Here is a 72,089-nt window from a genome sequence, read left to right on the forward strand (position 1 = left end):
TTTTATCAGCCTGGGTCTGAAAATCAGGTCAATTGGGGAACTTTCCCTACTTTTTAAAGCCTTTAATTATTGTGATGATTCCAGGAATAGTAGAACTTGATTTTCAGCATATTACCTCATAAGACATAACAATAATTTTCTCGATATTTTTTTAATGATAAAGCAGAGAGGGTTACTGGACATACGTGTGTGTGTGTGTGTGTGTGTGTTTACTTCCAGAAAGTGCCAATGTAACAGACCAGTCATCAAAGTTTAATCTCATGGACTAAGAGGGACAGTGGCAATATGAATATGAAATTGGCTAAGCAAAAGGGTGAAGTGGTTTTTAGCAGTCTGGAGTAATGTGTATAGCAGGGTTCCTATAGTTGGGTTGTTAGGACCACAGTTTATCTTAATTTATGTTAATTTGCTACATCTGTATGCACAGGATGCAATTTCAAAATTAGCAGTTGAAACAAGACAAGGATCATAAATCTGAGAGGATTGAGGATCAACTTCAAGAGAATGTAGACAAGTCAGTGGAATGGGTGAGACACATTACAAATGAAAGTTATGAAGTGATTCATTTAGGTAGGAAGAACAAAGACAAGCAATATGAAATAGAAAGATACTTTTCTAAAAGAGATGCTGGGGGTGAAGGGGTACGAGACATGCACAAATCATTGAATTTGGCAGGACAGTTTGAGAAACAGATTAATTAAACATAGAGGATCCTGAGTTTTATGGATAAAAGCAGAGAGTACAAAAGCAAGAACATTGCAGTAGACGTTCATAAAACTCTAGTTCAGCTTCAACTGGAGTATGATGGTCAATTCAGGGCACAGCATTTCAGGAAAAATATGAAAGCAGAAAATGCTTCGAGGAATGAGGAAATTAAGTTATGTGGATAGAGTGGAGAAGCTGGGGCTGTTCACTTCGAGAAGAGATGACTGGGAGGAGATTTAGTAAAGGTGCTCAAAATCGTGAGAGATCAGGACAGTAACGATAAGGAGGAGCCATCCCCGTTGGTGAAGGGGTGAGGAACTAAATGACAGTGATCTTTTTTTTTAAATGCAATGAATAGTTAGGATCTGCAGTGTGCTGCTTGAGAGTGTGCGGGGCAGATTCATTTATGACTTTCAAAAAGAAATAGGATCCTTAGCTGAAGTAAAACAATCTGCAGGCCTATGGGGAAAGGAATGAATGGCCCCCTACATAGAAAGTTTTTATTCCATGAAAAGACGCTTTGGTCACTCAGCCTGTTCCTAGAGTTGGGAATGAATTTACTTCTCCATTTCTACTTGAGAAGGGCAAAACTACCAGAAAACTATCCAGCTGAATTAGAAGATAAATATCTGGAAAAAATCCCCTTTTGGTGATTTAAAACATCTCAGGAGATCTCTGATTTATGTAACCATAGTACTTACCCCTTGTATGATGTTCTGTTTGCCCCAGTCAAAAACAGGCACTGTTCTTACCTGAAAATCTCACAGAGTCACTGTACATCACACAAGCTGCCAACCAATGCAAATCATAGTACAGCCTCTGAGATCCAACCTCATTCTTGTCTTTCATAACCTGGAAAAGTGACCCTTGGTCCTTCCTAACCTATTCAGTTGAAATAACACAAACACAATAATCAAAATCCCATCATTATCTAATGACCCTTGACCAAATAAACTCTGAGTCTCTGAAGTACAGAGTCCTGGTGCTTTGAACCTGTTTGGTCCTCAAAGATAGATTACATTGAGAATTAATCTCGGGATGTAAAATTCACCTCTATTGTGCAGTTATTGCTGGTGCTTTGAAGCTTCAGTGCAGAGACTAACTTGTATGTACTGTGTTTGAGGCTCTTCCTGATACAGCCTGTTCATGCCAATGTTGGAGAGGGCATCAGGCAAACGTCTGTACTCTTGATGTTGGAAAACTTGTGATGTCAAATAAATATGTTCAAGTGGCACATGGAGCTTTCCCTCAGAGTCATTTAAAGGGATAGGTAGCTGAGGTACTTGCATTTCATGACTTGACCAATGTCTAAGGGCTCAGTCATTAACACTGCTGCCTCACAGTGCCAGAGACCTGGGTTCAGTTCCATCCTCAGGCAACTGTGTGGAGTTTACATGTTCTCCCCCTGTCAGCATGGGTTTCTGCTGTGTGTTTCGGTTACATCCCACAGCTAGGTGATTAGCCATGATAAAGTACGCCAAGTGTTCAGGGATGTGTAAGTTAGAGTTGTTAACCATAGGAAATGTAGAGTTACAAGGAAGGGTAGGAGGATGGGTCTGAGTGGGATGGTCTTAGGAAGGTTATTGTGAACCTGTTGGACATAATAGCCTGTTTCCACATTGTAGGGATTCTATGAATGCCTAGGTGGGTGAGTGGTCTTTAACAGCTGACTGCTGCAGACCAACTCACAAGTGTGGATTCTGCCTCAGCTTTAAATGGCTCTGGAGGGTTTTACCATGATAGAGGGATTCCGACCCCATTATAGAAATTATATTTCACTAATTTTTAAAGAACCAGTCTCCCTAGTCCTATGTCCCAGGCCTCTGGCTGCTCTCTGAAACATGGGAACTTTTAACTTTGATAACTTCTATCCTAAAACATTAGTGTGCAAATGCAATGGCTGCCAAAGTGAGTTAAACATTAGCCTACATTTCCATTGAGATGCTGAGTTGCCAGGCCTTTGGTGACTAATCGGCCAGTAAGTCTAGCCCAACCTAATGGATGAGTTGTTCTGGAAAAATTATAAGAAGAAGCTTCAACTTTCTGTTGGTAGGGTGTTATTCATGACCTGAAGATGAAACTGACTCCCTGCCTCCTTTAGGAAAATATCTCCCCCCATCAAAGCAATGCATTTCCTTTTTAAAGATCTCTGAATTTCTTTTGGCCACTTACCTTTAAATCTCTATCCATAGAATGATGACCCTTCCACCGTTCGAAAGGGTTTCTCCTTATTTATCCCATGAAAGTACTTTGAAATTTGAAGACATATGATAGGAATGAAAATTACAGCACTGAGGGAGACAAGGCCGTTTGAGCTCTGTAAGTACAGAAATAGGTCTGTTCATAGATACAGATAAGAGCATCACTGCCCCCACCCCATCCCTCACCGTCCTCCACCCTCATAAATGTCACTGGCATTGGGAATGAGGCAGCAGACCTCGGTACACAGGCTGTCGGTACTAGCAGGGGTAATCCTTTTAATCCATGATCCTGCTTCACCATTCAGCTTGCCTGGATTGGTGCAGCTCCAATAACATTCAAGAATTTTGACACCATCCAGGACAAAGCAACCCACTTGACTAGCACCACATCCAGAAACGTCCACTTCCTCCACTGCCAACACTTAGCAGCAGCAACGTGTACTAGCTACAAGATGCACTGCAGAAATCATTGAGTCATCTTAGACAGCACCTTCCAAACCCACAACCATGACTCTCCAGAGGAGAAAGGCAGTAGATACATTAAAATACCACCATGTACAAATTCCCCTTCAAGTCACGCATCGTTCTGAATTGCAAAATCACTGTTCCTTAAGTGTCACTGAGTAAAGATCCTGAAACGTCATCCATGATGGTGTTGTGGTTTACCTAAGCATATAGACAGCAGCAGTTCAAGAAGGCAGTTCACCACCACCTGCTCAAGGACAATAAATGCCAGGCAGCTTCAACCACATCTGTGATTGAAGAGAAAATAACGAGCTAAATCTGATCATCTTTGTCAATGCCATTTCCCTTCACTATCTCCATATTCTGTGAATATCTTAATTTAGAAAGATATCAATCCTAGAATAGTCACTATTACTGAGATTAATTTTCAATTCCTGATTTTTATTAATTTGTTTTTAAATTCTATCCGATGCCTTGGAGATATTTGAACTTTTCCCTAGAGCACTAACATGGATCTCTGGATTATGATTCTAGTGATAGTTTTCATTGCACCACTATTTTCCTTCGGAGAGTCTCTAAAGATTGAATAATAAGAGGAATGGTGACATAAAATGGGCAAAGACATGGCATTTCATGCCATCGTGCAATTTTGCAAATGCGAAGTTGAATCCTTCAGTGTAGAAACCTGTTGTATGACCCATTTTGCAAAACGCAGCTTAATTTTTATTTATCTGCTGTTGAATAAAAACAGAATTTCCACTTTGGAAACAGATAGAAACTCCAAAGTCCTGGTTATCCCACTGGTTCTTTAACCAGCCGTATTTTTCCCCATCACAATGTTTTGCTATTTTGCTGAACAGTACTCAGGCTTCTGGAAAATTCAATTCTGGTTCCAGGGCATGTCAGCTGGATTAGTCTCTGCATTTGTTTTAAGGGAGTCAGATGTTTTTGGGAGGGACTAAATTCCTTTCAGGCTGTCATGCCGTCACACTGCCTAGTCTAAAAATCACTGATTAAACGAAACACAGAATATTCTTTTGATTCACAATTGTCCTGCTATCTATAAATATTCAGCAAATGACATATTTTCTTTCAATATTCTGCCCAATTTACATGATGTTCAATGGTGAATTGAATGGAGGAAATGCAAGAGGAAGACAACATCCTCAAAGTGACAGTAAGCTACAAAGTAATTGCTCATATTGATTCAATGTTACCTGAGGCTCCCTGGCTGGCTCAATAACCTTACATTGTGAGTACAGTTCAGATGGGCTCTGGATTTGTGTGTCCTGTGGTATTTGCCAAATTAAAGTCAGGGCATGGTACTGCAATTGGCCTTCAGCATCCCTCGCTGAATGACAGGGAAATTGCTCAGTATCCTTGTTTCTGATCTCTATCTGGTGACCTACCCCACCTCTCCTGGAAGGGACTGAAGGTTAATAACAGTGCAAAATGGATTGAGGGTTTGGCAGTGAAACTTTGGTGGTTGAATAGTCTGTTGGCCCTCATTATCACAGGTGGTCCATTGGGCGAGACCATATTTTCAGGCACAAAAGAAAAATATGGTCACCTCTCTGATCTTTCCATTGCAATTTCTTTGCTAATTAAAACTTCTATCCTTCAAAGTTTGTGAGAAGATTTGTAGCTAGGGTGCTCGTTGTTGTGGTTCTGTTCGCCGAGCTGGGAATTGTGATGGGGAAAACTATGGTTGGTTAAAGAATCAGTGGGATAACCAGGACTTTGGAGTTTCTATCTGTTTCCAAAGTGGAAATTCTGTTTTTATTCAACAGCAGATAAATAAAACTTAAGCTGCGTTTTGCAAAAAGGGTCATACAACAGGTTTCTACACTGAAGGATTCAACTTCGCATTTGCAAAATTGCACGATGGCATGAAATGCCATGTCTTTGCCCATTTTATGTCATCATTCCTCTTATTATTGTCCCCTGTCTAGGTGACATCCTCAGTGCTTGGGAGCCTCCTGTGAAGCGCTTCTGTGATATTTCCTCCGGCATTTATAGTGGTTTGTCTCTGCCGCTTCCAGTTGTCAGTTCCAGCTGTCCATTGCAGTGGTCGGTATATTGGGTCCAGGTCGATGTGCTTATTGATTGAATCTGTGGATGAGTGCCATGTCTCCAGGAATTCCCTGGCTATTCTCTGTTTGGCTTGTCCTATGATAGTAGTGTTGTCCCAGTCGAACTCATGTTGCTTGTCATCTGCGTGTGTGGCTACTAAGGATAGCTGGTCGTGTCATTTCGTGGCTAGTTGGTATCCATGGATGTGGATCGTTAGCTGTCTTCCTGTCTGTCCTATGTAGTGTTTTGTGCAGTCCTTGCATGGGATTTTGTACACTACATTGGTTTAGCATCCACAGATTCAATCAATAAGCACAACGACCTGGACCCAATATATCGACAACTGCAATGGACAGCTGGAGCTAAAAGGCCTGCTTTGGGCCATACAGTCATTGTAATTAGCTTAATGCTTTTCTTGGCTGAAAATGAAAACTTAAACCCTGAGGTTTGGATTCCTTTCTAGTCCTATTCCTCTGGTGGGCGTAGGAAATTATAAATTTAACCAGTAAAGTGATAATGGTTTCAGATTGAGCCTGACACAATGTGAAGAAAATGTCGGCTAGATTTCTTTAATCAACAACAGATATCTGATTATTACCAAAGCAATTTAAACAAACAGAGAAAAAGACTATTGACAGATAGACAGGCTTAGACTGATTGATTGATGTGACTTGTATTCTAACATCTTAATCTTAACATGAGGTCAAACTCCACTGAACACATCAAATAGCAAATGAGATTATACAGGCAGATTCTGTAGACTTCTCAACAATTTCTCCAAATATTAATGAAACTGTGGGTCATCAAATCTCATTAAGTACCACAAGGAATTACAATCCTTCACTTCAACAATGTGACTTCGAAATTCTCTTAAATTCTTTGAAATCCCATCATGACCTGCTTCAATGACAGTTCATGGTCTTGTGGTCCATCTTTCTTTTCTGTGTTTGTGCTCTCCTGGATGCTGGAAAACTATGATCATGCACATCGTCATAAGCATTTATCCAGCTTTTCATTAACAGTGAGTTTCCCCAAACCAATGCTACTGCCGGAAATTTCCTCACCTCCAATCTTGCACAGCTAACAGCAGTCCTACTCAACATGGAATCTTTCCTGTGTCTGCTTCTTTCTCAACACTAATATGTCCCCAAAACTTTGCTTCTGTGACCCCTGAACTGTGCTCAGCAACCCATCAGAAACCTTGCAATTAGTCTTGCCTCTATCTCTAGGTAGGACTGAATGAAATTAATTGTGGGACAGTCAATTGGAGCAAACCCTTAGATCTCTCTGTGCAGCTGAACGATAGAGTGTTGCCATTTTCACAGAATGCCAGCTTTCAGCACAAAATACAAACAGAAAAAAAAGGATTTATCATAAGTGTCACAGTCGTCTGCTTGCTGAGTTCATGTTTCAAGTCAGAAGCTTTGAATTTCAGGGCCGTCTTGTCGTCGGGTATAATGAAAATTCCAAGGACAAGAATTGAAGAGGCGGCAAGTATGACGTCAAGAAGGCTATCTTTTAATAATCTCTCCCAAAACTAGTTTCAGTCTCTACCTCATGACTCATCAAGGATTGTAGTATTGTTAAAAGAAATATAATTTGCTTTTAAGGTGCCAGCTTTATTGGTAACCATTGGTAACAAGCAGTTTTTCTTCACTTGTTACATTTAGAATTGAACTGCGTGCTATTCACAACCTTTGTAACTAACTCCTTGATTTCTGTTCCCACATTCACTCTGCCACCACTGTCTCAGCTGCTTTGCTGTTCTCCACACAATCTTAGCCCATTGTCTGCTGACCCCCTTGTCTGTGCGTTTCCTACTTCCACACTTGACTATTCTGAGACTCTCTTGGTTGGCCTTCTCCTGCCTTCTTCATAAACTTGAAATCATTTAAAACTCTGCTGCCTAATTCATAACTTGCATCTATTCACTCAACATCCCCGAACTTGCTGACCTACACTGGCCTCTCGTTTGGCAAAGCCTTGAGTTTAAAATTCTTATCCAAATGCCCAAACCCCTCCATGGCCTTGTGTCTGTTTAAGTCTGTAACATCCTCCATTTCTCCAACCCTTTCAGAGTGTTTCCCTGACTTCACCATTTGTGGCCATGTTTTCAACTGTCCCGGCCCCAAGCTCTTAACATCATTCCTGAAACTCTCCACCTCTCTCTGTTCCTTTAAGACCCTTTAATCAAACATTTTGTGACCTGTCATAATGCTCCTTCTTCGCTTCACTGTCAAATTTTGGATTATCGTACTTGTGAAGCACAATTTGCTATATCAGAGGCACTATATAAATGTAAGTTGGTGTCATAAGGTCTTGACACTGAAATATACTCATTATTTATTGAATAGTTGAAGTATCCCACATGGTCTTGGAGCCAGAGATCTAAACTTGCTTATGGGTAGAATATATTGGCCAAACAGTCCACATGGGTGCATCTGCAATGAAAGTACGAAGTATAGATGCTAGGATTATAATTCATGAGTAATCTGCATCTTGTCCTGTTGTGGCACAGGAGACCTTAGTTCAGAATGTTCATGGGAGGAGATACCATAGGGAGACCAAAGATGGAAAGAGAGAATCTGGCAAGGAAGGCTGCACCTCCTAAAACCTCTGGGTACACAGTTTTCTATGTCATGTGATAGGCTGTGCAAGAGCCTATTTCATCTGGTGTCACTGAGATCATTTGGGATGACGTTATGTTTCTTTAGAACGCCCCTTCTCAATTCCCACTTCACCTTTATCCAGTTTTCTGGCATTGTATGTATTGAAGATGCTGTGAACAGAGACTTCTTGCTTTCCATCCCGTATCCACATTCCACTCCCAAATCTCCCCTTCTGGTTTTTTGCTTTTGGGGACCCAAAGAACTGCCATGTGACCAACCAAAGCAACCTCTCAAAGAACATAAGAGCAGAAGATAATAGGAGGAGTGGGTCCAGGGACCAGCTTCATGATTCAGTATGATTTTGGTTGTCTTTGGCTTCAAGTTTCCTTCCCACATTCCACCACATACCTACCCATTCTTCATGTCTCTTGATTATTTGAGGAACCAAAAATCTGTATCTCACCCTTAAATGTATTCAATGACTGAGCGTGCAAAACCCTCTGGGCTGGAGGGTTTCAAAAATTCACAACCCTTTGAGTGAAGTTGCTTCTTATTTTTCTTAATCGTAAAGGATTGCTGCCTTACCCTGAAACAGTGTCCCCTTGTTCTGGATTCTCCAGCCAGGGAGAGAAAAAAAAATCTCAGTAGCTATCCTGACCAACCTTTTTCATAATCGTGATTGTTTCAATGAGATCACCTCTCATTCTTCCAAAGTCCTGGGAAGATAGATACAATTTACTCAGCTGTTTATCATAACACAACCCTTTCATTCCATGGATGAGGCTAATGAAACTTGCTGTACTGCTGTCAATGCAAATATGTCCCTTCTTAAACAGAGAAACTACACAAAGTACTCAGGTTGTAGTCTCATAATTGTAGCGAGCATTCTTTATTCTTGTATCTTTCCTTCCAGTTTGCCCCAACCTTCCACAGTCCATGCCTCAATGTTATTCACTTATCTAATCTTTCTTCTTCTTCAACTGCTTTTATTCCCAATTTCTCCTACAATTGTTGCCAGGACAAGACTGTTATGTTTTCATTTTCAATATCCTTACTTGACTATCTTCCTCTCTCTAATTACTGAGGTTGTATTTAGCCATTCTTCTGATTCCAGAACTTATTCATTTGTATTTCTATTCATCCAACTGAATCTGAGCATTTTTTGCTAGACACATAAGTCACATAGGAGATGTAGCAACCTCCATAGGTTCAAGGATACAATAATAATCTATTTCTGTAATATTGGTAAAAAGGTTCATATTATCCAGGACACTGGGGAAATGTCCTCCGTTGTCCCTCAAATCACTAACCCATGGTATCTTTTTAGTCACCTGAGAGAGCGGACATGGCCAAAATTTAACATTTAATAAGAAAGACAACGCCAATGATAATGCAGATCTCTCTCAGTACACCACTCCCGCAGTATTGCACTGGAAAATCAACTTACATTTTGTGTTCAAGTTTCTGGAATGTAGCTTAAATATGCAACCTTCTGACATCAAGGACAGAGTGCTACCCAGTGAACCACAACTGACATCAATGACAAAAGACAGCTCTCGACTGCTTCCAAAGGTAAAAACACCTAGTACAGTCACTAGTTTTGGAGTGTTGCACCTGTGGAGGCAAGAGTTGATCTGTGAATAATGAAGATGAGAGAATTTTTTTTTTGCAGATGCTCAGATTCACCCAAATGATTAGAAATAAAGATGAATAAGTTCAGGAATCAATAGAGCTGCTAAATCCAACCTTAGTAGTTAGAGAGAGGAAGATAGTCAAGTAAGGATATTACAAATGAAAACATAACAGTCTTGTCCTGGCAACAATTGAATGAGAACTTGAGAATGAAAACATTGAAGAAGAAGAAAGATTAGATGAGTGAATAACAATGAGACATGGATTTAGAAAGGCTGGGGTAAACTGGAAGGAAGAATACAAGAATAAAGAAGAACTGCTACAATTGTACAGGGTTTTGGTGAGATCACAGCTTTGTGGGACCATGTGACGCTCAAACGGGATACTGTATTTCCTACATTCCCAATTTACACAAATACTTAATTTATCTGTAAAACACTTCAGGATTCCTTGAGATCATGAGATGCACTAAATAAATGCTTCTATTTCTTTCAGTGCTTTGCATGATCTCATATACCAACGTCACATTATTTGTAGATTGCGTAAGAAGATCATGTGATGCACTGGCTGTGTCTTTGCCTCTCACCCAGAAGGTCTGGGTACAAGTCCTCCCTGGAATAATGTATCCAATAAATGTATTCATAAAGGTTGATTAAAAATAATTCACTCAGCAGCAGAGAGTAACTAAAGATGTTGAGCAACTGAACTCTATAGTGATAGATAAAGAAGTGGTGCTGAAAAGGCTGGTAGCACTCCAGGTAGAGAAATTGCCAGGCCCAGATGTGATACATTCTAGATTGCTGAGAGATGTAAAGAGAAAAATAAGTTAATACTCCAAGGTTTTTGGACTTTTAGACAGACACAGAAATAGACAGGGCTATGGACCATGTGCAGGCAGATGGGATTAGTTTAGAGTGGCATCATAGTGAGAAAAAGGGCCTGTTCCTGTGCTATATTGTTTTATGTTCTATGACAATCAGTATTATTTTGTCAAGGGCAGGTCACGCCTGACAAATTTCATGACAAGGAGACACAGGCAGTAGATGAGGGTAATGCTGTGGATGTTGTATATTTGGACTTTCAGCAAGCATTTTAATATGGTGCCAAATGGCAGATTAGTGAAAAATTTGAAATATTTGGGATTGATGTGTCATTGATAGCATAGATTAAAAATTGGTAAAAAGATAGGAAACTGAGGGTGAGTATGGATGAGTATTTTTCAGATAAGAGCTGAGTTGAAAGTGATGTTCCCCAGAGAGCTGTGTTGGGACCCTTGTTTTTTCTGATTTATATAAACATTTGGAGATGGATGTTAAAGGCAAAAGCTCTAAAGTTCCAGATGATACCAATCTAGGGAGAGTAGTGAACTGTGAGGATGACGCTGAGTGACTTCAGAGGGACATTGACAAGTTGGCCAAATAGGCAGAAAAATTTTAATGCAGAGACCTCTGAGATAGTTCATTTTGGTAGAATAACCATAGAGAGACAAGGCAACCTCAATGATATAACTTTGCAGAGAGTACAGAAACAAAGGGATCTTGGGTTCACATAGACACAGAATCCTGATAGTGTGGAAACATGCCATTTGACCCAACAAGTCAACACCGAACCTCCGAAGAATAAACCATCCAGACCCATTCCCCTACCCTATTACTCTACATTTCTCCTGACTAATGCCCCTAACCTACACATCCCTGAACACTATAGACAATTTAACATGGCCAAGTCACATAACCTGCACATCTTTGGATAGTGGGAAGAGACCGGAGCACCCATGCAAACTCAGGGAGAATGTGCAAATTCCACCCAGACAGTCACCTGAGGCTGGAATCAAACCTTGGTCCCTCGAGCTGAGGCAGCAGTGCGAGCCACTGAGCCACTGTGGCACCTATGTGCCTGCATAATTCTCTCAAGGTGACCAGGCAAGTGGAAACAGTAGTTAAACCAATTTATAGGATCCTTTGGTGTATAAATAGAGGCAAAGAGTATAAAAACAAGGAAGTAATGCTATTTCCTTTACAAGTCATTCCTCAGACCACATTTGGAGTATTGTGTTCAGTTCTGGACACTTTAAAGCTCTGCAGAGAGAGCAGAGGAAATTCACTGGAATGATAACAGGAATGGGGGATTTTAGATACAAGGAAACATTCGAGAAATTGCTGGAAAAACTCAGCAGGTCTGACAGCATCAGCGGAAAGAAATCAGAGTGAATGTTTTGGGTTGCGTGACAATTTCTCAAAACCTTTCTCAGAGAAAGTGGGCTTTTTCCTTGGAGCAGAGAGGATTAGGATGACCTTATTGGCATGTTCAAAATTATGAACAATTTTGACAGAGTAAGGAAGAATATTCTGTTTCCACGAGTTTTAATATCAGTAACAAGGGGTCACAATTTCAAGATTTCAGCAAAAGAGTTGGTAGCAAGATGAGGAGAAAAATCTTTACTCAGGGAGTTATTAGGATTTGAAATAAGCTGCCTGGGAGAGTGGTGGAGCTAGATTCCGAATGAGTTAAAAAAAAAGAGTTGGATAAATATTTGAAATTAATGAGTTTGAGGGCAATGAGATAGGGCTGGAGAATTGAAGTGCCTGAGTAGCTCTTTTGGAAGCTGGTACAGACATGATGTGTCAAATGGTACTGTAAATTCTATGATTCTATAAGTGTCCCAACTTTATTATATTGGTTTATGCTGTGATTTGGAAATTTACTACTTTCACAGAGTGACATTCTAATCAAAGAACCAAAACAAATGATAGGGGCTGGAGGAAACTATCATGTTTGTGGCTCCATGTCCTTGAAAATTGAAGTGAACTTTGATATGCTGTTCCTGATTCAATGATGAACATTAATTGTTTTAAGAATTACTTTTAGCAAAAAATTCATTCAGGTGGAAATGTTCAAATTGTGTTTTGATTTGCTGCTTTTCTTTCTCATGAATGAGGCTGTTCTGTTCCAGCCTGATTCAGTCAAGCGATAGTTTCTTCACTTAGTAAAGCTATGCAATATCTCATTGATAGGAAGCAAATGATGGGACAGATGTAATCGATGGAAGCGGGATATCCTTCACACACCAGAAGAGGGGCGTCAGAGTCAGTGGAAAATTCATGCCACCCCTGGACTGGGAGAGAGTTGAGAGGAAGTACACATCCAGGTCAACAGGTCATTCCTATCTTCCCAGAACAGATCTGTCATCAGTCTCAGGGGTGCAACTTTACAAACCAATGACAGATGAGCAATGTGAGGACAGAAAATATATTCAATATGGTGGTGACAGTCAAAAACAAGAAGAAAACAACACAGAAGACTGGGAAACCAACAATGAGGATAAAGCTCAAAGCATAACTGTTTCAAAAGTTGGTATTTCGAAAGAAACAATGGATGAACTGAAAGCCGTTCTTAAAGAGAGCCCCTTAATTACCAGCCGGCAAAAAGTGAATAATATAACTAGTTGTTCTACCTCTGATTTGAATGTACAGAGTCCTGAGGAGAAACCCAGAGATGAAGAGGGTAAATCCTCTACCATCTTAAAAGCACAATCTAGCAGCCCCAGAGAGCTGACAGCACAGGTACCAAGCAAGAAAGTTGCTGGAGATGAGATGCCAAAACAAGTGGTGGCTACTTCCAATATCCAAAAATCAGAGAACATCAAACCAATCATTTTGAAGACAATGGAGTTACCCAGCCACACTGACAGTGGGTTAGACTCAAAGCATGATCCAAGTTCAAATGTTAAAGGTTGGTACTTTGCTGGTAATGTGTTACAGTTCATTGAGAAAGTTCTAATTCATGGCAGCGTGCACCTCAATTCACATATTGCAGCCTAGGGGTTTTACCTTTGTTTTCATCACATGGCTGACCAAGAATCTCTCCCAAATGATTTGCATATTAATCCTCAACCTGTTTAGTCAAACAATGGGCATACCTTTCTTGATCAGTACTTTATGAACCAAGAGCTTCTGGTGAGGTTTCTTCAGTTTACTTAAGTTCTAGCCAGATGTCTTGACTTATCAAGATCTTGGGTGTGGAGAAATGAACAAGCTCCCCTTTTTCATTCACCTGCCCATAATTTTAGCAAGGTTGATTTATAAAGGATCCCTTGCCTTATTGATATATTTCTCCAAGACTAAATGAATTTGTGTTTTAAAAGTAGATCAATTTAACCAGGTTTTCTTGAATTCAGAAAAGAGTGAGTTTATTCATTACTAAAACAATGACAAATAATAATGCTACACAGATATGTACAGATTAGTTATGAAAATTAGAAATAAAAAGTTGAGTCCAAAAAATATAAAAGTTACAAGATATATGGTTCAGTCTCTGCATCACTTGTGAAGAGTAGAAGTAAATGTTGATATTTGACAGTTGTTTTTGAGGTTCTTAGCTTTGCAGGCTGATTGAAATTCTTTTGCCCTGTTTTCTCTTGACTTGTTAGCTAGCTGGTGTCTAGCACACAGAGTGATTTATTCCTTTCCTTGAAATGATGGTGGTGACGAGGGGGTGGATCTTCAACTATGATCTACACAGCACATTAGCGCTCGAACCCAGGATCGTACACGTGTACCTCCACTCAATAGCAAACTTTCTTTCACTAGCTCACACACACTATGATTGAACTGGTTTTTGACCCCATTCTGTTGTATTCATGAGAGGGTGAGACTTGTGACATATATCTCTCGAACAGAATACTGTCTTTTTTTTCATGTTCTGACACAACTTGCAGAGGTTATGGCTCACTTTGCAGTGCATGTTTAACCTTTTGAAGCTTCTGTGACTTATGCAGGTTTGACACTCCAGAGTTCTTCTCCAGACAGCATAAGGCCATGAAAGAATATATTCTGACATAGACTTAGGAGAAACCATGGAGAAATGTTGTTAAAAAAAACATTTATATCATTTCTCCACTGACTGGAGATGCCAATTTGTCCTTGATCAGAGTTGTTCAGCCCAAGTCTAAAATAAAGCACTTAAAACTGTCTGAGATAAATTCTTGCAAAATGAATTGCACTTTCAAAGTGAGGAGACCACCTTTTTGGATTTGGTGTGATCAGCTACTTTCAATTATTCAGTACTTTCAATCCCATGCAATAGTTTCTGTGCAGCTACCAATTCCTTTAATTAACTTAAGCATTTCAAACAACATCACTCCTGTATCTGCTTTGCTGAAGGAAATATAACCTTATTGTGCAGCCTAGTCCTATATCTCACATCATTAAAAATGAGGTGGAGGTACTAGTGTTGGACTGGGGTAGACAAAGTTAAAAATCACACAACACCAGGCTGTAATCCAACAGGTTTATTTGGAAGTACTAGCTTTTGGAGCACTGCTCCTTCATCAGGTAGCTATGGAGCAGGATCATAAGACATAGAATTTAGAGCAAAAGATCATTATCTCTTTCACCCTCAGCTTGTCATCAGCAACCTCTTTGTTTGCCTAACCTTTTCTCTCTCTCTCTAGGCACCATCTCCATGTACTCTATTTTCTCCCACCGAACTCCAAGATCACCATAATTTCTGTGTCTTATGATCCTGCTCCACAGCTGATGAAGGAGCAGCACTCCCGAAAGCTAGTACTTCCAAATAAACCTGTCAGACTATAAGCTGGTGTTTTATGATTTTTAACTTAATCACTTATACAGATTAGCTGATCATTATCACATTGCTAGTTTGAGGGAGCTTGCTGTGCAAGATATGGTTGCTATTTTTCCAGAAAATTACAATAATGACTACACTTTAAAAGTACTCTGTTGATTGCAAAAGCACTTTAAGATGTTCAGTAGTCATGAAATAGCCTTTATAACTGTAAAGATGTTTCCCAGAACTATATACCTGTTGGACAACCTGACCTGTTCCTGCATTTTGCATTCTATGCAATTCAATGTAATCTAGTAATCTGTTATTTTACAGTTAACATGAGAGACCTGCCTATGCTTAACAGTGTAACTCCCTCACAAACAAGCACCACTATTGAGCAAGCGAAGCAACAGATCACAAGGGAAGACATACGATTTATCCGTTTTGAAGCAAGTGACTTTCATGGAATTTCAAGATCGAAAACGATTCCATCTCGTTTTTTTCAGGTATGATATGCTATTTGCCTTTAAATGGATAACGTAATGTGCTGATTGCAGAAAGCCACAGGTAAAAAAAATCAATTGCCTTCCACATTTCCATTGTCAGTGAATAATCTGTTGCAGTTTCATTTTAATGTTAACAGACAAACTTTGTTACATAGCTTGATTTTATTGGGAGTATTTTTACCTCTGAGTGTAAATTAGATTAGATTAGATTAGATTACTTACAGTGTGGAAACAGGCCCTTCGGCCCAACAAGTCCACACCGACCCGCCGAAGCACAACCCACCCATACCCCTACATCTACCCCTTACCTAACACAATGGGCAATTTAGCATGGCCAATTCACCTGGCCTGCAGGTCTTTGGACTGTGGGAGGAAACCGGAGCACCCGGAGGAAACCCACGCAGACACGGGGAGAACGTGCAAACTCCACACAGTCAGTCGCCTGAGGCGGGAATTGAACCTGGGTCTCTGGCGCTGTGAGGCAGCAGTGCTAACTGCTGTGCCACCGTGCCGCCCACTGTTGTGCAAATGTTGTGCAAAAATTCTATGTCTGGATTAAGAGCAGCAACAAACCTACCCTAGTACAATATTATAAAAAAACTGTAAACTTTCAAGTAAGACACTAAACTCATGTGCAAATTGTAGTGTTCAATTTCTCTGCATTTGATTACCTAAATCTGAGTAATTAATCTTTATTTGCTGTGCTTGATTGATTAGGCCTGGGTATTGATTTGGAGCAAAGTACCGGATCTCATACAGTTAGCTGGAAGCTGTTGAAGAGTGAAAGGATAGGCATTTAAAGGTCTGTTAAGAAGTAAATAAATTTAATAAGCTCTGTAAATAAAGTTCCTGTAAACTTAAATCCTAGCATCATCTCTGCATAGACAAATAAAAAATGCTGCAAAAACTCAGGTTTAGTGGCATCTGTAGACAGTAGCACCTATAGCAGAATAACATCTGTAACAGAGTTAACGTTTCGAGTCCAATGTCCTTTCTTCAGGAATGAAAATAGTTGGGGAGGGGTGATATTTGTGTTAAAGATGGACTTGGGTGGGAGATAATAGAGTACATGGAGAATGGGCCAAGAGAGAGAGGGAGACGGTTACGCAAACAAAACAAGCTGAGGGAGAGAGAGATAATAGATAGGGAATGCTAATGAGATGTGTAAATCATTGAAAATAAGAAAGCTATGCAGGAGCAGGCTGTATAACAGGATACCGGGGTTTGAGCAAAGATAATGAATGAGGAAGGGAGTGTTCATGTTCAAAAATTGTTAAACTCAATGTTGAGATCTAAGGCTATAAGGTACCTCAGTGGGTGATGAGATGTTATTCTTCCAGTTTGTGTTGAGCCTCACTGGAGCACTTAAGATTGGAGACAGAATTGTTGGCATGGGAACACAGTGGTGTATACAGAGGGATCTGAGTGTCTTGGTACATAAATCAAGAAGAATTAGTATGCAGGTACAGCAAGTGACTAGAAAGACAATTGGCATGTTGATGTTTATTTCAAGGGAAATAGAACAATAAAATAAGGAAGTATTGATGCAACTGCACAGGGTATTGGTGGACCACATTTCGACTATTGTACAGTTTTGGTTTTTTATTTTAAAATAATTTATAATTGCATTAGAAACAGTTCAGAGAAGGTTCACTTTATTCATTCCTGGAATGAATGGCTCATGTTATGAAGAAAGACTGAATAGTTTGGGCCTATATCTACTAGAATTTATTAGAGTGAGAAGCGATCTTATCAAACCATGTGAGATCCTGGGGGTTTTTGATAGAGTTGATACATAGAGGATGTTTCCTCCTGTAAGGGAGACTAGAATTAAGGAGCACATTTAAGAATGAGAGACCATGAAGATGAAGAGAAAAGAAAAGCTTTTTACTGTCAGATTGTTGTTGCTCTATGGAATTCTCTTCCCCAGAAAACAATGGAAACTGGATCATTGAAAATTTTCAAGGCTGATTTGGATAGATTTTTGATAGAGGAGGGAGTCAAGGGTTGTGGGGTGCAGAGATGATACCACAGCCAGGTCAGCTACGATCCTATTGAATGGCCAAGCAGGTTGAAAGGGCAAAATGGCCAATGCCTGCTAAATAATTTGTTCCTGTGTTAATGTTAATCAAGTGATTTATTTTACCGGCACTTTCAAACAGTCTACAATGAATAACAGTCCTGAAGTTTAACACCTTAACATGGGATTAGCAAAGGGGGATTTCAGCATAATGGCCCTGATTTTCAATGGTCAGATTGTATTTATTCCAGTGCAGATGGGAACTGTTTATGGGGGTCTCTGAAATCCCCATTGTAGCAGACATCAAAGAAAGCATCTGGCGAACTGAATTTTCTTCTGGGAAATTCCTCAATGCCTGGAACCCCTGAGAGAGTTCATATAAATCAGATACTTCAGAGAGTGCTGATGAAGTTAAGTAAAACAATTACGCAGGATATGTTAAACTATTAAGTACATAGTCTAACTCCCAAGTGACTATTCAACCAAACACATACATTTACCTCGTATTTACCAACTGCATCTCCCCAGACCAGTTACATTGCACAAAACCTGACCCAACATCCTCACCACTTGCTTTGGGAACTCCCCACCCCTCTCCATCCAGCCTCTCTGCTGTGCCCCTCTCCACTACCTGACTCCTCATCTCTATGATGGGAATGGGTTTGTGGACTAAATGGTCCATTCCTGTTCCTATGTGCCTAATTAAGCATTATTTCTCAGCATGGTAAGGAACTGATGTAATTGAGGAGAGTGTTGAGTGATGGGAAGGGGGGGCACTGGCTGGGGAATGGAGGCCTACAGGGGGAATTCAGAGAGTGTGCAGAATATGACTAAATGGCTGGACCATGAAGATGAATGGATTTCCTGTAGTTGATTGAGGTCTGAGGATTAAGAATGTTTGTACTATTGCCTGGCAGGAGAGAAAAGGACTGAGATAAAATCTATTGTAGGAATTACACTTTGAGCTTCAGAAGAGATTTACCAGTTGCTGGGTGTGGAAGGTTTGAGTTATAAAGAAGGACTGGATAGGCTGGGACTTCTGCAATGGAGCGTAGAAGGTTGACAGGTGACCTTATCAATGTTTATAAATTCATAAGGGATTTAGATAGGGTTAATAGTAGGTGTCTTTTCCCTAGGATAAGGGTTTTCAAGACCAGGGGACATATTTTTAAGATGAGAAGAGAGAGAGTTTTAAAAAGAGATGAGGGGCAACATTGTTATGCAGAGAGTGATTTGCATGTGGAATGAACTTGCTGAGGAAGTGGTGGATGTGGGCACACTTACAATGTTTAAAAGATACCATGATAAATACGTGAATAGGAAAGATTTGGAGGGATATGGGCCAGGAGCAAGCAGGTGGGAATAGTTTAGTTTAGAATTATGTTCAGCATGGACTGGTTGACCAAAGGGTCTATTTCTGTGTTTTATGACTCCACAACTCTATCGATCTAAAGAGAGTTCTGACCTGTACTGGTTCATGTCTTCTGATTAGTATTTCTTAGATTCTGAAAGAGTGCTGTGTTTAACTCGTGTATTGTATAGACCCAATTAAGTTATCTCCCCCAACCCCCGTACACTTTATATGACAGGCTTATACAATGCTTTAACTTTCACAGGGATTTAAACACCAGAGATGTTGTTAGTGTATTCTAAACTGATGCCATAAGTACTTTTTAAAAACACCAACACAAAATTGCATGAAATTAACTTGGCCAAACTTATGCTTCTTATACAGGAGAAAGTGTTTCATGGTGTGCCTCTTCCGAGAGGTTATCTGGAAGTAGCTTTGGACCCGAAGGAAAATGGAATGAATCATCCCAATTTCAACAGTGACATACTCTTAATGCCCGACATCTCAACCTTCAGAATCCTGCCTTGGGCTGACAAAACTGCAAGGATCATTTGTGATGCTTGCTCAATAACAGGAAGTCCTCTTCTGACATCCCCTAGACAGATAGCAAAGCTTCAATTGAACCACCTCCGGGCATATGGTTTCACCTTGTACTCATCGTTCACATATGAGTTTTGGCTTTACAGTTTCACTCAGATATTAAACACACCAGCGTCTTTTCCTGCTGCAACTCTCCTGAATAACCATGACCAGAACTTTGTGCAGGAGCTATTCAATGATATGTATGGTGCTGGGGTTGATATTGAAAGCTTCTCCTCTTCCTCAGGGCCTGGCCAGATGGAGGTCTCTCTCCGAGCTGAATTTGGAATGAGTGCAGTGGACAATGCTTTCACGTTCAGGACTGGCGTCAAAGAGCTAGCAAGGAAACATAATAATGCTGCCAGCTTCTTCACACCCTCCGGTTTTGGCAACTCAGGCACTTTTTCCCACAGTCTGTGGGATGCCAATGGAAGGCAGAATCTCTTCTCTGATCCAACAGCAGCACAAGAGCTGTCTGGCATTGGGAAGAGATGGCAAGCTGGCCTGGCACAACATGCTGCTGCCCTCAGCTGTCTAGTGGCGCCTGGCCCCTGTTGTCGCCAACGGTACAGCGCAGGGAAGCATGAAGGGGTCGTTGACGTGACCTGTGGCTCCAATGACAACAGCTGTGCCATTAACACCAAGTTCCATGGTGGTGGGGGCGCCCGTCTTGAAAACCGCCTGGCATCAGCCATGGCAAACCCGTACATCGTCCTTGCTGCCACTGTGGCTGCAGGCCTTGATGGCCTCAGGAGGGGTTCCTCTGAAAGCTCAACACAAGGTGCGCCCATTCTTCACCCACTGAAACCCTGCAGTATTCCTGTTCGGTTGGAGGATGCACTCATTGAGCTGGAACATGACTACTGTATTCGGAGAGCACTGGGTGAACCTTTCATCCAACATTTCATTGCTGTTAAACAGTTTGAATTGAAAACACAGGCATTAGATGGTGAAAATGAAAAGTACCTAGAGTACTTCATCTAGTAAAATGGCCATAAATGTATATTAAAAATCATGCGCAGAATACCATACATCACACCATATACAGCACACAGTATAGTATCTGTAAAGTACAACATATACAAGATATCACACATATAATACCATTTAGCATAAAATTGACATTGCATACTTAAAAAAGATAAAATATATATAACACAATATATCGTTCATAGTATACTATATACAAAATGCTATGCATTTCATATCACAGTGATTATATTAAAAATGTATTATATTTGATTGATTATACCATGTAGCATTCATAACTTGTACAACATATAATAACAAATATATCACATGCTAGATAGACAATTCACCTTAATAACAAGTTTCAGAATTCTCAATTCACAAATTCAGTCCTTATTCTTTAAGTTGGTGTCCACTGGCACTGGTGGGGGTAAATCCTGATGTTAGAAGTGCTTTACACCATTTGATTTAATGTTGAGTAATCTGGGTAATTAGCCTGATCCTTGGAAGGAAATCATTTTCTTTTGAATCCTCCTCTGGTTTTATTGTGGATGCATAAAATTGTGGATACCTATATAGTGCATCAGAATTTTGTATGATGTGACTTTTTAAATGGAGTTTGATCAGTTAGGAAATTGGGAAGATTAGGTTTTATATTTTTCTTTCTAATTTACCTCTAAATGATTTCTAATTGAAATGGGACTTTTCTTGCTTTCATACCAGGAGTTATATGAAAAATAATGGCCCATACCTTCTCCCAGGCATTAAGTTTAATGAAACTGTTCTCAAGAGAATTCAAATGAGCACGACTGCCAGAAAGCAGGAATAGATTCCTCATTTAACAGTGTCTCTGAGTCTTGCCACCTTCCTAAGAGGGCCAAATGAGATTAACAATGTGTACGATTTGTTGCATTTTTTAATGGAGAAAACAAGTCCTCAGGCATTTCTGTATCTTTGTATTGGTACAGCAATGGACCAACATTAAATCTTGGCGTTGGTCACAGGAAAGACAGGTGAGGCTTTGAGATGCCATATTGTGCAGTATTGGTAAAAGTGAATTGCACAGAGGATCCTTCAACGTTATTGAATAGGTACAGAAATCTTTCCAGTTATCATCAGAGCAAGAGTGCACTGGAAAGTATAGGGAGATAGCTAAATATCCCAAGCAGCTGACCTATTTTGTATGTTCATTCTTGGGACATGGGCATCACTGGGACTTATTGTCGATCTGTGGTTGCCCTGAGAGGCAATTGGACCACAGAGTAGCTTGCTTGCAATGTTCCATTTAAGTTCTTTTCTGGGGTATGCGGGTGATTTATTTAAATGCACAGCCTCCATAATCTTTTTTGTGTGGTAATTTAAAGGAGCAGCATTTTGCATGGCCTATGCAGTAATTGGCTGTTTGACTGACAGGAACAAGGAATGTTGCTTGCTTGCCCACTCCAGAAGGCCGGCAACGGTCAACAATATTGATGTGGAACTGGAGTCAAAAATATGCCGAGGCTAGGCAAGGTCAGCATATCTCCTTCTTTGAAGGGTGTGAACCTGTTTGGGGGATATACAGTCATTTAACTCTTTACTTCAAGGTTCTTTGTTTAAACTTGAAAAATAATTCTCGTGCTGCTCTAGCAAGATTTGAACTAACTGGATTGGCTTTTCCAAGTTGGGTTGTGATGCTGACATCAGCCTCCATTCTAGATCGGCAATCTGGAAGTGGCTCATTGGTCTGGATTTTCCTGAAGATGTCCAATTAAGAAGCCAGTTCCAGGAACTTGGTCAGTTAAGGACAGTGGGTTGACAAAGGAAGGGAGAGGCTTGAAAAAAGGAATACAGCCATGTCTAGCGAACAATAGTCAAGAGGTGCTGCTGAGGCAGGCAAGTGAGGTCGAGTAGCACGAATACAAATTATATTCTCTGATACCTTCAGCAAAGGTTATATTGAAGAGGCCTACAGTAGGCTTGGGGTAATTGGGGTGGGTGGGCAAAGAGTCAGGGGATCCCTTCACAGAACTAGTTTTGGCTAGAGCAGAAGCCTTTTGGATTGGCAACATCTCTATTAAAGCAGGGAGGTTCCGACTTCCCTGGAATCTCCCTCTGCTACCTCTAGGGAATGGCATGCATGTCAGAATGGATATGGGTGGTATTGTGCTGATGGAGAAAATGCATCATGGAGTGTTCTCAATGTGATTTAGCTGGCTGCCTCCAGGGCTGTTTCCACTGATGAAGTTGAACATAGCCCATTGTCTGTAAAATAAATACAAGTAATAGTTCTGTCAAAGCATCACAACACAGTGGCCTGAACATCACAGAACACCACTTCATGGTGAAGATTAGGTTAAGAAGGTAGGTTTTGATTTGAAGGGTGTAGCCCTAGTTGATAAAGCGGTTCAAAAATAGCACATGCCATGCTGGAATTTATGAAGAGAGACATTGGGTACACAAGTGAGAGGACCTACTAAACATTCTATTATGTTAGACCACAATACGGGTTAAAATTATGTTCAGTTCTAGGCCCAGTCTTTAGAAAGCATGTCAAGGCCTTTGAAAAGGTGCAGATGGGATTTCACAAAAAAAAGGGACTTGGAATTATGGACTTCAGGTGGATGGAGAGCTGGAGAAACTGGGATTGTTCTCCTCAGAAAAGAGAGGGTGAGGGAAGGGATAATATGTTCAAAATCATGTGGGGTTTTGATATGTTGGCAGGAGGATTAGTAAAGGGAGTACAGAGGTTTAAGATAAAGAACTTCAGGGGCAATGAAACTGTCTTTTTTTAATGCAGTGAAGTTTTTGATCTGGAAGGCAGTGTCTAACAGAATGGCAGAAGCAGGTTCAATAGTAACTTTCGAAAAGGACTTGGACAAAGACTCGAAGAGCAGTGCTATGGGAAAAGTGCAGGAATGGTAAGATTTATTGAATAGCTCTTTACCATTTACAAGCAATCAAACAAGGCCAAAGAGAAATAAGGATGGTTCTCTGCCTTCTCCAGGACATCAGTTACCACATAGAGCCTGAACTGAAAACATTTATTCAAGTCGTCACTCCAGTTCCAGCCAAAGAGCATAAGAATAAGGACTGACGATGCATTTCAACCTTTAGTAAAACTACTGAATTCTGTTTGAACTTTCTACAATATTGCAACTTTGAGCTGTTTTAATTGTTCAGCCTTTGGTGAGAATAAAAAATGTTTAGCTTGATTAACATCTACACAGTTGATGATTGTTGTTCAATAAAATATGAACAGACTACAAGATGTATTAAAAAGGATACAGTTTTGTTCTGCAAGTGTATGTGCTACATGATTTGTCATATATCTCCATTTTGGTGTATTTCTGCATTGTGGTAAAATCTCTGTGTTATAGGCTTTTATACTTTGTCAGAAGTCACATGACACCAGGTAATAATAATACAGGTTTATTTGAAATCAAAAGCTTTCAGAGCACTGACCCTTCATCAGGTGAAGTCTTCACTTTGCTCTGAAAGCTGTGATTTCAGATAAATCTGTTGGACTATAACCTGGTGTTGTGTTAAATTAAAAATCACACAACACCAGGTTTAGTCCAACAGGTTTAATTGGAAGCACACTAGCTTTCGGAGCGACACTCCTTCATCAGGTGATAGTGGAGGGCTCAATCGTAACACAGAATTTATAGCAAAAATTTGCAGTGTGATGTAACTGAAATTATACATTGAAAAATTGGTTGTCTGTTAAGCCTTTCATCTGTTAGAATACAGTGATAGTTTCACTTCTTTCATTTGTAAATCACAAAACCTTTTTTTACTCGGGTTAGCTGTTAACAATGGTGATAGCTAGACAATATGTTGAAGGTGTTGGCCCTCTGTGTTCTCTGTCTATGCCATGATGTTTAGATTGATTCTAATCTAAAAAGTGAGATAACAGAGTTTTACATAAATTCATGCAGTTTTTGAGCTCAGAGTTCTACATGAACGTATGCAGTTTTCGAGCAAAGTGCAATGTAACTCTGCAAGTACAAATTCACCCCACAAAATATATGTGTGCATGTGGGCTTTGTCTGTCTGTATGTGTGTGTCTGTCTGGGGTGGGGGTTGTGAGTGTGAGAAAGTGTGTGTGTGTGTGTAGTGAGTGCAGAGTGTCTTAAGTCTGTGACGGGGTGCATGTGTGAGTGTGGGAGTGTGTGTGTGGGTGTCTGTGTGCGCGTCTGTGTGTACCTGTGTCCGTGTGTGTGTAGGAATATCTGTGTGTGTGTATAGTGCAATGGTGATCACCTGTAATGTGACATGAACCCAAGGTCCCGGGTTGAGGCCCTCCCTATGGGTACCGAACTTAGCTATCAGCCTCTGCTCGGCCACTTTCCTCTGCTGCCTGTCCCGAAGTCCACCTTGGAGGATGGTCACCCGAAGGTCCGAGGCTGAATGTCCTGAACCACTGAAGTGTTCCCCAACTGGGAGGGAGCCCTCCTGTCTGTTGATTGTTGTGCGGTGCCCATTCATCTGTTGTCGTAGCCTTTGCTCGGTTTCCCCAATGTACCATGCCTTCGGGCATCCTTGCCAGAAACCTATAAGAGAGACAACGTTGGCTGAGTCACATAAGTACCTGCCATGTGCGAGGTGGAAGGTGTTCACACGCGTAATAGTGGTATCTATGTCCACAATCTGACACGTCTTGCAGCGTCCACCATGACAGGGTTGTATGGAGTTGTCCTGATGGCCGGGCAGTTTGCTACGAACAATGATCTGTTTGAGGTTTGGCGGTTGTTTAAAGGCAAGTAGTGGAAATGTGGGGAAGATCTTGGTGAGGTGCTCATCCTCATTGATAATGTGTTGCAGGCCACGAAGAACATGGCGTAATTTTTCAGCCCCTGGGAAGTACTGAACAACGAAAGGTGCCCTATCATTTGCAGCACGTGTCTGTCTCCTGAGGAGGTCATCCTCCAAGGTGGACTTCAGGACAGGCAGCAGAGGAAAGTGGCCGAGCAGAGGCTGATAACTAAGTTCGGTACCCATAGGGAGGGCCTCAACCGAGACCTTGGGTTCATGTCACATTACAGGTGATCACCAGTGCACTACACACACACATAGATATTCCTACACACACACTCTCACATACACACAGACACAGGTACACACAGATGTGTACACAGACACCCACACACACCCTTATAGATACACACACTCCCACACTCCCCCTCACAGACTTAAGACACTCTGCACTCACTACACACACACACACACACACACTTTCTCACACTCACAACCCCCACCCCAGACAGACAGACAGACACAGACAGACAAAGACCCACATGCACACATATATTTTGTGGGGTGAATTTGTACTTGCAGAGTTACATTGCACTTTGCTCAGAAACCACATACATTCATGTAGAACTCTGAGCTCAAAAACTGCATGAATTTATGTAAAACTCTGTTATCTCACTTTTTAGATTAGAATCAATCTAAACATCAGGTCATAGACAGAGAACACAGGGGGCTAACACCTTCAACATATTGTCTAGCTATCACCATTGTTAACAGCTAACCCGAAAATGCAACTTTAAAAAAAAGGTTTTGTGATTTACACATGAAAGAAGTGAAACTATCACTGTATTCTAACAGATGAAAGGTTTAACAGACAACCAATTTTTCAATGTATAACTTCAGTAACATCACACTGCAAATTTTTGCTATAAATTCTGTTTATGATTGAGCCCTCCAGTATCACCTGATGAAGGAGTGTCGCTCCGAAAGCTAGTGTGCTTCTAATTAAACCTGTTGGACTATAACCTGGTGTTGTGTGATTTTTAACTTCATACACCCCAGTCCAACACCTGCATCTCCGAATCAGTTCTGTTTTGTGGTATATTTGTCAGTTGTATTATATTTGTGATGTGATATATTTCTGCATTGTGTTGTGTTTTTATTTTGCCTTTGTACATGTTGGGATCTCCATTTGTTGAATAATCAGAGGTAACAAGTGTAACTTAGCTGCAGTAAGCTGTGCATAAGATAAACAGACAACTTGCGTCAACGTGCAACTGTAAGCTGTGAGGCAATGAATAGAAACTGCCTTGGACTTGAAGATTAAACATAAAGCTGTAACTAGAGGGCAGCATCTTAACATGATCTTAGTAGTAATAGCTTCTCTATGAGACAATAGAAAGACACATCAACAATAAGTGTAATTTTTACCATCAGTCTGCAAGGATAAAAATCACATAACACTAGGTGATAGTCCAACAGGTTTATTTGGATGCACTAACTTTGGGAGTGCTGCTCCTTCATCACATCCACCTAATGAAGGAGCAGCGCTCCAAAAGCTAGTGCATCCAAATAAACCTGTTGGACTATAACCTGGTGTTGTGTGATTTTTAACTTCATACACCCCAGTCCAACACCAGCATCACCAAATCAAGTCTGCAAGGAAGTATTTCAAACAAAGACTCAAATAGATGCCAAGAGAAATGATGGTGGAGGAATTATGAACATTTCTGCCTACTTTGATTGTGCAATAAGTAGGAATATGTTGAGGCTGACACTGTAAATGCAATTGCAGACACATGTGATTGAAAAGGTATGGAGGTAAGAATCAATTTGTATTTATGTGGCATCGTTCATGAATTCACGATGTCCCAAAGCACCTTCTAGGAGGTTGGAGAGAAGATCACACTGGGAACCCCTGACTCAGTAACCCAGGTTGGAGGAGAGGCAGGTGAACCTTTATCTCATCTGGAAGGACTGTTTGGGGCCCTGGATGAAGGTGGAGGGGGAGGGGGTGGTGTACCAGCAGGTTTTGCATCTTTTCTGGTTGCAGGGGAAGGTAACTGGGAGTTCAGGGGTGTGGGTGGGGAGAATGGTGCAAACCACGGACTGTCAAAGGGAACAGTCTTTGTGGAAGACAGAGGGGGTGGGGAGGGGAAGATATTCTTGGTGGTGGGGTCTAGTTGGAGTTGGCAGAAGTGTTTGAGTATGATGGGTTGGATATGAAGACTGGTAGTATGGTAGGTGAGGACAAAGGGGACTCTGTCTTTATTGATTTGGGAAGGTTTAGAGCAGTGAAATGGGGAATGGAGGTGGTGTGGTGGAGGGTTGTCTGAATGACAGAGGGAGGAAAAATATGTTTTTCAAAATAGGTGGACATCTGGGATGCTCACGAGTGGAAGGTATCCTCGTCTGAGCAGATGCAGCAGAGGTGGAGGAATTGGGACAATGGGGTCAAAATAAGTGGCTATCCTCACCTATCACCCTACCAGTCTCTGCATCTTATGCATCATCCTTAAATACTTCCAAACCAGGTCCCAATGCCAAGAACATCTTCCCTTTCCCACCCCATTCTGCCTTCCGCAAGGACCATTCCCTTCGACTGTCCTTGGTTTGTGCCACTCTTCCCAACAACCCACTTGAACCTCCAGGTAGCTTGCTCTGCATCTGGAAAAGGTGCAAAACCTGCAGGTACACCACCCCCCTCCCCTCCATCCAGGGCCCCAAACAGTCCTTCCAGGTGAGACAGAGGTTCATCTGCCTCTCTTCCAACCAAGTTTACTGCATCAGGTGTTCCCGCTCTGGTCTTCTCTACATTGGGGAGACAGAATGTAAACTTAGGGAACAGTTCACCGAGCATCACAGCCAGGTCCGCATGGGCTGACTAGACCTCCCAGTCACCATCCATTTCAATTCCCCTAACCACCCTTTTCCGACATGATCATCGTTGGCCTCCTTCATTGCCACAACAAGCCACACTGCAGATTTGAAGAACAATACCTTATCTTCCACCTCGGCAGCCTACAGCCTAGAGGACTCAACAATTTCAAATAACCTCCCTTCCCATTCCCCGGCTCCCTTCCCAGCTCTGCCGCATCCCTTCCACTGCTCCCTACCACCAACCGGATTCATTCCTCCCATCGACCAACTAGGTAATACCCTCCACTTGTCTTCACCTATCCCCACTTTACCATGTTGAGCATGCCACCCCTTTATCTGCAGCTCCCCCTACACCCAACCCCAGTCCCGAAACGTCGACTTCATCACCTCCTGATGCTTGCTGGCTTGCTGTGTTCTTCCAGCCTGTCTATTTTGGATACCAGCATCTGCTGGGTTTTTTTTGTCTCTAACCAATGCACCTTCCAAGCAATGAAATCTTTTCGAAGAATCATCACTGTTACCGTAGAGGAAATATTACAGTCAACGTTCATACCAAAGCAATGTGATCATGACCAGATCAGTGCTCTTCAACATTGGCGGATAAATATTTACTGGAACATGAGGGAAGACACTCCTGCTTTCCTTCCCAATTGTGCTGTAGATCTTTAACATCAGGGAGAAAGTGAGGTCTGCAGATACTGGAGATCAGAATCGAGAATGTGTGGCTGGAAAAGCACAGCAGGTCAGGCAGCATCCGAGGAGCAGGAGAATCGATGTTTCAGGCCGGAGCCCTTCATCATACAGGGGAAGTTAGACGATGGGAGCAGGAGGCAGTTTAACAGGGATGTGGCGAAGGTTAGGCGTCTTGTCTGGGAAGGACAAATACCTCTGTCTGAGGAATCCACATGTGTGTCTCCATTGGACTTCTCTTCTGGGATACAGTCAGCCTCCCCCTTACTGAGATGGTCTGCCTACATTGTAGGAAGAGAGGCTTCTAAATAATACTGCAGTGAGTCTCTTTGGCAGTGGAATGTTAACCCCTGAGGCCCCAGAGTGTCTTGAAAGCGAAGTAAAAAATGGAACTGATCCCTTTGTGGCTTTGTAATTTCCTCATTCCCTCCCATTGATCAATTGATGGTCAACCAGGTCCCCTCAGAGTCTATAGCGAAAACATTTGGACAACAGTGGTCATAAGTACCACAGCACTAGAATGCAGGCAATTACAATTAGTATTGTAATTCCAATATGTACCAGCAGGCCTCCCAGTCCTCTAAGAATGCCCTCTAGTGGCCACCTCTCCATGCCATTGCTAAAGCCATTGCCAATAGTGTGGAGAGTCTGGATTTCCTGCGTGATGTGTTTAGAGAGGTCAGTGATGTTAGTGGACTCGTCAGGGATGTAGGTGCAGCACTCTGCTCCAACAATAGCACAGGTACCACTCTCCTTGGTTAGCAGGAAGTCCAGGGTCAAATTTTTCTACAGGGCCACAGTCTGCAAGTAGCACTACGTTAATTTCAGATAACGCACTAACTGTATCATTGACAACCCTTTCCCATATGGTCCTGAGCTGAATATGTTCTTAGGCATGTAAATAGATTCTGTCGGGGGAGAGAACATTCCCACCTAGGTGTGGAACCTGGTGAGGGACCTTCTGGGTCTCGGGGGTGAGGGCAAGTTGCCCAAAACGTAATTGCGGGGTGCAACATAACCCATGTAACACGGCCCCTCCCAATCGGAGGGAGGCCAGGGGAAGGCTTTCAACCTGCAAATAAAGTATGTGCCTTTGTAAGCTGTCAAGGTGCAAACAGCAACCCCCCCCCACCCCACCCCCCAACAGCCTGGGAGCAGGATTATTCCAGAGGTGGCCTGAGGTTCTGTTGTATCAAATATAAATTACCCATATTCTGTTAAAGTCGGAATAGGTTCGACCCAGGGGATGGCAGAGGAGCATTCATTCATTCCCATGCAATTAGCTTTGGAGGGTTTTCCTTCCCGCCTGAAACAAATATTGTTGAGGACGAGAAGGGAGAGAGACCTATGTGATTGGTTGTAATTAGGGAGATACCAGTCCCTGAATGAGGTCAGGTTATACCTTGCTGACTGCCACTCTCGTGCGTTATCGGTATTAGCAAGGTCACCAGAAAGGCTTTGACGTAGTAGCCATTCGGCCAATTCATGCCAATGAAAAGGTACGGGCCACAAAGAGATTCCTCCCACCGAGTGGGGATGGCATGTGGGCACATACCCAGCAGTGGGTGTCTCTCCCTATTACACAGGCTATCTGATAAGCTAGGTGCAAAAAGGTATTATGCTGAGGGGTGTCAATTTGGAATCCATCTATTCCCAAGGCCCCATTTCCCAAAGTCACCAATGTCACATGTATGGAAAACATCTTTGCCCTTAGTTGGTGTTGGCTTCTACGCTGATTCTTTTGCAGTTGGTTCTGTGTATCCATTGGGGCTGCCCTTGTCCCTTCACAGCTGTGGGGTTGGTCAGCAGCACCTGGAATGGTCCTTTCCATCTTGGTCCCAGCTTCCTTTAGTCCCAGTCCTTTATCAGGATGAAATCCCCTGGCTCAGCAGTGGAGTAGTCCCTGTCAGGCAGATCGTCGCTCTCTTGGTAAGCCAGGGGTATCTGCGAATGCAAACTTTGGAGAGATTTGGTTAGCCCCTGCAGGTACGCCATCACCTCCTCCCTCAGGGTGTTCATATCTAGTCTCTCAGGGAGGGGTGGTCAGACTATATCAGGTCCCCATGGAGTCCTCATGGGCTTCCCATAAACCACCTCAGCAGGAGACAGACCGGTTTTGCTTGAAGGGGTAACCCTCATGTGGAACAGGGCCAAGGGTAGGACCTTCAACCAACTTAGGCCTGTTTCCTGTTTTAGCTTTGCCAGCTTATTTTTTAGGGTACCGTTTGCTCATTCCACCACTCCAGCCACTTTTGGGTGGTGAGTGCAATGGAATTGTTGTTTTATTGCATGTTCCCTGCAGATCCCCTGGTTAATTTTAGCCACAAAGTGTGGCCCATTGTTTGAGCTTATTGTCTCTGGGAGTCCATAGTGGGGAATTATTCCCTTCAACAATATTTTACCACTGTTGCAGCCGAGTTGTCCCTTGTTGGGATTGCCTCAATCACCCGCTGAAGACATCTACTATTACCAAACGATACTTATAACATTGTACCCTGGGTAATTCTATGAAACCTAGTTGTAGACAATTGAAAGGTCCACCATGTAAGGGAGTACTCCCAGAACTGCAAGGCATCCCTTTTCTAGCATTTGTCTTTTTGCAGATCAAGTATGCTTTGGCTCATTTCTCAGCCATTGTTTTGGGAATTAGGGTGCCACCAGGTTTGTAGCAAAGTGCTGACCATTCCCTCCTTGCTGATGTGTGTACAGTTATGTACATAATCCACCAAGATTGGCAAAGAAGGAGCATAGACCTGTCCCATAGTTTGGTATGAACATCAAGGGTGCACCCCATCTGTGACCCATAGTCTGTGTTACTCTGCAGGAGTGTCCCCCTGTAAGTGACGTATCTCACCTAGGTCTGGCATACCCGTCCTCATACTTTTTGCAACAAGATGTTGCTGTGAGCCCAACGGAACAGGAAAGTGGGGTGTAAGGCTGCCTGCTTGGGAGCGGCATCTACTTGCACATTGTCCTTGGAGATTCCATCAGCTTCACCAGTGTGAACTGAACATTTGATCGCCGCTAGGCTGGACGGTAACTGTGAGGCCTGCAAGAAATTTTGCACAAAACCAGCGTTAGGAAACCAGCGATGCCCTGTTACCTTTGCACTGGAGTTCACCATCTCCATGTCACCCATCCCCCCCAAAACTATGCTCCCCTGAACCTTGGGGTTCAGTAGTTGCCCCATGAAGGTTAAAAGTCCCCTATGCTCCTATAAGGCACCATATCCGTGGGCAATGCTGAAAGGATAGCGAGAGTCCGTATAAATATTGGCCGAACTCCCTTCCGCCAAAAGGCAAGCCCGAGTGAGGGCAAACAATTCAGCACAGCCTGTATGTGCAACCACTTCAGAATCCATAGCAATTGCGTATCCGGAGCATTGCTGAACTGTAGGTGAAATAAAGTAGCTGAGCTGCCATCCACATAAAAAGTGAAGTCCGTATGTTCATGTGGCAGGTCTGTGGTATTCTGGTCCCAATGAAATTCATTAGCACTGGCTGAAGGTGTGTTGTGATCATGGGGCAGCTGAACAAACGCAGTTTTTGTATGACCTTAAGAGGCAACTTGAGATCGTTCTAGCCATCCCAGTAGTAAATAAGGCCTCTCCTCATTTGTGTCCTGGTGTTCTCAGAACAATCCATGTTATATGTATGTACCATGCCCGTAACATTCGAGGTGTCCTCTTTGAATCTGTCATAAATGATCATAAACATGGACTGGTCCCTTTCCATCACCCTGTCCCATTTGTTCCTGCCACTTCGTAACTTCTTCTGGTGACAAGATCATACAACAGGCGGCAAACAGATCCTGGGGTGTTGCATCATCCATTTGAATTGTGCACCGGACGTTTTGGGTGAATTGGGCAGGTTTATGTTTAGAGGTCTGGAGCCTGATTCGTTATCACGATCATCTCTTGGGGTTTCCATGGGACATCGACCCTGATAATTGGTGGCTCATCTTCCTCATCTACCTTGGGGTTCAGTAGTTGTCTTAAGGGGAGCATAGTTTTGGGGGGGCTGGGTGACATGGAGATGGTGAACTCCAGTGCAAAGGTAACAGGGCATCGCTGGTTTCCTAAAGCGCATCTTAACCCGATCAGCTATATAGGGACTCGGTACAGCAGCAGGGACGGAGTCAAAGGTGGCTCAATGGGAGGCACCGGTGCACTCGGGTAAAATCCCCATTCCCCCTCAACCTCAGTATCATTCCCTCCCTCCTCAAACAGGGTTGGTATGCCAGACCTGAGCTTGGGATCCCGAGAACTGCTTAGGTTCTCTCTACAGCTTTGCTGTTTTAACCCCTCTTGTTTTTGTTATTCAGCTTTAGCTTCTTTATGCTGTTTCTCCTGTTCCCTTTTTAGAAACATGTCATTAATACATCCAATTTCAACGTCGAAGAGAAGTATTGCCCCCATATTGTCCAGAAATAGTAGTGGAAAGAATCCCATCAATTAGATTTGTCCTACTCCTAGGCAAGCTTATCGAGTAAAAAATAAAAGTAGCTACCACAAAGAAGGTTCTTCAACCTCTTGTTTCAGTGCCAGTGCCAGCGCTTTGCATGAGGAACACAAAGTCTCGCTTTCCCTTAACGGTTCCTCACTTGCTATGCTACCTATATGTTTCCTCATATTGCCATAACTTCTGTCACCAACTGAACATTAATCAAAGCAGCCATGCTTTAACATAACCAAGAGGCAATGACACAGATCACTGACAATGTGGAAATGTATAAAGCCTTGCCAATTAATTGATTAATTAACTAACTGTGATAATGCAGTTCAAGATAATACAACTTGTTTTAAAATATCGAGTAATAAGCATATTTAATGAGGGATGAAAACTGAACAAGTGACTAAACATTGCACTGTGAACTAATAAGAATGAACAAATGGATTTCAAAGTCACAGAAATGATTCAAATCTGCTTAGTGTTGTATATATGAAATTGTAACAGGATTTTTCAATTACATGCAGTTGTCCAAATCACAAGTTTTTTCCTATCGAGTAGGAGTTTTGTTAAGAGTCTTCAATATAAACTGGAAATTCATTTAATTACAATCTAGTGCGAAAATGTAGAATGTCCACTGTTTCCAACTCTGAGCTCTATTATAATTACCTGGTTCTAGTCTTTCAATTTAAATCCCCCAATTTGGTATTTTTCACAAGCAGTTCTGATCAGTCATTGCTCATTTATAATGTCCTAGACTGTGAAATGACTGCAGCAGCATTAATAAAAGTCTTGTCAAGATGCTTCATATGCACAAATAATGACTAACCCAAAGACACATATTTATAATGGTATCTTAACCTTTCTTACATGATTTCTTTGCAAGATAATGTTGAACTGACACTTCAGTTCTCAGTGAGGAAGGGAAATTGACATGGAATAAAGCAACGAATGGTACTCAATACTGACAAAGGAGATGCAGCAGTCTTAAAATTAAGTGGAGGTAAATGAGTCCGAAACAAAGACTCAACCAGTATCATTTTCTGAAAATAATATTGTTGGTTTAGTATATCCAGATCCACCTTTACGCTCTGTTTTACAATTTTTAAATTAAACTATATAAAGTTCACTTTAATTCCTCCACTTAATGAATAAATGTTAAAGTCTGAGGTGGTTTTCCTCATCGTTGGGTTTAGATTTTTTGTTAAGGAATGAGCAGATAAGCTTCACAAATCACCACTGCTTTCTGTTCAGACACTAGGACCCTGCTGAGTACTGGCACGAGTAGCTTGTAGCCTAGTATTGAGAATTGTAACAGCCTCTCCCTGCTTGGCCAAGAGGCACCAAAGCAGCAATCTCGTCCACCTGAGGGTCAGATTGCTCAGCACTGACAGTAACTTTGGGGATATTGAGGGGAATAGGGCGACGCGGTGGTGGGAGGGCTTCCCGAAAGAGCCCTCGGGATGCTGTCTGCGATCTCTTTAATTATAGGGAACTGAGGGCCCCCAGCCACCTTCCCAAATGCATCCAGACATTGGATCACATGAATCCTACCCCACAAAGGGTCTCTGCACCCACCCTCTATATTTCCTTTCCCCCCCACCTGGCTCTTTCAGCAGGGCACTTCTGTGTCCTCCGTGAGACGGCAGACCAGTGCTTGGCCACCCTTCTCAGTGAGGCAAGACTTACTTCTCCCCGGAAGCAGCCTTTCTCTGGCATTTTAGAGTTCAGCCCAGCATTCTGTCAACAAACAAACAAGAAACAAAGAACAAACAACAACACAAACCCGAAACTGACACCCCGGTCAATTGTTTTATTGTGATCGCAATTAAAAGTGTTAAGTCATAGTTTTGGAATCAATTCACCACTCAAGTGAAAGCTTTCACCTCACATACCATCAAAGTCACTCAAAAATTAAAACTGGATATCCTTTAATTTTTATATAAACAATTTACCAAAATGACCAATCTCTCAGAGGGGCCTACAACCTCTGGACCCATTTTCCTGATCAGGTATTTTCTCACAGATTGTCCCCCTTCCAGCTACATAGAGGGACTGAGCCATTTTACCTTATGACTCCTTGCTCTGCTGTAAGCAATTTCCACCAGCCATATCAATACTGCGGGATGAGAATTTTACTGAGCCTGCCCTCTTTCCTTATTATATATTGATTTCCACCAGCCATATCTGAAAGAGGCAGCTCCCTAAACTGAATCCATCAGATAGTGATGACCACTTCCCTGGCCGGGGTCCCCAGTCCCGACCTTTTTCCTACAGGAACAATACAGAGTAGCCAATGTCACCCCGCAGAAATTCAGAGCAATCTGACAAAACTTTCCAACCTTACAAGCTGGGTCCGAGTGGTTCGTTCAACCTCTTCAAGGTACCAGTTCCATTGGGTGAGGGACGGATTGCCTGGCTGTACGCAAAGAGCAGTCTAGGGTAAAATACCCCGGGGTGCCCTTACCACTCAATTCTATTCAATTCAGACTTTTGTGTCACTTACTCAGCCCAGTGAGACGTTCCCTATGTTGAGGTCCAAGTCACGGCACCAAATGTTGATGTATATTTTGTTCCACAAATTCGGATGACACAAGTTTCAGTACAACTGTAGATGCTTTATTATTGGACAGCTGGCGAAAGATTCTCAATGTCCCCAAAAGCAGTCGTGTGTCTACTTGTGGTGACACTTCTCCATGAATCTCTGCTCTACATACACGGACAGTGGTTTTTCCAGAGATTAAACAAAAGGCTTATCAGTCACATGGTTTATTGTCATTACATAGATAATTGTCATACATTAAGATAGGTAATTATGAATTTAAAAAACCTGATGAACGTCGATAGTGGGCGGCACGGTGGCACAGTGGTTAGCACTGCTGCCTCACAGCGCCTGAGACCCGGGTTCAATTCCCGCCTCAGGTGACTGACTGTGTGGAGTTTGCACGTTCTCCCCGTGTCTGCGTGGGTTTCCTCCGGGTGCTCCGGTTTCCTCCCACAGTCCAAAGATGTGCAGGCCAGGTGAATTGGCCATGCTAAATTGCCCATAGTGTTAGGTAAGGGGTAAATGTAGAAGTAGGGGTATGGGTGGGTTGTGCTTCGGCGGGGCGGTGTGGACTTGTTGGGCCGAAGGGCCTGTTTCCACACTGTAAGTAATCTAATCTAATCTAATCTAATCCTATGATAATGTGTGAATGGATTACAGAGACTGATTATCGTATTCTTTATGATCATGTGTTGATGGGAAGAGATTAAGATAAAAGGGTTTTGCCTATTCTCAATGGGGGAATACACGTACCTATGCTAATGTGGAGGGGAAGTAAGACAATGGGAGCAGGAGGCAGTTTAACAGGGGTGCGGCCAAGGCTAATAGTCTTGTCTGGAGAGGACAAATGCCTCTATCTGAGGCTGCAGAGAAATCCACCAGTGTGGCTCCACTAGGTTGCTCTTCTGGGAGACAGTCAGCGTCCCCCCTACTGAGTTGTTCTGTCTATATTGTAAGAGGACAGGCTTCTAATTGACACTGTAGTGGGAGTGTTTAACCCTTGAGTCCCCAGTGTGCCTTGAAAGAGAAGTAAAATATGGAACTGATCCCTTTGTGGCTTTCTAACTTCCTAAGTCTCATCCCTCACCCACTGCATTTATTATAATTTGTCAAAATTTTAAATAGAAGAAAAGAAGAGTAGATCTGGAAGGATTTGCTTGACCTGACAACCTCCGCACCAGCCTAAACAACCTTGGATCTGACACACCCTTTTCAAAAATCCCTACCTAACCATCACCCATAACCCTACCCTGGCCTGACATCCCTGAACTCCACATTATCTTCTTACTCCACTCTCTCTGCAACAGTCATTCTCACACCCAAACTTTGTACTATCTTCCACCCTCTGAGCAAAGGCCAATCTGATATACCTTCACCTGACCTTGAACTGACCTGAACTGACATCTTTCTCCTCCCTCACTACTTCCGCTCCTGCCCGGATCTTTGACCTACCCTAAACATAATCTCACGTACCTGGCACCCTAACTATGTGGTTCTAATCCACTTCACATACTTGACACCTTGGCCTTCTAGCACTCAACCTACTGTACCCACCTGGCACTCTATTCCTCCTTATTAACCTTGGACCCTATCTAACTGGCATCCTATTGCCGTCATGCACCTGCCACCCTTATACCACACTTAACTTACATTCTTATCCATTCACAGGAAATGTAAAGGTCTCCGTTTGTGCTGCTGGGCATTTAATTCACAAAACACGACACACTGATGCAAAGAGAGGATGCGTCTATGATGATTTCTTCCAGTAGGTCCCTGTCTGGGAATTTCTAGTGCTGAATTCATTAAAAGGGAAATAGTAAACTGTTCACCTAATCATGATCAAAAATTATGTTTCCACCCTGATCACAATATCTGGGCTACAGCTACTTGGGCAAATAATTGAGGAAAGCCAGCATGGATTTGTTAAAGAATTTGTTAAAACTTGTCTAATTAACTTGACTGAGTTTATTCGATAAGTTAACGGAGTGGGTTGATGATAATAATATGGTTGAAGAAATGTACATGAACTTTAATAAGTTGTGATTAAATGGCAGAACTTCTCAGCTAAGATACGAAGTTGAAAAGTGACAAGAAGCAGAGAGTAATGGTGAATGGTCATTTTTAGAATGAAGGAAGTTATACAAAAATTTGTCCTGGGGGAAAAAAATAGGCAAAAGTGAGGACTGCAGATGCTGGAAACCAGAGTTTAGATCAGAGTGGTGCTGGAAAAGCACAGCTGGTCAGGCAGCATCCGAGGAGCAGGAAAATCAACGTTTCGGGCAAAAGCCCTTTCTACCCTAACGTTTAGGGTAGGTCAAAAGCCCCATCAGGAATAGAGGCAGGGAGCCTCCAGGGGTGGAGGGATAAATGGGGGGGTGGGGTTGGGGGGGAGGTGGGGAGGGGTGAGTGGGACTGGGGAGAAGGTAGCAAAGAGTACAATAGGTGAATGGGGGTGGAGGTGATAGGTCAGAGGGGAGGGTGGAGCAGATCGGTGGGAAGGGCGATTGGCAGGTAGGACAGGTCAACCCCTTTGTCCTGGGGGAGTCCACCGCTTTATCGTAGATTTTAATGGTCCATACTTTGAGGCACAGGTCACAGTTTCAAAAGCTAGGAAGTGTTATGAATTTGAAAGAGGAGAGTGAGGGGCTCCAAGGGAACGTAGACAAGTTGGTGGAAAGGACAGTCATGTGGCAAATGAAATTTAAGATGTCCAAGGCCCATACTTCTAGCGAAATAAATTGAAAGAGGGAATACATGATAAAAATTCCAAAATGCAAATAAAGAACAGAGGGACAGAATGAAAAATCAGTTTAGAAAGCATGTCAGCTTTCCGCCCTCTCACGAGGTACTGAGTATAAAATTAAGGAAATTAAGATGAACCTTTACAAATCACTTCTTTGACCACAGCTGTACACAGGTATTGTGGATAATTCTGAGGACCCCATTTTATAGAGGAGAGGAAGGCTTTAGAAAGGATGCAGAAAAGATTTACTAGATTTGTTCTAGGGACAAGAGTTATGTGAAAATGGGGAGGTGATAGCCTAATGGTATTATCACTAAATAATTAATTAGGAAACTCAACTAATGTTTTGGGTACCTGGGATCAAATCCTGTTATGGCAGATGGTCATCATAGGGTAAAGAGTTATACAGCACAGAAGCAGACCCTTTGGTCCAACCCATCCATGCCAACCAGATATCCTAACTTAATCTAGTCCCATATCCCCAAACTCTTCCTCATCATGTACTCATCCCGATTCATTTTAAATGTAATTGTGGCAGCTTCCACCACTTCCTTTGGCAGCTCATTCCATACACACTCACACCACCTTCTGCATGAAAAAGATACCACCTTAGTCCCTTCTACATCTTTCCTCACTCACCTTAAACCAATGCCCTCTAACTTTGGACTCCCCTACCTTGGGAAAAAGACCTTAGCTATTCACCCTATCCATACCCCTCATAATTTTATAAACCTCTGTAAGGTTACCCCTCAGACTCCGACGCTCCAGGGAAAATAGTCCCGGCCTATTTAGTCTCTTCTTATAGCTCAAACCCTCCAACTCTGGCAACGTCCTTGTAAATCAAACTTAACAATATATTTCCGATAGCAGCGAGACCAGAATTGACCACAGTGTTCCAAAAGTGGCCTAAATAATGTCCTGTACAGTCATAACATAACATCTCAACTCCTATAGTCAGTGCACAGACTGATAAAGGCAAAAGTACCAAATACCTTCTTCACTACCTTGTCTACCTGTGACTCCACCTTCAAGGAACTATGAAACTACACCGCAATACATCATTGTATGGCAACACTCCCCAGGAACCTACCATTAAATGTTTAAGTCCTGCAGTGATTTGCCTTTCCAAAATGCTGCACCTCACATTTATCTAAATTAAGCTCCATCTGCCACTCCTCAGCATATTGGCCCATCTGATCAAGGTCCCATTGTACTCTGAGATTTCCCCATGTACTCTGAGATTTCCTACTTTGCTGTTCACTACACCATCAAGTTACTAACTATACCTCCTATGTTCACCTCTAAATCATTTACATAAATAAGAAAAAGCTGTGGACTCAGCACTGATCCTTGCAACACAATGCTGGTCACAACCCTCCAGTCCAAAAAACAACCCTCCACCATCACCCGCTGTCTCCTACCTTACAACTAATTCTGTATCCAAATGGCTAGATCTCTCTGGATTCCAGGTGATCTAACCTTACTAGCCAGTCTATCATGTGAAATCTTGTTGAACAATTGAATTCAATAAATAACATCTGGAATTAAGAATCTAATTATGGCCATGAAACAATTGTTGATTGTCAGGAAAACCCATCTAGTTCACAAATATATTTCAGGAAAGGAAATTTGCTATCTTACCTGATCTGGCCTAAAGGTCACTCCAGACTCACAACAATATTTTTGCGTCTTAATTTCCCTCTAAAACAAGCCAGCGACTTGATTGCATCAATCACTATAAAGTATCAATAAAGAGGTGAAGCCTGGCATCGACCTTGGCATTGAAGACAACAATGGCAGAAACAACCCTGTCAACCTTGCAAAGTCTTTTGTCACTAATGTGGACCTAGTCCCAAATTTGGGGAGCCGTATCACCTACTAAGAGAAAGTGAGGACTGCAGATGCTGGAGATCAAAGTCAAAAAGTGTGGCACTGGCAAAGCACAGCAGGTCAGGCAGCATCCAAGAAACAGGAGAATTGATATTTTGGGCATAAGCCCTTCATCGTTCTGTATCACTCACTAGTCAAACAACAGCTTAACGTAGTCATACTCGCGGAATCATACCTTCTAGACAACATCCCAGACACCACCACCACCATCCCTGGATATGTGCTGTCCCACTGCCAGGTCAGATCCACCAGAGATGACACAACAGTGATATAGAGCTGGGGGAACAGTCCTCAACATTGACTCTGGACCCCAAGAAGTCTCATGGAATCTGTTTAAACATGAGCAAGCAAATCATGATGACCATGTGCCGTGCTTCCTTGGCGAACAAATCAGCATTCCTGCATGTTGAACAGCATTTGGAGGGACCACTAATGTTGGCAAGGGTGTATATGTACTGTGGGTGGGGGATTTCAATGTCCATTACCAAGAGTGGCTCGGCAGCCGTACTATTGATCAAGCTAGCTGAGTCCTAAATGACATAGCTGCTAGACTGGGTCTGTGAAACAGCCAACGACAGGAAAAAACATACTTAATCTTATCCTCATCAATCTGCCAGTTGCAGATGCATCAGTCCTTTACAGTAACAGTAAGAGTGACCACCAGATAGTTCAAGTGGCGATGAAGTCCTGTCTTCACATTGAGAATATCCTCTAATGTATTGTGGGAAATACTGCCATGCTAAATGGGATAGGCTTTGAACAAATCTAGCAACTCAACACTGGGCATCCATGAGGCACTGTGGGCCATTGACAACAGCTAAATCATACAATCTGAAACCCCCATTCAATGACTATCAAACCAGGGGATCAACCTCTGGTTAATGGAGATTGTAGGAGGGCATGCTAGGAGCAGCAACAGGCATACCTAAAAATGAGGAGTCAATTTGATGAAGTTACCAAATAAGACCACTTGTATGCTAACCAGCATAAGCAGCAAATGATAGACAGAATGAAGAATGGGCCCAAAGCTGGACATTCTAAGCTGACACACAGACAGAAAACTGTGGTCTGACATAAAATTGGCCACACTAAATTAAACAGCAACCATGAGTTATCAGTGAAAACCCAAAGTCAAGGACATCACAAAGGTTCAGGGTGCCAATTACAACCAGGCCAAGGATTGTGTATTGAAAAAGCATTGACAGACTCTTTGGCACCTTGACTTCCAGTCAGCACCTGAGGGTGTGCAATTTTACCTCCCCAGTATGGCAACAGTGAAAGGTTTGGCATGACCCATTGAGTGCTTTGAACCCAGGCCATGACCCCATTGGCCAAAGGCCACTGAACGTTCTGGAAGGTCTGGATTGAGGGGGATAAAAACACACACCCAGAAGCCGCCACCTCCGCAAACGCTCACAGAAAAATTCATGGAGGAAGACTGCATGGCAACCCAAGAGAAGATCTGCCTTGACCTGCAAGACCTACTTTTGTGGAAGAGAGCTGGCTTTACATTGGGGAGGAAGAAGATTCCAACAGTCCAATTTAAACACATGGATCTTTGTGGGTAATGTCCTTTCTCAACTGGATAGAGCAAGATAGGGAGTAATTATTGTGGGAATTTGGGAAATGCTCATGTAGTGTTTCAATAAAACACATTTTGTAAATAAAATTGAATTGAACTGCAAACCCTTTGTCCACTTCACTGACCATGGATAAAATTAATCTGGACAGTTGGTAAGATGCCAAGGTATCCTGTAGCTGTATGATGTGGGATCTGGCAAATCTCATTGCGAGCTGCAGTGACCATGTCTGCAGCAAGTGTTGGTTGCTGGAGGAACTTTGGCTCAGAATTGCTGAGCTGCAGTTTGAGTTACAGACACTGCAGCACATCCAGGAGGGGGAGAGTTACCTGAACACTTTGTTTCAGGAAGCAGTCACACCTAGTAGGTTAAGTATCTTAAATTTGATCAGTGGTCAGGAGCAGCAGAATGTAAGTAGAAGTGAGGCAGGTAGAGGGATCCTGTAGGAGAAAGTGAGGACTGCAGATGCTGGAGATCAGAGCTGAAAATTTGTTGCTGGAAAAGCGCAGCAGGTCAGGCAGCATCCAAGGAGCTGGAGAATATACGTTTCGGGCATGAGCCCTTCTTCAGGAATGAGGAAAGTGTGTCCAGCAGGCTAAGATAAAAGGTAGGGAGGAGGGACTTGGGGGAGGGACGTTGGAAATGCGATAGGTAGAAGGAGGTTAAGGTGAGGGTGATAAGGTGAGGGTGATAGGCCGGAGTGGGGTTAGGGCGGAGAGGTCAGGAAGAAGATTGCAGGTTAGGAAGGTGGTGCTGAGTTCGAGGGTTGGGACTGAGACAAGGTGGGGGGAGGGGAAATGAGGAAACTGCAGAAATCTGACTTCATCCCTTGTGGTTGGAGGGTTCCTAGGTGGAAGATGAGGCACTCTTCCTCTAGCCATCATGTTGCTATGGTCTGGTGATGGAGGAGTCCAAGGACCTGTATGACCTTGGTGGAGTGGGAGGGGGAGTTGAAGCGTTGAGCCACGGGGTGGTTGGGTTGGTTGGTCCGGGTGTCCCAGAGGTGTTCTGCAAGTAGGCGGCCTGCCTCCCCAATATCGAGGAGGCCACATCGGGTGCAGCGGATGCAGTAAATGATGTGTGTGGAGGTGCAGGTGAATTTGTGGTGGAAATGGAAGGATCCCTTGGGGACTTGGAGGGAAGTAAGGGGGGAGGTGTGGGCGCAAGTTTTGCATTTCTTGCGGGTGCAGGGGAAGGTACCGGGGAGTGGAGGTTGGGTTGGTGGGGTGTGTGGAGTGTGGATCCTGTAGTCAGGAACAGAGGAGCCTCAGCTTTTGACCTTGCCCAATAGATACTTGTTCCCTGTGTGCATGAGGAACAGAGTTGTGGGGAGGATGAGTCAGCTGACCATGGCATCATGGTGCAGGAGGACATTCAAGGAGTGGAGGGGAGCAAAAGGACAAGTGGTTGTTGTGGTGGATTTTATAATTAAGGGAGTAGATCGTATCATTTGTAAGCAGGATCGAGAGTCCTGCATGGTATGTTGTCTGCCCGGTGCCAGGGTGAAGGACATCTCTAACTGGCTTGAAAGGATATTGGAGAGGGACAGGGAGGATCCAGTTGTTGTGGCCCATGTTAGGATAAACAAGACAGACAAGAGGAGGAAAGAAAGATGTGTTTGGACATTATCAGGAATTAAGAACTTAGTTAAAGAGCAGGTCCTCAAGGATTATAATCTCCAGATTACGACCCAAAAGTCACGTGCAAATTGGCACAGGGATACAAGAATAAGGAAAGTAAACATGTGGCTAAAGGAGTGGTGTGGGAAAGAGGGATTCAATTTCATGGGCACTGGCATGAGCATGTGAACCAGAGGGACCTGTACTGTTGGGACAGTCTCCACCTGAAGTGAGCTGGGATCAATGTTCTAGCGAAAACATAAAAAGGGTGTTCAACAGGATTTTGAAGTAGAAATTCTGTGTGTGTGTGTGTGTGTGTGTGTGTGTGTTTGTGGTGTTGGTGGAGTGGGGGGGAGCATGGAAGGGAGGTTAAAACTGCAAGAAATATAATGGCTAATGGCAAACAAAGCAACAGGTTAACATCTGTGGGGATGGGATTCAACTATATTGGCGAAATTGAAAAGAAAGGAGAACTCGGGAGAAGTTATTAAAGACTCCAGAACACAAAATAGGACAGAATGTTTGGAAAGGATTAAGAATCTAACTTCAAGTATGTTGGATAAAAGGATGACAATGAGAAGAGGGAAGGTAAATACAGGATTAAAGTTGTCATATCTGAATGCACGCAGTATATGAAATAAGGTAAAAGAGCTTGTGGCGCAGATTGAAATTGCCCGTTATGATGTGGAGGGCATCACGAACTCGTGGCTGCAAGGGGATCAGGATTGGGAGCTAAATATCCTATCGAAAAGACAGCACATGGGCAGATGGTGTGGGGTTGCCTTATTAATAAGAAATGAAATAAGATTGATAGCCAGAAACAACGTAGGGACAGATGATGTGGAATCGGTGTGGGTAGAATTGAGGAACCAAAAAGGTTTTCTACTAGAAAAAAAAACAGTGGGCGGCACGGTGGCACAGCGGTTAGCACTGCTGCCTCACAGCGCCAGAGACCCGGGTTCAATTCCCGCCTCAGGCGACTGACTGTATGTGGAGTTTGCACGTTCTCCCCGTGTCTGCGTGGGTTTCCTCCGGGTGCTCCGGTTTCCTCCCACACTCCAAAGATGTGCAGGTCAGGTGAATTGGCCATGCTAAATTGCCCGTAGTGTTAGGTAAGGGGTAGATGTAGATGTAGGGGTATGGGTGGGTTACGCTTCGGCGGGGCGGTGTGGACTTGTTGGGCCGAAGGGCCTGTTTCCACACTGTTAGTAATCTAATCTAATCTAATCTAATCTAATAATAGGAGTTATGTACAAGCCTCCAAACAGTAGGCAGGACGTAGGGCACAAGATACACCAGGAGATAGTAAAGGAGTACAAGAAAGGCAAGATTACAGTGATCATGGGGGATTTCAATATCCAAGTGGACTGGGAAAATCAGGTTGGCAGTGAAAAGGAATATGTAGAATGTTGACGAGATGGCTTTTTGGAGCAGCTTGTGGTGGAGCCCACTACAGGGAACAGGCAATACTGGATTAGTGTTGTGCATTGAGGCAGACTTGATAAAGGACTTTAATGAGAAGGAACCCTTAGGAGGCAATGACCATAATATGATAGAATTTTACTCCCAATTTGAGTGGGAAGTTGGAATCAGATGTAACAGTATCACAGTTGAATAAAGGCAACTATAGAAGCATGAGGGAGGAGCTGGCCAGAATTGACTGGGAGAGGAGCCTAGCAGGAAAGACAGCAATGGCAGGAATTTCTGGGAGTAATTCTGGAAACTCAGCAAAATTCATTCCTGGAAAGAGAAACATACTAAAGGGACAACAAGGCAACCATGGCTAACAAAGAAAGTCAGGGACAACAAAACAGAAAGCATACAATGTGGGGAAGGGCAGTGGGAAGCCAGGAGGTTAGGAAGCTTACAAAGACCAACATAGAACAGCTACAAAAGAAATAAGGAGGGAGAAGATTAAATAAGAGGATAAGCCAGCCAATAATATAATAGAAGATTGCAGGAATTTCTTTAAATATCCAAAAGGCAAAAGAGAGGTAAAAGTGGACAATAGGCTGCTGGAGATGTAGTAATAGGGAACAAAGAAATGGCGGAGGAACTTAACAAGTACTTTCCGTCACTCTTCACGGTGGAAAACACGAGTATTATCCCAAACATTCAAGAGCATCGGACAGGGCAAAAGTGAGTATGGCGGTTGTCACCAAAGAGAAGGTGCAAGAAAAACTGAAAGGCCTGAAGGCAAATAAATAACCTGGCCCAGATGGGCTATACCCCAGAGTTCTGAAGGAGATGGCTAAAGAGATAGTGGAGGCATGAATGGTGATCCTTCGGGTATCACTGGATTCAGGGAGGGTCCCAGTGGACTGGAATTCTCTAATGTAACCCACTGTTTAAAAAGGGAGTAAAGCAAAAGATGGCAAATTATTGGCTGATTAGCCTGACCTCGGTTGTTGGTCAGATTTTGGAGTCCATTGCGAAGTATGAGATTGCTGAATACTTGGAAGTATATAGTAAAATAGGGCAAAACCAGCATGGTTTCATCAAGGGGAGATAATGCCTGACAAATCTCTTAGAATTCTTTGAGGAGGCAATGAGGACGTTGGACAAAACAGAGCCAGTGGATATTAGCTACTTGGATTTCCAGCAGGATTTTGGCAATGTGCTGCAAAGGAGGCTGCTGAATAAGATAGGAACCCATAGTATTAGAGGCAAGGTACTAGCATTGTGATGATGCTGCCCCTTTAACAACGTTGTTTTCCCCTTGTTCTTTTTTCAAGAAGGGTTGTAAAGGCAGATGTGCGGATATGTCTGAATTGGCTTATTTAATAATGGCTAACAGACACTGCCTAAGGCAACAATCAGGGAAAAGGGTTCTAGGTTTTTTTTAAAGACTTGTACAATGAAAGGGGAGTGGCCAGTTCTCACAGTTCAGGGATACTTATGGTTTGGTTTAGTTTGAAGCTGCTGGTCCAAAACAGCTGCTGAGGAGAAAGGCTCCCTGATTTAGCAGAGGTTTTCTGGCTGACTCTCTCTCTGACATCACTCCTGTAAGAACCAGTGTTTGAATTTACATTTTTGCCAAGGGGATGAGTTTATGGGATGTTGCAGGAAATCAGAAGAGCTTTTTGTTAAGTTGCAGGGGATATCATGTCAGTTGGATTTTCAAATAGCTATTATTCTACATTCTGTTCTCTTTTGTTTGTGTTTCATTCGGTACTCTATAAATCAATTCTGTTTTGTTTAAAACTGAAGGGTTTTGACCAGCTACATTACTCCTAGAATATCCACTCCAAACCTGCTCAAAACGACTAGGAAAGTTAGGATCTGGGCTACCTTCTTGAAATGTCTTGAGGGGGTCCGACCTGGTCCATAACAGACTGGGGGTTTGTCCGGGATTTATTCTGTAGTACCAATTTGGGATTGGGTTGATGGGCTCAAAGGCAGTGAGTGGTAAGTGTTATCATCTTTTGCTCTGGGTGTTGAACGTGATTGGTTTAAACAGTGTGGGATAGTAATGACTCTTTCAGTTATTAAGAGTTTTCTGGGCGTAGAAAGAAATGGCTTGGGGGGCTTTACAAAAAGTGAACAAGGAAATGTTGTTGGAATTGGCAAACAAACTGGGGCTGAAATTGTCAGTGTCTTCGAAAAAAGATGTGGTTATTACAGCAATAACTCAGCATTTAAATTTGCTGGAAAGGCCATCAGAATATTTGGAGATGGCTAAACTTCAGTTGAAAATGAAGCAACTTGAGTTAAAGGCAAAAGGGAAAGAAAGAGAAAAAGAAATGCAACTGTTTGAATTACTAACAAAGCAGAGGAAATACAATAAGAAAGAGAAAGAGATGAAAGGGGAAAGAGAGAGACGTAAGAGAGAAAGAGACAGTGAAGAAGTGAGGGAGTTTGAACTTCATAACTTGGCACTTGAACAGGAAAGAAAGTTTCCAAGGATGGAGATGAAGGCAGAAGGTAAGCTTAGTGAGGAAGTAGTGAGAACTCGTGTGGAAGAGCAGAGAGTTAAAATAGCAAGATTAGCAGCTGCAATGCCTGATGATTATGAGGTTTGGCCTCATCAAAGTTTGGCCAAATCAAAGTTTGGCTTCCAATATCAATTTCAATCCATGAGGGATAGAAATTGGGGATAAGAGAACTCCTCAAGTAGTAAGGGAAAAGTAGATCTCAGTGGAGATCATAAGAGTAATTTAGCACAAGGTAAAAAGGAAATCCTTGAAGGGGGAAGAGAAGTTAGAAAGCTCCAGTGTTTTCACTGCAATAAAGTAGACCATATTAAATCACAGTGTTGGTGGGTTAGGAAAAGCACTGGGAAGCCAGATGGAGGAAAATGAGATAACCAATGAATTTTGTTGGAGTGGTAACAGAAAGCATTGTGGAGGCTAAAAAACTGCACCAGAATGTACAACCTGGTCAGGGGTTATTTAAGGAGGAAGTACCAGATCTTCTTAAACCATTTATTTGCAAAGGTAAAGTTTACTCGCATAGGCCAGGAGCAGCAAGTAAAGAGGTTACAATATTAAGAGATGCAGGATCCTGTTGAAAGATGAGGAGATATGTACTTCTGAAGGACTATTGCCAGAAAAAGTGCTGTTAATGGGAATTTACATTGAGACTAGAAGTGCTCAATTATATAGAGTGAGGTTAGAGTGTCCAGTGAAGAGTAGTGAAGTGGTAGTTGGAGTCCTGGAAAAACTCTCAGCTCTAGGAATACAATCAGTCCTTGGTAACGATATAGCTGGTTCACAGGCAGGAGTGTTGCCTACTGTGGTTGAAAAGCCAGTGGAAAATCAGGCAATTGAGCTATTAAATCATAGAATCCCTACAGTGTGGAACCATTTGGCCCAACAAGTCCACACCAACCCTCTGAAGAGTAACCCATCCATGCCCATTCCCCTATCCCAGTGCTCTACACTTACCCTTGACTAATGTACCTTTTCCGGAAGAAGGGCTTATGCCCGAAACATCGATTCTCCTGCTCTTTGGATGCTGCCTGACCTGCTGCGCTTTTCCAGCAACACATTTTTCAGCTAATGTATCTTTTACCTACATAGTCCTGAACACTATGGGCAATTTAGCTTGGCTAACCCACCTAACCTGCACATCTTTGGATTGTGGGAGGAAACTGGAGCACCGGAAGAAACACATGCAGACACGAGGAGAATGTGCAAACTTCACTCGGCCAGTCTCTCGAGGCTGGAATCAAACCCCGGGTCCCTGATGGTGTGAGGCAACAGGACTAACCACTGAGTCCATATCCTGCATATCCGGGAAGTTTTCCTGACTGTGTGGTAATGAGGTCGCAAAGTCATCAGTTGAAACAGGAGAGACAAAAGAGTACAGATAATAAAGTTGAAGTGGAATTAGCAGAGACCCTGTTTGATCAGATGGTTGAGACAAAACAGGACCAGATAGATGATAAAGTAGATACATTTATCTCAGAGAAATTAACTGATTTACAGCAGAAAGATGAATATTTGAGACAATTATATCAAAAAGCATACAAAGAAGAATAATTTAGATGTATCCCGGTAAGCCACTATCTTAAAAATGATGTCTGAATGAGGAAGTGGAGACCAATACATAGTCAGGCAGATGCAAAATGAGCAGAAAGTCATCAAGTCATACTGCCAATGGGTGATGGAAAGGAGGTATTGTGGATGGTGTACAAACTGCCAGTCAGACGTCATTTTGGGGTTAAGAAAAATTCAAGCTAAAATACAAAAACATTTTTACTGGCCTGGACTGCACAAGGATGTAGTTGAATTTTGCCAGACATTTCCTACATGTCAGGTAATTGGAAAACCACAAGCAGTAATAAAACCCAACACTTTAATTGGGCAGCACGGAGGCTCAGTGGTTAGCACTGTTGCCTCATAGCACCAGGGACCCGGGTTTGATTCCAACTTCGGGCAATTGTCTGTGTGGAGTTTGCATGTTCTCGTCATGTCTGCTTGGGTTTCCTCTGGATGCTCTGATTTCCTCCCACAGTCCAAAGATGTGCAGGTTAGGTGAATTAGCCAGGGTAAATTGCTCATAGTGTAGGTTAGGTGCATTAGTAGGGGTAAATGTAGAGCAATAGAGTAGGGGGATGGGTCTGGGTGGGTTAGTCTTTGGAGGGTCATTGTGGACATGGATAAAAGGGATAAAAGGATTCTTCTCAAGATGGCAGCTGGTGATGAGTGGTATATTGCAAGGGTCAGTGTTGGGACTACAACTTTTCCTTTATGCATTAATGATCTAGAGGAAGGTACAGAGGGCATTCTTGCTAAGTTTGCAGATGATACAATGATATGTGGAGAGACAGGTAGTATTGAAACTGGGAGGTTGCGGAAGAAGTTAGATAGCTTAAGAGAGTGGGCAAAGAAATGGCAGATGGAAAGCAATGTGGCAAAGTTGAGGTCATGCACTTTGGTCAGAAGAATAGTGGCATAAACTATTTTATAAATGGGAGAAAATTCAGAAATTTGAAGTGCAAATGGACTTGGAAGTCTTTGGGTTGATTTGGTAGTTAGGAAGGCAATACAATTTCGGCATTTATTTTGAGAGGACTAGAATATAAAATCAGGAATGTACTTCTGAGGCTTTATAAAGTTCTGGTCAGACCACATTTAGAATATTGTGAGCAAATTTGGGCCCCATATCTCAAGAAGGATGTATTGGTCCTGGAGTGGATCCAAAGGAGGTTCACAATAATGATCCCAGTAATGAAAGGATTAACATATGAGGAACATTTGAGCATTCTGGGTCTTGATGGAGTTTAGAAGGATGGAGAGGGGTCTAATTGAAAGTTAAAGAACAATGAAAGGTTTGGATAGAATGGATATTGGGAAAAAGAGAGACTAGGACCCAAGGGCACAGCCTTAGAGTAAAGGGAAGATCTTTTAGAAAGGAGATGAGGAGAAACTTCTTCAGTCAGAGAGTGGTGAATCAATGGAATTCACTGCCACAGAAAACTGTGGAGGCCAGGTCATTGAGTATATTTAAGACAGAGATAGATAGGTTCTTGATTGTTAAAGGGATCAAAGATCATAGGGAGAAGGTGGGAGAATGGGGTTGAGAATGGCGGAGTAGACTTGATAGGTTGAATGGCCTAATTTCTGCTCCCATGTCTTTATGGAGGAATAAAAAAAATCAGACAGACCAACACCTGAGGATCGCACTAGAAGGGCAGCCAGGACCATAGAATCCCTATGGTGATGAAACAGACCATTTGACCCATCAAGTCCACACCAACTCTTTGAAGAACATCCTACCCATCCCCATTGCCCTGCACTTTCCAGACCATTCCACCTAATCTGCATATCTTTCGACTGTGGGAGGAAACCAGTGTACCCAGAGGAAACCCACACAGACATGGGTAAAATGTGCAAATTTAACACAATCAATCACCCAAAAGTAGAATTGAACCTGGGTCCCTGGCACTGTGAGGCAGTAGTGCTAACTGCTGAGCCACCATGCTGCCCTTAAACAAGATCATTCAGGACCATAAGCAAGACCATACAGGAGAAGGTTGATGATGACAGTCAGCAGCAAAATAGGACCCTGTGCATTATCTGTAGCAAGTGGATGACTGAACAGTTGAGGGAGAACCTCAAGCAGCCTGAGCAAGAACAGGCCTGTTTTGGATCAGTGAGAGCAGGTATAGCACTTATTCCACAGAAGTAGACATTCTAATATTTCAAATTATCAATTATGGTAATTGACCAAAGTCTGATTTAACAAAGGTTCTAAGGGGACCCCAGGAAAGGCTGTGCTGGTGATACAGGGATCCTAATCATAATGCCAAATCAAGGTTTCAAGTCTTCAAGTGGAAAAATCACATTGTCCAAGAGACAGTGTGGTTAGAATATGTCAGCACCTTTTCATATGCTGTTGAGAAAGTGGGAAGGCTCATTGGTTCCACTCTGGATAAGTGTCAGCTGACAAAACAAGCAATTGTATGCCCTCACTCCATATATTCAAATGAACATGCCTTGTATGGTTTTTGGACAAAAGCTATTCTAAATTTTGTTGTAGAGGTCTGAAGCCTCTGAAGCCACAGTCAAGGCCAGAGTAGCGTATGGGAGAAAGGGAGGATATTGCATCATAACTTCCCAAAAACAGTACCAGTATGGGACCTTCATGGGTAACATCTGAAACACTACCTTTTGTATACGCTACACATACCAGCCGGGGTAGGCCCAAGTGAGCTCACAGACATCCACAGGAGGAGTGAGATTTTTGCCAGTGTTAGTGACAAACTCAGACAAACTTTAGGGGATTATTGGGACAAGTACAGCACTGACATTGAACTTCTACAAGAAACAGTTCAGCAGGTCTGGTCATAACTGGCAAATGCACACAAGGTTTTTGCTTTTGTTCGTCAGCAGACAAAACAACTTCAAAAGGGTATCAGGGAAATCAAAATGATTAATTGGTGGGATGAATTTTGGGACTGGGGCTCAAACATGCAGATACAAATGTGATAGATCTCCAATCACATTCTGTTCGTCCTGTTTATTTTCATGTACCTCACTGCCCTCATGGTTAAATTCATCTGCTAGAAGAAAGACCTCATCCAGAAACTAATTATGGACTCTGTGCTCCAACAGCAGGAGCCAAGAAATTAATGAACCTGGACTGTGTCACAAAAGAACTATGTAAATTTTTGCCCAGTATGAATTTAACACTTTGGAGTATTGCAAATAGCGAAAGAGGCTTGAGAGCGGACCAGTGTACGTAAATAGTCACTAATTCCAAATTGTGCATTACATTGTTTGCATATAGTACTATTATGGAGTCATAGAGATGTACAGCATGGAAACAGACCCTTCGGTCCAACTTGTCCATGCCGACCAGACATCCTAACCTAATCTAGTCCCACTTGCGAGCACTTGGCCGATATCCTCTTAAACCCTTCCTCTTCATATACCCATCCAGAGGTCTTTTAAATGCTGCAACTGTACCAGCCTCCACCACTTCCTCTGGCAGCTCATTCCATACATGCACAACCCTCTCCGTGAAAAGGTTGTCCCTTAGGTTCCTTTTATATCTTTCTCCTCTCACCCTAAACCTATGCCCTCTAATTCTGGATTCTCCCACTTCAGGGAAAAGACTTTCTGTACTTATCCTATCCATGCCTCTCATGATTATAAACCTCTATATATGAACTCCGATATATAAACATCTACCAGGTTACCCCTCAGCCCTCGACATTCCAGGGAAAACAGCCCCAGCCTAGTCGACCTCTCCCTATAGCTCAAATCCTCCAGTCCTGGCAACATCCTTGTAACTCTTTTCTGAACCCTTTCAAGTTTCACAACATTCTTCTGATAGAAAGGAGACCGGAATTGCACACAATATTCCAAAAGTGGCCTAACCACATACAGTCGCAACATAACCTCCCAACTCCTATACTCAGTACTCTGACTAATAAAGGAAAGCGTATCAAATGCCTTCTTCACTATCTTATCTACCTGTGACTCTGCTTTCAACGAACTATGAACCTGCACTCCAAGGTCTCTTTGTTCAGCAACACCCCCGACTGTTAAGTTTATTGATGTTTGGAAGGAAGCTAGTTAGTGTGTAGGGTATTGTCATATATGTATAATGAGGTACCCAAATATGTAAGCAGTTAGACGACCTGCCTGAGACTTACTCCCCTAAGGGGTGGTACAGTGGCTCAGTGGTTAGCACTTCTGCCTCACTGTAGAAGATAGAATAGATAGAAGATAGAAAAGTACATCGCAGTACAGGCCCTTTGGCCCTCGATGTTGCGCCAATCCAAGCCCACCTAACCTACACTAGCCCACTATCCTCCATATGTCTATCCAATGCCCGTTTAAATGCCCATAAAGAGGGAAAGTCCACCACTGCTACTGGCAGGGCATTCCATGAACTCACGACTCGCTGAGTAAAGAATCTACCCCTAACATCTGTCCTATACCTACCACCTCTTAATTTAAAGCTATGCCCCCTCGTAATAGCTGACTCCATACGTGGAAAAAGATTCTCATGGTCAACCCTATCTAAACCCCGAATCATCTTGTACACCTCTATCAAGTCACCCCTAAACCTTCTTTTCTCCAATGAAAACAGCCCCAAGTGCCTCAGCCTTTCCTCATACGATCTTCCTGCCATACCAGGCAACATCCTGGTAAACCTCCTCTGCACCTGTTCCAGTGCCTCCACATCCTTCCTATAGTATAGCAACCAAAACTGCACACAATACTCCAGATGCGGCCGCACCAGAATCTTAGACAACTGCAACGTGACCTCAGGACTCCGGAACTCAATTCCTCTACCAATAAAAGCCAGTACGCCATATACCTTCTTCACAGCACTATTTACCTGGGTGGCAACTTTCAGAGATCTGTGTACATGGACAGGTCCCTCTGCTCATCCACACTACCAAGTATCCGACCATTAGCCCCTTACCCCATCTTCTTGTTACTTTTACCAAAGTGAATCACTTCACACTTACCTACATTGAACTCCATTTGCCACCTTTCTGCCCAGCTCTGCAGCTTATCTATATCCCACTGTAACCTGCCACATACTTCCTCACTGTCAACAACTCCACTGACTTTCGTATCATCCGCAAACTTGCTCACCCAACCTTCTAGCCCCTCCTCCAGGTCATTTATAAAAATGACAAACAGCAATGGTCCCAAAACAGATCCTTGCGGAACACTGCTAGTAACTGCACTCCAAGATGAACCTTTACCATCAACTACTACCCTCTGTCTTCTTCCAGCCAGCCAATTCCTAATCCAAACCTCCAACTCACCCTCAATGACATACCTCCGTATTTTTTTGCAGTAGCCTACCATGGGGAACCTTATCAAACGCCTTACTAAAATCCATATATACTACAAACTACCGCTTTACCCTCGTCCACCTCCTTAGTCATCTTCTCAAAGAATTCAATAAGGTTTGTGAGGCACGAGCTGCCCTTCACAAAACCATGCTGACTATCCTTGATCACATTATTCCTATCCAGATGTTCATAAATCCTATCCCTTACAATTCTCTCTTAGACTTTGCCCACAACAGAAGTGCGAATCACCAGCCTATAGTTACTTGGGTTATCCCTACTCCTCTTCTTGAACAAGGGAACCACATTTGCTATCCTCCAGTCTTCTGGCACTATTCCTGTAGACAACGAGGACATAAAAATCAAGGCCAATGGCTCTGCAATCTCCTCCCTTGCTTCCCAGAGAATCCTAGGATAAATGCCATTAGGCCCAGGGGACTTATCTATTTTCACCCTTTCCAGAATTTCCAACACCTCTTCCCTACATACCTCAAACCCATCTATTCTAATTAATTGTGACTCAATATTCACATCGGCAACAATGTCCTTTTCCTGAGTGAATACTGACGAAAAGTATTCATTCAATGTCTCCCCAAACTCTTCAGCCTCCACACGCAACTTCCCACTACTATCCTTGACTGGACCTATTCCTACCCTAGTCATTCTTTTATTCCTGATATACCTATAGAAAGCCTTTGGGTTTTCCCTAATCCTACCAACCAAGGACTTTTCATGTCCCCTCCTTGCTGCTCTTAGCTCTCTCTTTAGATCCTTCCTGGCTACCTTATAACTCTCAATTGCCCCAATTGAACCTTCACGCCTCATCTTTACATAGGCCGCCCTCTTCCCTTTAACGAGGGATTCTAATTCCTTATTAAACCACGGCTCCCTCACATGACCCTTTCCTCCCTGCCTGACAGGTACATACTTATCAAGGACACTCAATAGTTGCTCCTTGAACAAGCTCCACATATCGATTGCGCCCTTCCCTTGAAGCCTACTTTTCCAAGCCCCGCATCCTAAGTCATGCCTCACCGCATCATAATTTCCCTGCCCCCAGCTATAACTCTTGCCTTGCAGTGCACACTTATCCCTCTCCATCACTAGAGTAAAAGTCACTGAATTGTGGTCACTGTCCCCAAAGTGCTCACCTACCTCCAATTCTAACACCTGGCCTGGTTTGTTACCCAGAACCAAATCCAGTATGGCCTCACCTCTTGTTGGCCTGTCTACATATTGTGTCAGGAAACCCTCCTGCACACATTGGACAAACACCAACCCATCTAACTTACTCGAGCTACAGCTTTCCCAGTCAATATCTGGAAAGTTAAAGTCCCCCATAACAACAACTGTGTCAGGGACCTGTGTTCGATTCCACTCTCGGGTGACTGTCTGCACTTCACACGTTTGCACGTTTTCCCTGTGTCTGAATGAATTTTTGTGGAGTGCTCTGGTTTCCTCTCACAGTTCTAAGATTTGCAGGTTAGGTGGATTGACAATGCTAAATTGCCCCACAGTGTCCAGGGCGGTGCAGTCTAAGTGGATCAGTCATAGTAAATGCAAAGTTATGGGAATAGGGTAGGGGGTGGATCCAGGTGGGATGCTCTTCAGAAGATTGGTGCAGATTCAATAGGCCAAATAGTGTCTTTTCATGCTGTAGGGATTCTGATATGTGGTGGATGGTGAGATAGTGAGTAAATTTAAGGAGGAATTAGACAGATCTTTAATTGGTAATGGGTTGAAGGGATATGGAGAGAAGGCAGGAAAATGGAGGCAAGGAGCATATCAACAATGATTGAATGGCAGAGCAGTACCTGTCTGCCTGCAAGTTCCCTTCCAAGCCACTCACCATCTTGACTTGGAAGTATGTTGCTTTTCCTTTAGTGTCACTGGTTCAAAATTCTGGATTCCCTCTTTAACTGAATTGTGGGTCTACCAATAGTGAATGAACTGCAGCGGTTCAGGAAGGCAGCTAATGATGTCCTTCTCAAGGGCAACAGGGAAGGTTGCAGTGACACATGTCCCGCGAAAGCATAAAAAAAGAGATTGGAGAAGGTGGAATTGTTTGATTTAGAAAATAGAAGAGGACGGGAGAGTTGATTCAGATTTCCAAAATCACAGGGGATCTAGATAAAATAGACAGAAAGTCATTTCCATTGTTGGAAGGGTCTAGAGGTCATAAATTTGAAGTGATTTGTGAAAATATCAATGGGGGGAGATGAGATAAAAACCTTCCCTTACATCTGAGAGAGTGGGAGAGGTAGTTTCGCTCATCATCTTAAAAGGGAAGAAAGAAAGTAGTTGAGGGAGAAAACAATTGTCAGGTTAAAGGGTGTGGAACTAGCTGGATTGCTTTAACAGTACGTTGTCAAGGACTTGGTGGGCCAAATGATCCCTTCTATCGAGTAACCAGGCTGTGATTTGATGACTGGCTGGAATGCTGGCATTGTAACTGATCCCAAGTTGAACCCAGACCCTAATTACCTCCACCACTGAAACAGCCCATTTCCACCCCTAAAGCATCACCCACTTCACCTCTCACTAAGGATTTATTACTTGAAACTCTTGGCTGCTTCTTTAGTACCTTGAAAGTGTTCATAGCTGATTCCTCATCCTCCATTAATCTCTATGATAATTTAAAACTCTGCTGCCTTTATTTGCACAAAGTCAAGTCCAGCTTACACCTCCCTTTACAGACCTATTGATGTTCACCTGAGAGAATTCATGATTGAATTCATGCAACAGTGCATCCAAAAAAAACAGTACTTTGATGGTGCCTGACTCCTTCATAATCACACTGGAGTGCCAGGCTTTGTTTTTTGCTGAAGTCTCTGCAGGACGACAGGAACTCATGACCTTCTGTCTCAGAGATACCTTTGGAGGCACAGCTCCCACAGGAAGAGAGTTTGCAAACTTTCTTTTGTATCTTGTCATTAAAAACATATTTGGAATTGAAAGTTATGATATGGTATGATTATGGTGCTCTGAATTTATCATCGATTATCATCAAAGCTCACCTGGTTCATTACTGCTCATTAGAGTGGAAATCTGCCATCCTTACCCAGCCTAACCTACATGTGATCCGGATACATTGCAATGTGTTAGACTCTTAACAGTCCTCTGATATGGCCTGAGGCAGTTAGGGGCAGACAATAAATGCTGGCTTTGCCAGTGATGTCCTCATCCTACGAAAAAATAAGGAATTTTTTGGTAGTTTTCCCATGAGTTAATAAATTCCCTCAAGTAATTATGTCAGTAAAAAATAGTAGAAATTATTCATTGATTATTTGGAGGCTGATGTGCCTCTTCCCCTGGGATTCCTAAGGATCTATTAACTGCATCATCTACAGATTTGGGCTCAGGTTTCACATCAACATTAATGACACCCCAGCGAAATGCTATAATACCTCTCCACTGTTTCTGTGCTGTTTGACACCTGCCCTGACATCCACTCTTGGGTGAGGTGTGACTTTGAACATTGGACTGACTGGAATCACCACCTTGGCTTTACCATTACTTTCTACTCTTGCAAATAACTTCATTCTAGCGACGAGCCACTCAGACAACTGAATTAGATTGTTTCAACATTGACATGCTGAACTGTTTTTCTATTCTCATATCTTCTATCTCAAGTTCTGTTTGCTTTGACTTTTGTAACATTTTATCCTTCACTCACATATACCATTGTCACTTCTACGTGTGAAAATTCCAGTGGTCATCTGGTTCAGTGATCTCTGCTGTCAATACAGTCTAGCCCCATTTGCAGAACTCTAGTGAGCCCACTCTTAGGCTTAGATACTTACTCCTAAGGCTCAGAGATGCAACATTTTCACAAACCTGCACAAGGAGAAAGAGGCTGAGAACTCTGGATTTCTGTTCCAGGGGTTCCTGGCAGTCAGGCAGTGGATACGGAAGCCATACCTTGATGCATTGGCACGTAGTGAAAAATTAACTAACCCCCTCTCCCCCCTGCCCCCCACCCCCCCCACCCCCCAAAAAAGGGGGTGACTTCCAGACTGCACCCTTCACACAACCTCCCTTCCCCAAACACTTCCCATTTCACATCCATATCACATCGAACCCTCCACTCCCCAATGGCTCCTCATACTTTTCATGGCAGCCTATAGCCCTCAGCCCATTCACATATTTCTCATAACATTCATGCCAGCTAATCGCACATCCTCATAGATTCTTATAGCTCTGATGTCAACTTAGTTCTAACGTGCCAATCCATGTCCCCAGTCCACCACCTGTCCCTCTAGCTCACCTAATATCTACCATGGACAGACTTCAGGAGCCTTGCTGACTTAGATGAAATCATTGCTATTAGACAACTCAACAAATTCATAAGAAGACTCAGGAATTCAGTATAACAATTTTTTTTTCATTATTTTGCAGGACACGTAGTCTTACCACCATGAAATGTAAAACTAAACTCTGGTAAGTTACAAACACCTACAAGCTTTACTTCAATCATTAAAATATTGGCTACTGTTTTCAAACGATTTTACAAAGGCATTGTCTGCATTTCACCCAAGGCCGGCTGTATCTTGTTGATAGTGTAGCTCCTGACTCCTAGCCTGCCTTTACACTTCTTTCATTTCTATTTGCTTTTACGATACAATTAAAAATTTCATCTTTAATTAATTGAAACTGACTCAATCCCCTCAGTTATAAAACTATTGATGATGCCACTACTAAAAAGCACACTAATTGGCAAAAACATATTCAATATATTGTCATTCTTTCAATTAATCCTTTACAAAAGCAAATATTTCACTTAAGACCTTAGTCTCTTATCAAAACAAGTCTTTCTATCCTGTAAACACATGGAGCTGGCAATCACTGTTACTTAACTCATTGAAAATGATATGTTGAGAATGATTCATGCAGCACAAATTCTATAATGGTAGTCTCCAGTTTTATACCAACAGTCATTCTGAGACACTTCACTCCTTTTATTTAAATCCTCACATTGTTTTTCAATTTTAAGCATGACTTAACAGATATAAAAGAGACCTAAGGGGCAACTTTTTCACGCAGAGGGGGATACGTGTATGGAATGAGCTGCCAGAGGATGTGGTGGAGGAAGGTACAATTGCAGCATTTAAGAGGCATTTGGATGGGTATATGAATAGGAAGGGTTTGGAGGGATATGGGCCGGGTTCTGGCAGGTGGGACTAGAATGAGTGGGGATATCTGGTCGGCATGGACGGGTTGGACCCAAGGGTCTGTTTCCGTGCTGTACATCTCTATGACTCTATGACTCTATGACAGACCATAAGACTGTAAGACCAAAAGGTGTATAGGATCAGGAATAGGCCACTCAGCCCATCAATTTTGCTGCACCATGTAATGAAATCACGGTTGCTCTGCTAACTCTCAACTCCACATTTTTGCCATTACCTTGTAACCCATGGTTCCCTTAGTGATTAAAAATCTGTCTATCACAGCCTTGAACATGCTTAAGAGACCCATTCTTGACTGTCTGTATAGTACTTGACTCAATACTTGATTTCCAAACTATTTTTATGTCATCTGCAAACTTGGCTATAATACATTCATTTTCTTCATGCATATCATTAATATATGTGGGCGGCACAGTGGCACAGTAGTTAGCACTGCTGCCTCACAGCACCAGAGACCCGAGTTCAATTCCCGCCTCGGGACTGTGTGGAGTTTGCACATTCTCCCTGTATCTGTGTGGGTTTCTTCCGGGTGCGCTGGTTTCCTCCCACGGTACAAAGATGTGCAGGTCAGGTGAATTGGCCATGCTAAATTGCCCGTAGTGTTAGGTGAAGGGGTAAATGTAGGGTTGTATGGGTGGGTTGCGCTTCGGTGTGGACTTGTTGGGCCGAAGGGCCTGTTTCCACACTGTAAGTAATCTAATCATATTGTAAATAATTGTGGTCCCAGCACTGATCCCTGTGGCATTCCAATAGTTGCAAGCTGCCATTCTAAAAATGCACCCCTTATTCCAACTCTGTCTTCTATTAGATAGCCAATCCTTATCAAGCTATTATATTACCCCAAACACTTTGGGTATCATCTTATTAAGTAGACTTAAGTGCAGTGTCTTAAATTAACCCCTTTTGGAAATCCAAATATATTACACATACTGCTTCCACATTATCTGTCCTGCTTGATACCTCCTCAAAGAACTGCAATAAAATTGTCAGGCATGATTTCCCTTCATGAAGCCATGATGATGCTACTTCATTAGATCGTGTATTTCTAATTCTCTGCTATTACATCCTTTGTAATAGATTATAACATTTTCCCAATGACAGATGCTAAGCTAATTTTTTTTTGTCACCTTCCCTTTTTGAATAAGGATGTTACATTGGTAATTTTCCAAACATTGGTAACTAAAGTCCTCAGATGCAATGAATTATGTCTTGCTGTGTAAGAGAAGTGTCTCTTTTTGATAAAGTTCAACAGTGATCTATCTGTCAGCACTGCTAATTTCATTGGCCATTAGACTCAGTATAGGAAGGAGAATTAGTCGCAGCACTCTATATCAGGCACAAGCCATCAGTGGTTGTTTCTGCAACATATAGGAAAATAACCCTGTGATTAGTGGAGCGGCTCTTCACTAACTCTAACCATTCTGTTCACAGGGATGACTTTTTACCCATTGATCACCCACACGTTTGAATGTTTCTGGGTGCATTTGGGAATTTTGGGAGATTTCTCCATCACAATGTCCATTTGTACATGTTGAACAGTGGTCAGAAGGTCAGTCACTCATGATGAGTACCTAACTGTCTTACTGATGTGACAGGTCCAGTTAAGATCCTTGTCAATGATAGCCTCCAGGATGTTGATGATGGAGGGTTTCAGCAATTGTGATGTTGCTGATTGTCCAGGGAAATGACAGTAGGCTTTCTCATTAGGGATGGCTGTTACCAGGTAGCAGTTCAGGCTAGAATGTTGTTAGGGTCATGTTGTCAATGAGCATGCACTACTTCTGTATATGAGCAATTGTAAGTGTGAGAAAAAGGATAAGGGAAAGGGTGACACTGGCAATGACACTTTGAACCATAGTTCATGATACCTTTCTGAAAAAGCAGCAAAAGAGATAAGGAAGATTGGCATTTATGTTACAATTGTTATTACTTTCTGATGTCCCAAAGTACTTTACAGAAAATTAAGCTTTATTGCACATATATTGTGGGAATCCCCAGCAGCTCATTTGTACACAGTAAGCTTCCACAAGCAGCAATGAGACTGACGAGCAGATCATCGGCCCTAATGATGTTGAAATTTAAAAGTATGGATGAAAAATGTTGGAATTTACTAAATTTACTGGAATTTAGTTACTAGAACTAAACTGAAGCAACCATATTGATACTGTGGCTTTCAATGCAGGTTAAAAGATTGGAACTGTCTAACATGTAACATACCTCCTGACTCCTCAATACCTCTTCATCACCATCTACAAGGCGCAAGTCAGGAGTGTATTGGAATACACCCCAACTTGTCTGGGTGAAAAAAGTCCAACAATTAAATGTGACTATAAATAAATAAATGGTTCTACTGCTAGCATCTTCCAAATCCATAACATTTTCCACCAAAACAGATCAGCAGGTGGATAGAAACACCACCAGCCACTAGTCCCTTTCAAAACACTGACCATCCTGATTTGGAAATACATTGCTGTTCTTTCACTGTCACTGAGTCAACTCCTGGAGCTCCTTCCCAAATAACATAATGGAGGTACATACAAGGACTGCAACATTTCAAGAGGACACCGGAATAAATAGAGAAAAGCAGTAAATGTTGACCTTGCCTGTGTTACTAACATCCTATGTGGAAATAAAAAAAAGTATGTGAACCATTGATTAGTTTCAAATCACAGATGGAGCAGCCAGTAAGATTCTAAGGTTAGCAACTAATTAGAACAGTATGCCGTCTGGTTCAATAATTAATCTAAATATAGTTACATTTATTTGTTGTTGACCTGCACACAAGGGTAGTTAACATACAATGACAATGAGGGAATGATGATACATGATTCAGATGCACTGTAATAACTTGAGAATGCAAGCCAGGGGTAGCTGGGAAGGTAAATTTGAATATAAAATACTTATCTTGTGAATTGGCAGAGTGAAGGCTGAGCAGGAGCAGAAGGAGACATGGGGACTGCTGGGTAAATGAACTAATATATCTGGGCAGTGGCTAAACCCGAAACACTACACATGTAATGTCTCCCACCTGTGCTCCCCTTCTAACCAAAAAAAAAGACCTGTGTGGAAGGTTGGTAAGGTAAGGCTTTTTAAAAATATCTTTTGGCAATTTAGAGCATAGGGGATGGAGTTGCAGAATGTGGGAGGTAAAGGTCACCACTAATGTTCCGCCTAACTTCACTTGCGAGAAGTGTACCCAACCCAAGCTCCTCAAAGAACATTAGGGAACTGGAGCTGGATGAACTTTGGATCATTTGGGAGGCTGAGGGGGTGATAGAGAGGAGTTATAGGGAGGTAGTCATACCTAAGTTACAGAGTAAATGGAGCTGGGTGACCATCAGGAGAGGGAAGGGGAACAGACAGATAGTGCAGGGACCCTCACTATGTGGCTGTTCCCCTCAATAAGAAGTAAACTGCTTTGGTAACTATTGGGGGAGGGGCAACCTACTGGGGAAAGCCACAACAGCCTGGCTGTATGGCTCAGAGGGGAAGTGGGGAGAATAGGAAAATGATAGTGATTGAGATTCAATGGTTAGAAGAACAGACAGGAGATTCTGTGGTCACCACTAAGACTCCGGGATGGTATGTTGCCTCCCAGGTGCCAGTGTCAGGCATGTCTCGGATTGAGTCTACAGGATTCTTAAGAGAGAAGGTGAGCAGTCAGAAGTCGTGGTACATATTGGTAGCAATGACATAGCTTGGAAAAGGGATGAGGACTTGAAAAGTGAATATAGGGAGATTGGTTGGAAGCTAGAAGGCAGGACGAGCAGAGTAGTAATCTCAGGATGCTACTAGTGCTATGGGCTAGTAAGGCTAGCAACAGAGAATAAGTGCAGCTGAACATGTGGCTGCAGATCTGGTGTAGGAGGGAGGGCTTCAGATATGTAGATCATTGGGATCTCTTCTTGGGAAGGTGGGATCTATGCAAAGAAGATGGGTTGCACCTGAACTGGTGGGGCACCGATATCTTGGGTGGGATGTTTGCTACAGCTCTTTGGGAGGCTTTAAACTAGTTTGGCAGGGGGATGGGAACCGGAGCGATGGATCAAAGGATGAGGTAGGTGGTGAATAGGAAGATACAGCATGCAGAGAGTCTGTGAGGAAGGATAAATAATTGATAGGGCAAAGTTACAGTCAGTGTGATGGGTTGAAGTGTGTCTATTTTAACGCAAGAAGTGTCAGGAATAAGGGTGATGAATTTAGAACATGGATCATTACTTGGAGCTACAATGTTGTAGCCATTAGGGAGACTTGGATATCACAGGGGCAAGAGTGGTTGTTGGATGTTCTGGGGTTTAAATGTTTCAAAAGTAATAGGGAGGGAGGTAAAAGAAGTGGGGGAGTGGCTTTGCTAATCATGGAAGTATCAAAGCTGGAGAAAGGGAGGTCATCGAAGAGGGTTTCTACTGAGTAAGCATGGATGGAAGTCAGAAACAGGAAAGGAGCAGTCACTTTATTGGGAGTTTTCTATACACCCCCCAACAGCAACAGAGACACAAAGGAGCAGATTGGGAGGCAGATTTTGGAAAGGTGCAGAAGTAACAGGGTTGTTGTCATGGGTGACTTCAACTTCCCTAATATTGATTCGAACCTCCTTAGTACAAATAGTTTGGATGCAGCAGACTTTGCCAGGTGTGTCCAGAAAGGATTCCTGACTCAATATGTCGATAGGCCGACGAGAGGGGAGGCCATATTGAATTTGATGGTTGGCAACGAACCAGGTTAGGTCAGATCTCTTGGTGCAAGAGCAGTTTGTGATAGTGATCACAACTTCCTGACCTTTACTATAGTCATGGAGAGGGATAGGAGAAGGTGGTATGGGAAAGTATTTAGTTGGGGGAAGGGGAATTACAATGCTATTAGGCAGAAACTGTGGACCATAAATTGGGAACAGATATTCTCAGGGAAATCGACGACATAAATGTGGAGGTTGTTTATGGAGCACTTGCTGCGAGTGCTGGATAGGTTTGTTCCACTGAGGCAAGGAAGGGATGGTAGGGTGAAGGAACTTTGGATGACAAGAGATGTGAAACATCTAATCAAGAGGAAGAAGGAAGCTTACTTAAGGTTGAGGAGGCAAGGATCAGACAGGGCTCTAGAGGGTTACAAGGTAGTCAGGAAGGAACTGAAGAATGGATTTAGGAGAGCTAGAAGGGGGCATGAAAAAGCATTGGCAGGTAGAATAAAGAAAAATCTAAGGCATTCTACACTTACGTGAGGAACAAGAGGATGGCCAGAGTGAGGGTCGGCCTGATCAGGGACAGTGGAGTGAACTTGTGCCTGGAGACGTTGAAGGTAGGGGCGGTCCTAAATGAATACTTTGCTTCAGTAATCACTACTGAGAGGATTCTTGTCAGCATGAGGACAGTGTGAAACAGGCTGATATGTTCAAACAGGTTCATGTTAAGAAGGTGGTTGTGCTGGAAATTTTGAAAAACATGAGGACAGCTAAGTCCCTTGGCCCAGACGGGATATACCCAAGTTTACTATGGGAGGTGAGGGAAGAGATTGCTGTGCCTTTGGTGATGATCTTTGCATCTTCACCATCCACTGGAGTAGTACCAGATGATCAGAGGGTGGCAAATGTTATTCCATTGTTCAAGGAAGGGAATAGGGATTACCCTCGTAATTACAGTCTAGTCTGTCTTACATCATTGGTGAACAATTTATTGGAGAGGATTCTGTGATACAGGATTTATCAGTATTTGGAAATGCACAATTTGATTACAGATAGCCAGCATGGCTTTGGCTGGGCATACAATGCCTCACAAGCCTTACTGAATTCTTTGAGAATGTGACAAAACACATTGATGAAGGTGGAGCTGTGAATGTGGTGGATATGGATTTTAGCAAAGCATTTGATCAGGTTCCCCATGATAGGCTCATTCAGAAAGTAAGGAAGCATGGGATACAGGGGAATGTAGCTGACTGGTTACAGAATTGGCTGGCCCATAGAAGACACAGGGTGGTCATAGATGGAAAGTATTCAGCCTGGAGCTCGGTGACCATGGCATTCCGCAAGGATCTATTCTTGGGCCTCTGTTCTTTGTGATATTTATAAATGACGTGGATGAGGAAGTGGAAAGGTGCTTTAGTAAGTTTGTGAATGACATAAGGTTGGTGGAGTGGTAGATAAGGTAGAGGGCTGTTGTACATTGCAACAGGACATTGACAGGATACAGAACTGGGCTGAGAAGTGGCAGATGGAATTCAACCTGGAAAAGTGTAATGTGATTCATTTTAGAAGATTGAATTTGAATGCAGATTACAGACTTAAGAGCAGGATTCTTGGCAGTGTGGATGAACAGAGGGATCTTGGGGTTCACATCCATAGATTCCCCAAAGTTGCCACCCAATTTGATAGGGTTGTTAAGAAAGCATATGGTGTGTTGGCTTTCATTAGCAGAGGGGCTAAGTTTTAAGAGCTGTGAGGTTATGCTGCAGCTCTATAAGGCCCTCGTTAGATCACACTTGGAATATTGTGTTCAGCTCTGGTCACCTCATTGGAAGAAAGATATGGAAGCTTTAGAGAGAGTGCAGAGGAGATTTACCAGGATGCTGTCTGGACTGGAGGGCATGTCTTATGAAGAAATGTTGAGGGAGCTAGGGCATTTGTCATTGGAGCGAAGAAGGATGAAAGGTGACTTGATAGAGATGTACAAGATGATGAGAGACATCGTTAGAATGGATAACCAGAGAGTTTTTCCCAGGGCAGAAATGGCTATCATGAGGGTAGCATAATTTTATGGCGATTGGAAGAAGGTTGAGGGGAGATGTCAGAGGTAAGTTCTTTACACAGAGAGTGGTGGGTGTGTAGAATGTGCTGCCAGCGGTGGTAGTAGAGTCAGAGACATTAAGGACATTTAAGCAACTCTTGGATAGGCACATGGCTGATAGTAAAATGAAGGGTATATAGGTTAGTTTGATCTTATAGTAGGATGAAAGGTCAGCACAACACTGAGGACAGAAGGGCCTATACTGTGCTGTGCTGTTCTATGTTCTATGTTCTGACTTGCCAAAGTACTTCCAACAGCATTTTCCAAATCTGTGATCTTCGCCATGGAGAAAGTTAAGTACAGATGCCACCAGCAGTCAGATTCTTCCCAAACTACTCACCATTGTGACTTGGAAATATATTGCTGTTCCTTCACTGACATTGGGCCAAAATCCTGGAACACCCTTTCCAACGACTCTGTGAGTGTACATGGACTGTAGTGGTTCAAAAAGTCTTTTTTGATTCCTGATGAAGGGCTTTTGCCTGAAATGTTGATTTTCCTGCTCCTTGGATGCTGCCTGACCTGCTATGCTTTTCCAGCACCATTCTAATCTTGGTTCAAAAAGTCTGTCTACCACTATCTTCTCAAGGTAACTATGTTTGGACAACAAGAGCTGACCCAGACAATGTTTGCTGCAGTGAATTAAAATGAAAATCAGGATGCCAGTTTACTCAAAGGGAAATTTGAGGATGATAGTGTTCCCATGAGCATGTGGCTTGCATCCCTCTCAATGGTGGAGGCTGTGGGTTTGGAGTTAACATGTAGTTTGCAGTTGAATAATGCGTGAATTAAAGCTGGGTAGCTATGTTGTGTTCGCAGGTAAAATACTGTAACGCTGCTGTTAACCTCAGCCTTCTGGTGGGTGAGAGACTCCATGATGCAAATAAAAATCCTGACTGCTGCTCAGCAGTTACATTCGAAACATATATGGAATATATTTCACAGTGCAGAGGAAGACTGCATGATTCCAAATTACTGAGATTATTTATAGCCTGTTAAGTCCTGTTTGTTAAGGGGAAGCCTATCATTCTTAGCCACCACATTGACAAAAATGTTGAGAAGGGTGTAAATTTATATTCATAAAGGTCAGTTTTAACTTCTAAGGTGAAAGATAAGATCTTTAGCTGACAGACTCATGGAGCTGCTGAAATATTCTTAGTTTCTCATAGCTAAGAACTCACGCAGCCTTTCTTACAAACAATAATATAGAGTTTTATGATATCTGAGCTGATCTGCACTTTTTAGAATTAACATTTACAACAAACTTGCTCTTCTTCATCTCCTCTAATCCTCTCTTGCTATCCTTTTCTCTAGATTCCTTCTTCCTTCCTCACCTTTCATTTCCTTCCTTTGCTCTCCTTTTCTCTCCAACCTTCCTCCTGCTGACCTATTCTTTTCTGCCTTGAGGACCTATACAACTCTTCTTAAAAGATCTATGCCATTTATTTCAGCCACTCACATTGGTAGTAAGTTCTCACCACTCTCTGGATGAAAGAAATCCTAAATACCTGACTGCACTTTATTCGTCAGTATATTATATTTATAACCCCTATTTATTTATAGCATGTTGACTGAATGTCACTCTTCATCCTTGAGTTTATACTATGTGGAGCATTAATTTGGCCAGGCGCACACTAAATTTCCAGCTTGTCTTAAATCTTAGACTGGTGTAATTTTGGAAAGTACTATGGTTTTGTTTCAAATGACCATTTTTGCTACCTTGTGGTTGTAACACCTTTGTGGTATGTGGTACTCGGTAAGGATTGTTTAAGGGAATTTGTTATTGTCAATCTTCCTCTACCTTTCTTTGTTTTTGATTTATCTAATGGTTAGAGGTACAGGATGCACCACTGTAGAATATCTGTTCTATAGACTAGGATGGAAAAAGAGAAGCTTGAACTAATGTTCAGGGTAGATGGGCTCAATCCCACGATAACAAATAATGAAATTTGAATCCAATTCTGGAATTAAAAGCTTGTCTCATGATAGCCATGTAACCATTGATGTAAAACCCATTGATCAAACTGTGGTTGCTGTTGTTGATTTTTTGTGCCTTAGTTAATACCAAATGGTTCTCTAATGTCCTGTAGGGAAGGAAATCTTTTTATCCTTATCCTGCCTTATCTGCTTGTGACTCCAGACTCGCAACAACGTGATCGATTCTGAACTGCCATCTGAAATGGCCTAGAAAGCCACTTGGTTGAAGCAGACTAAAATGTTTGAAAGGAATCAAACTGGATCGACCCATCTGGTATTAACTAAGGCACCAATTAATAGCAACCACAGTTTAATCACCCTTCTAACATCTCATGGTAATTGCCAGAATTGGGAGAGCTGTCTCATAGACTAGTCAAGCAACAGTTTGTCATGGCCATATTCATGGCATCATACTTTACAGATAATGTCCCAAGACACTACTATCATCATCCTTGGGTATGTCCTATCCCATCGGCATGCCTAGGGGAGGGTGGCATAATGGTATACAGTCAGGTGAGAGTTGCACTGGGATGCCTCAACATTGATGGTAGATCCATGAAATCTCATTGTGTCAGTTCAGACATGGATATGGAAATCTCCTGCTGATTACCAAATACTGTAACCCCTTGACTGATGAATTGAGACTCTTCCATGTTGAATAACACTTGAAGGAAACACTAAAGGTGACAAGGTAATCTGGGTGAGGATTTCTTTGTCATCATCAAGAGTGGCTCAGCAACAGTCCTATTGATTGAGCTAGTAAAATCCCAAAGGACATAGCTGCTAGATTGTGTCTACAGCAGGTAGTGAGGGAAGCAACAAGAATGAAAAACGTACTTGACCTCATTCTCACCAATCTGCCAGCTAGAGGTACATCTGTCCACGACAGAATCTGAAAGAGTGACCACCACACAGTCCCTATGTGACAAGGTCCTCTTTTTAAATTAAGAATACTTTTCATTGTGTTGTGTGGCACTATCATCATGTGAAATGGCAAAGAATTCAAACAGATCGATCAACTCCAAACTACACCATTAAAAAGCTGTTGTGGGCCATCAACAGAAGCAGAATTGCATTCAACTATACTCTACAACCTCATGGCCTGACATGTTCACTGCTCCACTATCACATCAAGCTAGGGGAACACCCCTTAATTTTCAATAACATGAATATCACTGAATCCTCCACTATCAACATTTGGACTGGTTACCATTGACCAGAAACTGAACAGGACTAGCTATATAAATAATATAGCTACAAGAGGAGTCAGAGACTAGGAATCCTGCAGCAAGTAATTTAATCTCCAGACTCTCCAAAGCCTGTCTACCATCTATACGTGTTACAAGAGAGAGAGAGAGAATGTTTTTCTGAACTGAGAGATAACAAGCACCTGCTTATACAACTAGATGGCAGTCCCAGAATGTACCGGAAAATTGAAAATATGTAACATTTGACTGTGAAATGGATACCTGAGTTTTGGTTGCTGTTTTGACAGCAATTCAAATTTTACCAATCAGTTTAAATCATGCTCCAGGATACTCCAATCGAGTTTGAATTTATTGTTTTGCCAATATCGAACCAATGAGACGATCCGATGTTTGGGTGCATAGGAATGTGGACGTTTTGAAAATTGATCAGACAGCAACTTCTGTGGAGAGAGAAACTGCCAGAGAGCTAACTGCCCATCTGACATCGCGCTTTTAAAGAAATCAGAAAAAAACACAAAAAAAGATATCAGAGGTACCTTTTCATGTAAAGCCTATTCACAGTGAAAAAAAGACAATTGAGGAAGATCAGCAGCAGGAAAACTGAAAACAGTGGGGAAGACATAGACAGTGCAGTTTTGAGATTAAGTTAATGTAATTTTAATAACTGTCTTAATGGAACAGCATATTTTTATTGAATTTAGGTCAGATAGAAAGTAGTTACGAGAAAGGGGGGCTAGGATTTGTGAATTTTTTTTTGTTTAATGTTCACTATTAGAGTTAGAGAAATATGGGAGTTCTCTGTCACTCACATTTTAATAGATTATGAGGCAAGGTGAGCACCTTCCAAACTTGCAACCTCTGCCATCTCTGACAAGGGCAGAAGATATATGGGAACACCACCAGCTCTGCAAATTCCCCTCCAAGCCACACAGGATCCTGACTTGAAAATAAATTTGTCATTTTTTCACTATCACTATGTCAAAATCCTGGAACACCCTCCCTGACCAGCGTGGAAACAAGACCTGACCCCACGGTGACCCAACATTGAGGAGGCTCAACCAAACTGGTTACAACAACAGTCTTGAGACAGAATACCCTGAAGTCTTGTTCATTGTAGCTGGTTCAATCAGGCCAACTTCAAGAATGTGTTACCAAAACACAATCAACATGTCCCCTGACCCACCAGAGGTCTGAACATCCTTGACCATTGCTATACAACCATCAAAGATGCCTACCACTCCATCCCCCACCAGCATTTTGGAAAATCATATCACAATGATGTGTTCCTCTTCCTGGCTTACAAACAGAAATCAAAGCGTGAAGCAGTGCAATATTGGTCTGAGTCAACAAAAAGACTATTAGGGGACTATTGCAATTCAGTGGACTTGCCCAATTTCAAGAACTCAGCAGTTAAGCTATATGAGTACGCCACTATGATCACAAACTTCATTAGTAAGTGTGTAGAAAATTTGTACTACAGAAGTTAATCCAAATATTCCCCAACTGAAAATCATGGATGAACTGGGAGATCCAATCCCTACTGAAGTCAAAGTCTGAGGCATAGAAGTTGAGCAAACCTGAACTATACAGGAAATCTAGGTATGACCTTCAAAAAGCCATCAGAGATACCAAGAGACAATACCAAACTAAGCTTGAGACCCAGATCAACGACACAGATACCCATCGTTTGTGGCAAGGCTTACATGACATATCAGGCAGCAAAGCGAAGTTGAACAGAATTGTAATGGTACATCCCTACTCCCTAAGGTTTTTTGCATCTTTTGTTCGCTTGAACAGATGGTCAGCAAAATGATATCACCCACCTTGGATGCACGTGCACCTACAGTCATTGCTGCAGATGGTAGAAGACCTTATGCCTGAAATGTCAACTCTCTTCCTCGGATGCTACCTGACCAGCTGTGCTTTTCTAATGCTGCACTTTTTGACACTGAACTCTCCACATCTGCAGTCCTCACTTTCTCCTTCTTGAGAGTGATCCCATTTGTGGACCAGTTGGCGGGAGTTTTCACTGACATCTTTAACTTATCCTTACTAAGAACTGAAGTCACCACCAGTTTCAAGAAGACCACCATCGTCTTGGTGCCAAATAAAAATCATGAACTTTGCCTCAATGACTACCACTTGGTGGCTCTGACCTCTATAATTATAAAATGCTTCAAGAGTTTAGTCATGGCTCACATCAACTCCAGCCTACCAAATTGCCTTGGTCCTTTGCAATTTGCCTACCGACTCTACATGTCCACAGCAAATACCATCTCCCATGCCCTACACTCATAAAGTCATAGAATCATAGAGTTGTACAACATGGAAACAGACCCTTTCGTTCAACTTGTTCGTGCTAACCCA

The 72,089-nt window shown here is 42.5% G+C and overlaps 1 protein-coding gene across 3 annotated transcripts; it reads left to right on the forward strand.

Annotated features, from left to right (window-relative positions):
- Nucleotides 1-4,456: 4,456 nt before the first annotated feature.
- lgsn (lengsin, lens protein with glutamine synthetase domain) lies at nucleotides 4,457-24,252 on the forward strand. Of its 3 annotated transcripts, none has more exons than XM_072558332.1 (4): nucleotides 4,457-4,548; nucleotides 12,700-13,417; nucleotides 15,587-15,759; nucleotides 19,515-24,252. In XM_072558332.1, the coding sequence occupies exons 1-4, from the start codon at nucleotides 4,507-4,509 to the stop codon at nucleotides 20,691-20,693; spliced, it is 2,112 nt and encodes a 703-aa protein (XP_072414433.1). In that variant the 5' UTR covers nucleotides 4,457-4,506; the 3' UTR covers nucleotides 20,694-24,252. The 3 variants fall into 3 exon arrangements, with proteins under 3 accessions (XP_072414433.1, XP_072414426.1, XP_072414439.1); XM_072558325.1 differs by having other exon boundaries at nucleotides 4,479-4,560; XM_072558338.1 differs by having other exon boundaries at nucleotides 4,532-4,623.
- The last annotated feature ends 47,837 nt before the right edge of the window (nucleotides 24,253-72,089 follow it).

This window comes from Chiloscyllium punctatum, chromosome 3 (assembly GCF_047496795.1).
Source record: "Chiloscyllium punctatum isolate Juve2018m chromosome 3, sChiPun1.3, whole genome shotgun sequence".
In the NCBI taxonomy this organism is placed as follows: Eukaryota; Metazoa; Chordata; class Chondrichthyes; order Orectolobiformes; family Hemiscylliidae; genus Chiloscyllium; species Chiloscyllium punctatum.

Bases quoted from the DNA above. Each gene is read 5' to 3' on its own strand.
- lgsn (XM_072558325.1), top strand. From the start codon at position 4,507: ATGGAGGAAATGCAAGAGGAAGACAACATCCTCAAAGTGACAGTAAGC. The intron at 4,561-12,699 runs GTAATTGCTCAT...TCTCATTGATAG, and splicing joins AAGTGACAGTAAGCTACAAA to GAAGCAAATGATGGGACAGA. The intron at 15,760-19,514 runs GTATGATATGCT...CTTCTTATACAG, and splicing joins TTCCATCTCGTTTTTTTCAG to GAGAAAGTGTTTCATGGTGT.